At 43.9% G+C, this 61,507-nt stretch overlaps 3 protein-coding genes across 3 annotated transcripts; 1 reads left to right on the top strand and 2 right to left on the bottom strand.

The window, feature by feature from the left end:
• Positions 1 to 2,217: 2,217 nt before the first annotated feature.
• LOC119273553 (flavonoid O-methyltransferase-like protein Os11g0303600) lies at positions 2,218 to 3,615 on the bottom strand. Its single transcript, XM_037554677.1, has 2 exons — positions 2,773 to 3,615; positions 2,218 to 2,698 (listed from the first exon to the last, which is right to left on the bottom strand). The coding sequence occupies exons 1-2, from the start codon at positions 3,607 to 3,609 to the stop codon at positions 2,408 to 2,410; spliced, it is 1,128 nt and encodes a 375-aa protein (XP_037410574.1). The 5' UTR covers positions 3,610 to 3,615; the 3' UTR covers positions 2,218 to 2,407.
• Positions 3,616 to 14,921: 11,306 nt separating this feature from the next.
• On the top strand, positions 14,922 to 17,749 carry LOC119270555 (cell division protein FtsY homolog, chloroplastic-like). The gene is made up of 11 exons (XM_037552560.1): positions 14,922 to 15,274; positions 15,354 to 15,458; positions 15,542 to 15,615; positions 15,724 to 15,782; positions 16,345 to 16,382; positions 16,469 to 16,589; positions 16,687 to 16,755; positions 16,844 to 16,926; positions 17,097 to 17,165; positions 17,255 to 17,317; positions 17,420 to 17,749. Exons 1-11 carry the CDS (start codon positions 14,990 to 14,992, stop codon positions 17,531 to 17,533), a joined length of 1,080 nt encoding a protein of 359 aa, XP_037408457.1. The 5' UTR covers positions 14,922 to 14,989; the 3' UTR covers positions 17,534 to 17,749.
• Positions 17,750 to 17,850: 101 nt separating this feature from the next.
• Positions 17,851 to 31,506, bottom strand: LOC119273165 (RRP12-like protein). Its single transcript, XM_037554429.1, has 30 exons — positions 30,933 to 31,506; positions 30,332 to 30,854; positions 29,631 to 29,870; positions 29,035 to 29,123; positions 28,403 to 28,613; positions 28,138 to 28,319; positions 27,796 to 28,032; positions 26,739 to 26,926; positions 26,186 to 26,279; positions 26,038 to 26,094; positions 25,825 to 25,959; positions 25,181 to 25,246; positions 24,856 to 24,969; positions 24,056 to 24,217; positions 23,836 to 23,964; positions 23,646 to 23,747; positions 23,267 to 23,346; positions 22,866 to 23,193; positions 22,056 to 22,204; positions 21,863 to 21,944; positions 21,675 to 21,765; positions 21,549 to 21,578; positions 21,284 to 21,396; positions 21,089 to 21,161; positions 19,656 to 19,776; positions 19,421 to 19,538; positions 19,140 to 19,279; positions 19,004 to 19,061; positions 18,729 to 18,799; positions 17,851 to 18,626 (listed from the first exon to the last, which is right to left on the bottom strand). Exons 1-30 carry the CDS (start codon positions 31,470 to 31,472, stop codon positions 18,110 to 18,112), a joined length of 5,040 nt encoding a protein of 1,679 aa, XP_037410326.1. The 5' UTR covers positions 31,473 to 31,506; the 3' UTR covers positions 17,851 to 18,109.
• Between the last annotated feature and the right edge of the window lie 30,001 nt (positions 31,507 to 61,507).

The raw sequence follows: 61,507 nt of genomic DNA, 5'->3' as shown, positions 1-61,507 counted from the left end.
ATATGGATGATAACTTATTTATTTTTTAAGTTGAAATATAAGGTATTCACTCCTTACATTATTCAATCAACATTGTTTCACCGAAAATTACTTATAGAAGAAATAGAATTCACAAGTGTACACAATGTGCACTTCAACATACAAGTTGAAATTGTTGAGTTATCTTGAGGTAGTCAAATGATCCTTTAGTTGCTTCTCTAGATTTAAGGGTTGAACCTGCAACCTAATTACTGTTTCTTTCCATGTCATTTGTTGAATATAACAGTTGCCACTCCAGTTTTTTCACATGTGAGATTTCATACATTTGTAGTTGTTTGAGTTCTTCTGTATCCCATGCTTCCTTGACTAATATAGAAGCATGTTCTTCAGATTATCCACATGTTCCTACCAATTTTATTGCAGTTGCACCCGACTTTGACTTTGGGGTAAATTCCATATGTCCCGCAGCAACGCGCGGGGACTCATCTAGTATATAAAGACATAACATACGTAAAAAAATTGAACTAGCACGTACAGTAAGAGATACAACTTTTTTTTACCACATAGGAACAACTTTGAATATAGAAAAAAGGAGATCACATAAAGAAAAAGAGTCCTGATCCTATAAGTTAAGAGCCATCGTGAGAGACACAACTCTCGTCTTCCCTCTTCTCCATGTCTAGTCTTAATGTAAGTTCTATGACAGTTCATGCAAATATGGAGAGGTCTCCACAGAGATGAGAAAGTTGATGTGCATTGAATTTTCATAATCTGACATGTTCCATACAAGATGATGAAACAAAACATTGGAAATGCTAGCTAGATTGGAACTGTCGTTCAAATATAGGGGGATTAAATCAAAATCTGAGATAGCATCCTTCACGCATCCGAATGTGTTTGTGTTGGGATCGTGATACATCAATCCAGCCATGTTAGTCGGACATCCATGGAACCTTGTTGTGTTTACAAATCATAGCAGCCATCATATCCTGTGGACTCACGCAACACTAGTACACCATTGGCAAATACAACTATAGGACAAAGAGATCCAGGCTAGTTGCTCGAGACAATCACAGTGTAGCAGCGATCCCATTGTGGATGGTTGGCACCGTCGATGTCGCTGCACATCCACATCTCAAGTCTTTTGTTGTTGGGCCCTAACCGTGCTATATATGCATGGATCTCCCTGCAACTCACATAAGGTTGATGTTAGTTAATTGATGCTTGGGCAGCAGAGAGGTGGCGGTGTGATGCTGAATGCCTCGTCATCAAACCTAAAGCAGAGAAAACCTGGTGTGGCACCCCCAAGGATGCGCTCAACGATACTCCAGAGCAAAGACCCCCCTTGAAGAAAGCCGATAATCTTTGTACCATGACAGCGTACAACCGGTTGTGCGGAGGTCTCACACCAACCCTGCGGGCCTATGGTGAACACTCCATTGTGTTGGTGTCGTGTAGATACCAAACATCTTGTGCTCCTTGATGGAGGCATGGAAGAAGCGAGCAACCTTGTATGTGTCGAGCCCAAGGCCAAATGCTTGGTGACTAACCAACTGGGCAACTGGCGAGGGAGTCAACGCGGGCCAATGCTTCAGAAACTTGAGTACCGTGTCGTCTGTAGGCACAAGGACCATCTCGTCGCATTGTGTGAGGTCATGTGTCGCCTTCGTGGGGAACGATGCCAAGTCGTTGAGGAGGGTTGCACCCTTTGGGAAATCTTGGTATTCCTCCCATCAGTACAAGCGGACGGTGGTGACCTTGTTGGCATGGGCCAAGTCATAAGGAGGGGCGGGGACTTTGCTCTGTGGTGCGATGAGCACGCATGACCTGGTCACGTGTTTTTTTTCTAAACAGTTCTCACGTAACCTGGAATCGCTTCGTATACGCACTTATAATTCCCTTGATTAAACTAGACGGACACTTATTCTACGTGACGTGCCTGGAGGACCGCCAATGCAAACATTGCCATCATAGTATGTCTGTCAGGTATCATTGCTTCTTTTTTTAACACAATACATACACATGTATCATTGCTTCTTCAATCATTCAATTTGATAATCAGTTTAATTCAATTTGTATTTTTTTAATTTCAAGCCCTATTTTCCTTTACTATTTGTGAACACGTCTCATTGCTTTTTTTAAATAAAAATCAAACTAGAAGCACTACTTCTTAGTCTTAATAAATGTATATGATCAATGAAACTAGCCATGAAAAGGGACAAATGTGAATAGCAACAATTAAACTCTGTGGCCAAGGGAAGATCCATCATGCTGAACCCATTGATTTCGTTCTACTAGTACTAAGTCACTACTTAGCACTATCTTTATTTGATTTGACCCAATAGTTTGATGGAGAAGGTGAACCCATTAAGCATTTATACTGGCTTCACCCCTATCTGGGGTGCCACATCAACCATTCTTTGGCTAGCTAAGGATGCAGCTCGGTGACGGCCATACACCCCATAATAGGCCTTGTCTTGTAGTCGTTGAACCCTGCATCCATGAATATCTTGCCCCACTCATGCTCTTCACGCTCCTTGCCTGATGTCATCACCATCATCAGCAGATCGAACAAGACTTGGGCTTTGAACATGGATTTGGAAGGACACCCGACGACCATATCCACAATTATCACTTTTCCCCCTGGTTTGGGGATCGCCTTCTTGCATTGTGTTAGGATTTTCACACAATCCTCATCGTTCCAGTCATGCAACACATACTGCAGCCAACACTAACATAAGTCAATTAAACAATTCATAAGAAAGTTCACCCAAAACAAACTTAGTGCCGTACCTTGAGGAACACCGCATCAGTCCTTGGGATGGAACTCATCATGTCACCTACAATGTACTCCACTGTTCCGTCGGATGAGATGGAATTGATAACGTTAGGGAGGTCTAGAACTGAGCACTTAATGTGTGGGAAGGCCTTGGCAATTGCCCTCGCCGCCGTACCCGTCCCACCGGCAACATCAACTATCGAGGTAACCCCCTCGAACACCTCGCCACAATTGCTGACGATGAAGTTCATTGCAAATTGGGTATCAGCCGCCATGCCAGCGTTGAAGACCTGATTTAGCTTTGCATCACGAGCCATGATTGCCCATGGATTTGTGCCATTTGCCATCATGTATGGCATCTCAGCCGAGGCTGAGCCTTCTTCGCTCGTGAACCACTCAGAGAAGTGCATGGCCGCTGTTACATGGTACTTGTTGGTCTGCGAGAGCACAAACGGCGAGAGGCTCGTGCGCTGGTGGGCGTCGGTGTCGTCTCCATCCACGAGGAGATAAGATAACGGTGTGAGACAGTAGGTACTAGTTGCACCCACCTTAGCGCACTCCCCTGTTGCGGGGACATCAACCGTAAAGATACCTGAGGCGACGAGGAACCTCATGAGGCGAGGGAGGTAGGACTTCTTGCTCTCAGGTATGGGAAGGGTGGCAAGTAGGTCTGGCAATGAGGCGGTGCCGCCACATCGGTGGATGGCGGTGGGAACCCCTAGATTGATGGCACACTCGAGCGCCATGGATTTTAGGTAGCTAAAAGTGAGGTTCCAAAGCTCGGCGTGTGCTTGCAGAAGTTCCTTGTCGGAAGTGGTTGGCATTGTGAAGGCCGGGTGGTTTTCAACCATGATGCTTTGCTAGCCTATACTACAAGTGCCTAACTCAAGAAGGCATGGGGTCAACATTTATAGTTTCGGAGCCTCGGATTCCATTAGTTGTCTCAAGGTGGAGCACCTCATTGTGTAGCATGCAATGCTCCACTACCTGCTGTGCCACATGTCAGCATTTGGTTGTCCACTGGTTGGTGTGCCACATGGATGAATACAAACAACATTTGTCATGCTTGAGCTTGCAATGAGTTGTCTACTGAATGGCATTGTCTTATTTTGCTAGTGGACAGTGAACCATCTATTTGGTCTCATGTAGGGTCGTTGGGTCCTCTTATTTTTTTAGGCTTTGCACCACTTCCTGGTATGCCACATGTCCGCATTTGGTTGTTCCACCTGTTATGCCACATGTCAGCATTTGGTTGTCCACTAGTTGGCATGAATAAATACAACATTTATCATGTTGAGCTTTTAATAAGTTGTCTGTTTTATGCCAATGTTTTATTTTGACAACGGGCGGTGAGTCATGTATTTTGTCTCATGCAGGTTCACTAGGTTTTGCTTTTCATGGAATAGGCTTTGCACCAGTACTTGATACGCGACATGCCAGCATTTGGTTTTCCACTAGTTGGCGTGCTACGTGGATGAATACAAACATGTTTACCAATTTGGAGCTTGTAATGAGTTGTTTCTTTTATGGTGATGTTTTGTTTTGCCAGCAGACGATGAGTCGTGTAATTATGTCTCGTATAGGGTCCTTGGGTTTTCCTTTTTTTTAGAAAGACATTTCCCCCCACTACCTACTATGCCACATATCACTAGATGGTTGTCCACTATAGCTAGTGTGCCACGTGGATGAATAGAAACAAGATCTGCTAAGCTGGAGCATGCATGTGGTGGACTATCTGAATATGACACTATTTTATTTTGCTAGAGGAACATAAGTTATGTGTTTTGTGTTATCTAGGTTGGCGGGTTGTTTTAGATCATGAAGCCAAGTTCGTACTATCTATCGTACAGAAGCTATCTCATACTTTCCCTAAAAAAAACCTCTCATGCAGGTCATACTTCAAAAGGAAACAGAAAAAAATGAACCTCTCATGCAGCTCTGAGATCACCTTCAGTCTAGACAGTTTGAATTCACCTTGGGTATTAAAGCATAGTCTTCTAAATTTCTAGCTCATAGTTTGTTGTAAAAATAATAAAAATATCATGTGACTTCCTATAGAAAATGATCTGTTTTTCGAAAAAAAAGATGCTTTGATTTTAGTCATTGCACATTGTGTTGTTTACATAAATGACAAGTATGCTATATTCCAGAAGTTCTCAAATCAAAATCTAAAACATAAGTCCCAAAATAAAAATAAAAATATTCGGTGCGGATAGTTCATTAATGGGACAGCTCAACTTAGATTAGTTACTATTCATGCAGAGATTAATTTCAATTGTGATTTAAATTCTGATATTTTGCAGCAGAGCGAATAAACATTGTGTCCATATGCTAATCATTTTTCAGAATTATTGAAAATTTCTAGATGGTATTGCTAAAGATGGATGCACCATGGACAAAAAGGCACCGTGTATCTGGATACTTTCTCGGACATCACTGTGTCATGGATAATTAAGCTTAGTGAACACTTGTAGTTCGCTCACATGGTGAACCACGAATTGAGTTGTTAGAAAAGGATCATTTGGTTTTGAGGGTGTTTCGATGTATGGGAGGTGCAATGGGATTGGTACTCCACCTGTTTTATCAGCCTTCTGATATCAAGCGGGGAAAAGTAAAAGAATTACTCTCACGGCATTGCATTTCAAATGTTTGGCTCACCTGAGAGCCCACAACGAACCTTCCTATTTGATCTTGGCAACGATGGCTCCAATAGGGACAATAGCCTTGCCAAAAAAATGCATTGCGCCCCTTTCGAATCTCCCAAATAATAAGCATCATCAAGGAAGCAAGACCTTCTAGATGGGGCCACTGTGCTAATTATGCGAGTCCACCACATTTTAACCGATGTTGCATTACCCCACTTAGTAGGTGAGATGCCGTGCAGGCCTATCCAATTATGTACCTCAGCCCAGGACTCTCAACGTGCATCGGCAATGGTAGAGAGATGTGTCACAGACTAGAACTTGCTTGCTAAGGGGGCAAAGGCCACAATTTAGCCATCCTTTATGGTGCAACTGACTGACCATCCAAATCCTATTTTGCAATTGAGGTGCCCAAATCTTCCAAACGGTTCGGATCATGGCGCCGATGGTAGTGGTAGTTGTTGGAATTGATCTACGGTTATAACAAACTGAGACAAAGAAGGGGAGGATTTGCATCCCCAGTACATGCCCTGATCGGGGGCATTGACCCAACTTTTGGTTTTGGTCCCTGTCTCCTTCGCACCACTTACAAAATGAGGAGGTCGTACCCCTTGGGGTGAAACACACGTACGGGTTAGCACCCGATTACTCCTAACAGCCGATCCTGAAAGGGTGCTTAAGGGGATCAGAAGACCACCACCACCGCCGGCCACCTCCAGGTCTGTGCCGGCGGCATCCTTCGTGCCTGCTACATCGCCTGCTGATGCCCTTTCCTCCCGACGATCTTCTCACTGCTGGAGATGCTAAGGTGGAGCCAGGGGCTATCCTGTTAATGGATCAAGATAATCACGGTTAGTAACCACTATTCTGCTTGAGGGGTGTTCTAATCAAGAGATCCAGATCCTAGTTATCTTAACTCTAAAGTATTATTGTTAACATTGGTATCTTGAGCCAGTTTGATCTCTGTTTAAGAACTCCAATTAGACTCGGTTTATGTTATTTACTAATCATGGTCTAATTCCTTACGAATTTGAGTAATGTTCATGTATAAATCGCTTCCGCTTACAGAATAATGATGATGACATCTGGGTTAAGTGCTAATTGCCCTGACTAATGTTTGCTAATTATGAAATAGCCGAAATTAAATTTTCGCCTAATATATTAGCACCGATTGTGGCCTCGGTTCAGAAAAGGATTCAATTTTTTTTAAGAAAAGATCCCGAAAAAAAAAAGCAGTTTTTCCCCAAATCCCGAGCACTAGAAGCAAAGAATAAATCCTCAACATGTTTGGGCTGGGGTTGCTTACCCGCTCCAGATTGGAGATGTTGCCGTGCCGCACACACATCATGGACGCCTACGAGCATGGCCACCACGCCATGCGCGTTAACGTCAGTACCTCATGCTGCAGCAGCATCGTTGAAGGCGTGCCATCGCCATTCGCAGCGGCGGACGAGCCGCAGGTTTACGACGCCTAATGGATGACGCCGAGTGCCTCGCTTCACCGCTGGCGGGCACTTACGGCCGACCTAGCACCACTGCTCTCTCCTCCGGCATCCCGCAATAAATGTCGTGTAGCTGCACGGGTGGCCACGCTCGACGGAGCAGCGCGCGGGATCCCTCCGTTGCACGCTGCTCCGGCGAGCGGAGCCGCCGAACCGCCATGGACACCGGGCTCTCGCGCCTTGCTTTGTGCCGCCGCCAGTGGCGTTTCTGGTCGGTCGCGAGCGGAGAAAGCGGGGGAGGAGAGAAGAATGCGCTAGGCTTTGCCAGCGCGAGTCAGTTTTGTTCCGAAGGAAGCAACTTACAACCGTTAGATGGGATCGACGGCTGACGTTGATGCTCCGCTGCAGTCGGGCTGCGGGTGGCTTAGCGGGCCTAATCTGGCCGTAGGCTACGACCCAGGTTGTGTTGGCCCAGTATAAAGTTTTCTTATGTTAACGAATTTAGCTGCTGGATCGTTCCTTTTATGGGTTGCCATTGGTTTTAGGCCGAAAATAAGTATCGAGTCGTTTTGTTTATTTTCAGTGCATTTGATGTGTTTCAAGTGGACTAAAAAAAGGGTTGTTTCAAGTTTTCTTTTGATGGTTTATGCACTGTTTTATTAAGAAACAATATGCCCAAAAATGTCTAACAGGCAGTATTAATAATGATATTGTTTTTTCTTTAAAGGGCTGCTGTGGGTTCCTATCAGCCAAATTATGTCTTTTAGGCAATTGGTATTTTTGGTGCTTTTGAATCATGTTGTTAATATTAGTAATAATTTATTTTATGCACTGTTAATACGTCTTGATTGCCTAAATTATGCTAAAGATAATGTTTGAATTTTCTGAATAAAATGGACCAATGAGAAATTTCATTTGGAAAATATTAATGTGGTATAATGTAAATGCCATATATGGCATTTTTAGTGGTGGTATTTTATTTTTATCATTTTAAAGTTTAAATATTAATGTTATGAAATGACATTTGTCATGATCACAATCTATAATGTTTCATTTCGTAATGTTTCAAATATTTTATATGCAAACTTATTTGAGTGTGAATTTAATGTTGATGCCATACTTATGACTTTTTCTTAAAGATGTGGTAATTTCTAATGGGCTCGGGCCACCTCAAGGAAAATGATGATGGACGCGTGGTTCGGTTTTCCGCACCGCACTATGTGTCATAATAATGTTGGGGCATTATGTCTATTGGGCAAAAATAAAGGTTTTTTTTGCTTGGTGCATTTCATGTCATTTTATTATGATATACACCATTGAAATATGCATAAAGACTCAAATAATGTTTATTTGGGTTATGATCAATCCCCTAAACAAAAATTTGTTTTCAAAAGTACATGTTGTCATATGTTTGACAACTCTTATTTGCCAAATGTTGTTATTTTGTGAATCCTTGCGAAAAATTTATGTCCAATTTTTTTTGGGGAAATGTTATGATATCCTGGCGATAATATTAATGGTATTTTCACTCTGAATGTCCTCTTTAGTGTGTACTCGGTGAGAGTGACATTTATGTTTATATGTTAATTCCAATGTCATTTTCATTGTATGTCATTGAGAATTCTAATGATAATTTTGACACTTATGTTCAATATTCATATTATCATTGTGAGATTTAGTGTCAAAAGGCATCAGTGTGCCTCATGGCACACATGATTATATTATGGCATTGCTTTATGTTAATGATGGCAATTAATTTAGTCGTAGTTCTTGCTGGTCATTACAAGATTTTATATCTCTCTGGTCAAAATGGAACCAACGAGAAGTTTTGATTAGAGATTTAATGAGCAAATGTTCTAATTGCATATGATGATATTTTGGCCAACATTGATTGTGTTTCTCATGTGTCATTTACGAGTAAGTAAGGTTCTTTCTCATTATCTACCCAACGGTGATATAGATTAGAATAAAAATTAAGCATGTTCTTTATTCATCTTATTGCGTGGTTAGTTTATGCTTGATTCTCTGATATGATGATCATACAGTTGTCTCCTTTTTTTTCCAACAATAATAATGATGTCAAACAAATGTTTGACATAGACGAACCTTATGCAAAGAACTTTCCCACATGGAGAGTGGAGATCATTGTCTCATGTAAGGAATCTCCCAATGTTTTTCTGCCACTAAGGTTGAAGGATGTTAATCATGATGATAAGGCAGACATTGGGAGAGATCTCAAGACGCATGTGCCATCATGCACATTACTAATGCAAAGGAGACTAAAGTCAAAACTATTGGATTTATTCCACTAGCTTTTGGAGATGACTTGATTTTTCCATCTTATTGATGATATTTTGTTCATGCTCCTAGTTATTGGAGAACCTTAACTCTCAAACAGATGAGGTGATTTTGTATGTTATTAAGTCAACTCCAATTATGTAATGTTAGTCCCACCTTGGTGAGATGAGTTATGTTTTCACTAAATAAATCTTTTGTAAAGATTATATGCTATGTTACAATTGAAGATGTAAAAGAAGTGTAACTAATGAGACCTCATCAAAATTGTGGTTTTAGACCACATTTCGAGGGGGAGAATGGAAGTCTCATTTAATATGAGATGTGACGTTCACTTCTCCTACTTAGACCATATCATGTACAACTAAGCAAAATATGTATCTCAATTCTCTAATTAAGATGGAACCAACGAGAAGTCTTGGTTGGAGAGAATGTATGAAAAGCACATTATAATGTTGGTTGTCTAATTAAGATGCAACAAGTCTTATTTAGAAGAATGAATGAAAAATAACTCCTTTATTATGTTAATGTGTACTTAGTCCCTTATGAGCATTATGAAGCACACATGAATGCTAAAGTGGCAAGCTTGCTAGTCTAATGACCGTTATGATGTAACATGTTGATTGTATATCTGACCAACGTCATTTATAATCATATGGGACACTCACTCAAGTGGCATGTTTGTCAGTATTATGTGGCTTGTGGTTATATTTCTGACTAACGTTGTTTATAATCATTTGTCACGGTTCATTAAGTTCTTTTCCATCTTCAGCCAAACGGTGTTGTGGTTTAGAGCTGAGATGATTGTTATCAATATTTTGGATATATTTTCCATCTTCTAAATAAAGTGATCATCAGGGAACCTGGAGCGTATGAACATTAATCTTAAGGATAACTTCATTAGATCTTTGTTCATATGCATCAGGTAAATTGAGGGGAATTTATTTTTCTCTAATGCAATACTTATTGTTGAGACTCAACAATTTCCCTACGATAGATAATGTGTGTGAATGATCATCTTAGTGGCTTGTTGCCATATAGGATGAAGATTATGAGCCCTAATGATGTATGGAACTCCATAGAATTCCTCGGTGAGTTGTTGTGACGTTTGTGTTATTACTATGACATGCTCTTGTGTTGACTTAGTTGATAATGTATGTATGACTCAACTGTACGGTTTTGTCATGGGTGAAGTTGACATAAGGCATGTTATCTAAAGAAATATAATTATGAGATAATACAAGTGTTGGGACATCCATACCATAAGACGAGGGGGAGTAAGGTCACTACCTTGTGGAGATAGAATATTTTGGCGAGCCAAGTAATTTCTATCTTCTATTTGTAACATGAAGGATCTTGGTGATGCCTCATACTTTGCTTCTATTGAGTTTCGCCAAGATATAGGTTCAAAAGGAGTATAAGTTTTATTATGATGACATCATTGATAGAGTGCGGAAGAAAATATTACATGGTAGTACGTACTCTATCGCACCTGCTACTAAATTCAAGGGCAATAAAGGTGGACAGTTTAGTGTCCAAGGAACCATTATGAACTGATCAGGTAATGTTAGTTCCTTATGCTTCAGTTGTCAGAAGCAATGCAAGCATTCAAATATCAACTTGCCCTATTTATGACCGGGATAATTGGCAAATATACAAGTCCAGAAATGGACAACCGGAGAAGCCGTGAAAAGTCTTGTAGATATGCAAGGCAATAAAAGTTTACATGCTCACTACTAACAAGTCTGATAACCTCAATATCCTTGGTTATTCAGACATTGTTTCTGCGAGGTGTGTGGATATTAAAGTTTCCACGTTATGTTACATCCTCACTCTCGCATATGGAGCTATATCGTGGAAATGCTCCATAATGACATTGATGGCATTAGAAATAATACAATTTACGATGTGGCACGTTAAGAGGCTATTGGGCGGGTTGTATGTCAAAGAAGTTCTATTCCCGAAATTAAGGTGGTAGACAACATTTATAAAAACCACCTACTGCATTATGAACATGCAGTTTTCTATGCGAGTAACAACAAGTCAAATGGTGTTGCCAAAACCATTGACAATATGTATCATGTTGTGAAAGATAGAATCCAGGATCAAGCTAATGATGTTAAGCATATAAAAATGATTTGTATGTATTACGGATCCATTTACCAAAGAGGCTCACCACCCATACTCATGATTATGTTGCCGGCATGGGTTAGGAAAGCTTTTTGATCCTGGAAATTAGGACCATCTTATAAACCAACTCCCAAAAAGTATTATGTTTTCCATTTCGAGATAGAGTGATGTACTATAGGTAAAGAGGTTCAGTGGCATCTCATTGGTCATTGCAACACTTTATTTTGGTGTGTTATTTCTATCGAGTGTGGGCTTATGATGTTTATTAACCATACGATCAAGGGGGAGAATGTTGGAATTGATCTACGGTTATAACAAACTGAGACAAAGAAGGGGAGGATTTGCATCCCCAGTACATGCCCTGATCGGGGGCATTGACCCAACTTTTGGTTTTGGTCCCTGTCCCCTTCGCACCACTTACAAAATGAGGAGGTCGTACCCCCTTGGGGTGAAACACACGTACGGGTTAGCACCCGGTTACTCCTAACAGCCGATCCTGAAAGGGTGCTTAAGGGGATCAGAAGACCACCACCACCGCCGGCCACCTCCAGGTCCGTGCCGGCGGCATCCTTCGTGCCTGCTACATCGCCTGCTGATGCCCTTTCCTCCCGACGATCTTCTCACTGCTGGAGATGCTAAGGTGGAGCCAGGGGCTATCCTGTTAATGGATCAAGATAATCACAGTTAGTAACCACTATTCTGCTTGAGGGGTGTTCTAATCAAGAGATCCAGATCCTAGTTATCTTAACTCTAAAGTATTATTGTTAACAGTAGTGAGGCCTGTGAACTGCATCTTATAAGCCTAGGACGTCAGAGTAGTTCCCTTCATTAGTGCATTTCCAAGCAATTGTGTCCTACATGCCATGAGTGACAAGTGAGATGGGTGTCTCCAAGCTTTTCTCACAGGGCGACAAATTCACGAATGTGATCAAGATATATGCCACGACGGATGTCAATTTGGATAACCCAAAGATCGTGATGCATGGCCTTATACTTATACAACGTGCAATCTTTTTTCTGTCGTGGTATAGTAAGAGAGCTCCTCTGCAGCACCTTTGGCGCCCGATCTCATCCTAGCACTCGCCCGGGGCTAGATGGTTCGAGGCCCAATAGTGCCTCAGTTGCTCAGTCGCCAGGTCTCCTGCTCTCGGTCACTCACTAGTATTTTTTCGATCGCCCAGGTTGCTTACTCGGTCGCTCGTTAGCCTTTTTTTTGAACAAAAAAGTGTAAAATCAGAAAATATTCATGAATTTTTAAAAAGTTCACAAATTTGATAAAAAAAGTTCACTGATTTAAAAATGTTCATGGATTGTAAAAGTTCATGAATTTGGAAAACTATCATGGATTTGAAAAAAGATCATGCATTTGAAAAAATCACTGATTTAAAAATAAAAGAAATTAAACATAAAACACAGGGGGAAACCGATCAAAAGCTTCTAGAAGTTTCACAAAACTGGCTTGTGGAAGCTTTCCACAAAACCAAACCACAACCCCCTATATGGGCCAGCCCATTACCTACGACGTGGGATGAAAGGGTGTGTGTGTTCTATGCACAAGCCTATAACCGGTGCTATAAGCATCAAATAGGCAATTCTTAGGAAATCACTAGTTGATGAGCACTCCTTTCAAATATCACTTCCATCCTCTTCAGGTTGTGACAAGTGGCACACTGTCTGGGAGTTTTTTCTTTTTTACGTAAATCCGTTTATTCAAAGTGTTTTATCTCTTAAATCATGCGTCCAAATCTTGAACCGTTTTCATTGTTGGATTCCTAGCGTCGAGATCTTCAAAACTAGATCACATGTCGATAGGTTTTGACGAACTTTAAAAAATAGACAAAAAACGAACCGGGAGCACTTTTTTCCCTTTCCGAAAGCCGTTTTCGAGAGGCACGGCCGTAGCTCTCGCCGAAGCAAATCCGTGCCTCTCATGGAAGAAAAATAAAGAAAAACATGTTTTTTCCGTTTCTGAGACCATGCCTCTCGCGGAAGCAAAATTGTGTCTCTCATGGAAGGGAAATAAAAGAGAAAACACATGTTTCTTTAAGCAAAACCGGGCCTCTCACAGAAGGAAAAGAAACGCTTTTTTCGTTTCGAGACTCGCGAAAGCAAAAAAACATGCTTTTTCACACTTTTTAAAAAAAACTAAAAAAGACCGGTGGAAAACTTAGAAAGATTGGTGGAAAAATAAGTAAGATCGGTTAAAAGCGAAAAGCCGAAAAAACCAGAAAAAATCATCTAAAAAGCCGAAAACGCGTGTGAAAAAATTAAAATAACAAAATCCAAAGAAAACACCCATAGCGCGACACATGGTGGCGGCTAAGAGCGCACCAAGTGGCGCGCTCGCAGCCCACCCCAAGTAATCCTTAGGGTCCGAATGAGCGTTCATCAATTAGTTGCTCTTTAATTTCTAGTTTTGGCGTCATGTCTCTCGGTCGAACCCATCAAGCCATGGAGAATCCCAAAAGGTGGCCTTTGTTACCATCCCCAATAGTAACCTTTGTGGCCTCCGTGAAAGAGGTCATGAACTCATGATCATTGGCATCGTAGGGGGTCCCAAACTGATCCAAGGCTTAACAGGGTCCTTCCATTTGAACAAAACCATCTAAGAAGAAAGGAAGTCAAATTTTTATCAAGGTTCAGCAGCCCCAAACCACCACACGACTTTGGCTTGCAAATAAGGATTTGTACAAGGGTAGGTGGGGTCTATAATGGATTTACTCTTATTCATCTCAATTACCATTTTAGTCCATGACAATCTAAGATTAATTTTTAATCAACCCTGTTTTTTTTTTGCAAGATCCTAATATGTCAACAATGCATCGGATAAAAATAAATAATGTGGGAACCGAACCCACGGATACATGATTATGTTAAACAAAAGAAGAGATTATAAATACGACTATAAGCTTCAAAATAATTGTCGAAGCCATCGTTGAACTTGTCGTTATTGTGCCACCGTACGTCTCACCGATGTATGGACCATTGAGAAATCCAACTACCAAAGTACATACAAATAGTTATAGAGGATCAAACATCTTTGAATTGTCGTAATAGTGAACCGTGGCATGCGGCAAAGATTGACAATCACGCCAAACATATTGGTAGGAATCTCCCGGTCTAGGCAGCTAGTCATGTTAGTATGGCCACATCAATCCAACAACCTTGCTCATAAAGTCTCCAAAGAAGGGACCATGGAAGAAGTTGATTTTGTCATTGATGATGAACATTTAGAGCCACAATGACAGACAACACAAATAACCAATATGTCGGTCGTGTAAAACAACGAGGACAAAAGCTCCCAAGGTCCATCAAGACGGAATTGGAGCCATGAGACTTCTGTCGAACACAATAGCTCCATCAGCCCACATCACCCTCAGATGCAACATTGCCGCTTCATCAAAACCTGAATATTTGTAAGTCTGACTTAAAAATATCAAACACACCTAAATCATTAGTTGCTATTCTTGGTTTTCGCCCGATTTTCCGCTAACTAACTGGTCAATTTTCTCCTGCTTAATTATCGATGAGGCAAGTATTTTGACTCCGTTGAAAGAAAAATAGATGCAATTCCTAGTTTGACCCCACGACTTTCCATAATCCAAAAAGGAGCCATTTTGCGGCGGAAAAGGGACGCCAGTTTTGCGCGGGCCAGCTCAGCTCTATCCTCTCCCACCACACCCATCGCTTCGCCGGTATCCGCAGCCAGCCAGCGCCCAAGAATGGCGTCGGCACCCTCCCGCGTCCTCCCCTTCCTCTCGCCGCCGTACACCGCCGCCTCCGCCTCCCTGCGCGCCCCCTCCGGCCGTCTCCGCTGCGCGGCCACCGCCGGGCAGGCCGGCTTCTTCACCCGCCTCGGCCGCCTCATCAAGGAGAAGGCCAAGAGCGACGTCGACAAGCTCTTCTCCGGCTTCTCCAAGACCCGCGAGACCCTCTCCGTCGTCGACGAGCTCCTCACCTACTGGAACCTCGCCGACACCGACCGCGTCCTCGACGACCTCGAGGAGGTCCTCCCTGAACACCGACTCTTCGGCGGTACCGCTGCTGCTCCATTTCTCCCTCTGACCGATGTTTCTTGGCGCGCAGGCGCTTCTGGTGTCGGACTTCGGGCCCAAGATCTCGTTCCGGATCGTCGACACCCTCCGCGACCAGATCCGCGACGGCAAGCTCAAGTCCGGGACCGAGATAAAGGTGATCGATTCAGTCTCAGTCAGTTACAGTGGAGCACAACGAGATTGGTTTCGTGGTCTAATCTGTTGTTCATTGTGGCACAGGCGTCGCTGAAAAGATGCATCCTCGAGCTGCTCACGACCAAGGGCAGCAAGACTGAGCTGCAGCTCGGCTTCAGGTTCTGCCTGCCCTCTGCTGGACTGACTGAAGCCAGTGGCCACTAGTTGCCATTGTTGAGTGGTGTCTGAATTTTGGGAGGTCTGAGTGTGCTTGGTCGTTTTGGCAGGAAGCCGGCGGTTATCATGATTGTGGGCGTGAACGGAGGCGGCAAAACGACATCGCTAGGTACTTCTCGGCATGCTTTGCTGTATTCTTGGTTCTCGCTTGCATTTAGTGTAGACTTTGTTTGCAGCAGGAAGGAATGATATAGGTTCTAGTGATTTAGCACTTTGGAGCTGCAGTGTAAATAAATTGTTGCCCCTCGAATGGTTCGAGTGCCATGAAGAATTGCTTATCCTGCTTGTATGAATTCACTCACATAACCTCTGCATTCCTCTGCTTGATTCCGCAGTGTTAGTTCCGACAATGAGCTAAATAGTTATAATCAAAAGAGAACTGCTAAATGGAAGAAGGTTTTATTATTTTCTTGCAGTAAATTTATAATGCCAATGTAGGATGTGCTATACAAGAGGTCTAATTCAAACAACTCAGGGAAAAACTGTTTATGCCTTTCAACTGCAGGAAGTTAGAATGTGAGGTAGGGTTGGGTATAGCTTTTCTGGTTTATGTGGTCACTATGGAGCTAAACAGATGTGTTATAGCACACTATTTTTTATCTTTTCTTATTTGTCGAACTGATGCTATGAAGTGGCTAATTTATCTAGCCTGTTATCTACAATATTTGCAGGAAAACTTGCCTACAGATTTAAGAATGAAGGAGCCAAGGTGAGGCCATTTACTTCACATCCCCTGCTTTAGCACATTGTTGTAAAATTAGAGAGCTTATGTTCTTGCTTTCAACGATAATATAGGTATTGATGGCAGCAGGTGATACCTTCCGAGCAGCAGCTCGTGACCAGCTAGAAATTTGGGCTGAGAGGACTGGCTCAGAGATTGTTATCGACAACGATAAGAAGGCACAGGCTCCATCAGGTGTGAACTTCTGGTCTGGCAAGCGTGATTGAATAAGTATTATTTTGTCATAATGAGCCCAACTCTTATGTTTCGTCTAATTTGACTCGCTTGGTAGTTCTTTCACAGGCAGTAAAACGTGGGAAGCGTGAAGGATTTGATGTTGTGCTGTGTGATACGTCAGGACGTACGGTTGTTGTTACAGATTGGAGCATAATATATTTACTTCTTTGCTTGTCTGGGAAATTAATTGTTCTGTAGCAATAATCTTACAGGACTTCATACAAATTACGGTCTGATGGAAGAGTTGGTTTCTTGCAAGAAAGTCATAGCTAAAGCCCTGCCTGGTGCTCCTAATGTACGTTGTATTTATATTAAAAAATTATTTTAACTTTATGACATATTATTAGTTCAACATTTTTTGCATAGTAGCTACCTAGCAAGTTCAGTAGTGCACAAACAGATCTCATCAATATTTTGTGTTTTGCTTGTTCAGTCGTGTGCCATAACTTTTATTGTTCTCTTCAGGAGATCTTGCTGGTTCTGGATGGCACAACTGGATTAAATATGCTACAGCAAGCGAAGGAGTTCAACGATGTAATTGCCACTCTGCTGTTACTTACTTGATTCATCGGCTATGTTTCTATTGGATATGATACTAAGGGACTTTCTTGGCTTCATACCAGGTTGTTGGAATCACAGGATTCATCCTGACAAAGTTAGACGGGACTGCTCGTGGTGGCTGCGTGGTACGGGCACGATTTCCAGTCCTTTCTTATAATAGTTACAAATTCCAGTCCTGGATCTTAAATAAACAGCAACTAAATTTGCTGACCTGAATCCTGTCTCAGGTGAGTGTCGTAGACGAACTTGGAATTCCAGTCAAGTTTGTTGGTGTCGGCGAAGGGGTGGAAGATCTCCAACCTTTTGATGCAGAGGCATTTGTTGAAGCCATTTTCCCATAAATTTGACCCTGTTACTAGTGTTTCTCATGTAACAAGATTTTGGCTAACATGCTAGAACTTATTAGAAGCAATCTTTTCAACAATTACAGTTTTTTTGGTTCAGTCGTCGACTCGTCCGCCTCACTTGTCTTTGTCGTTGATCCTAAGAAGCAAAGTGTTTATATGATTCTTGTGATTAAGCTCCAAAGAAGCAAGTATTTATATGCACGTTGCAGATACATTGAGCAAGGGTACTAACAGAGAAGAGTAATTGATAGCAAACTTCTCTTTTCAGACTTGCATCCTACAAGAACATTTCATTAATGGTCATACATTCATAACATACAGCATGAATCATAAGGTGATTATACATTTCGTGTATTCATAACATACAAATTGAATCATAAACGACACACTTCAATAGCCTGTTCTGCTACAATCTCAGTTTATACATTGATAAAATACAGCTTGAATCATAAAGGACGTACCTTAAGAGCTGTTGCGCAACAATCACAGAAAGCAGAATTTGAACAGCAAACATTCTATAAATAAAAAATACTCCAACTGGAGGGGCGTGTCATCACGACATGACAAATATTATTGCCAGCTACCATACTGCTGCTGATTGCGAGAACCGCCTTGAGGATAGTTCGGGCCTCCTCGACCTGGACCAGACGTGCCATATGGCGGACCACCTGGTGGGTAATTTGGCCCGCCGACTCCATATCCACTGCCAGCACTACCACGTGGACCACTTGCTGCAGGGAACGGAGGAGGTCCTCTGCCTTGCTGAGGATACGGGGCGCTCCCGTAGCCGCTGCCCTGCCCTCCGCGGTTCGGGTTATTATAGCCTGCGCCTTGGTTTCCACCTTGCGGGTACCTGTTAGGCCCTCCAGGTCCTCGAGGTTTTGCATAGTGGCTCGGGCCACCTGCCACAGGTGGCGCATGGCCAGGCCTGATCTGGTGCGATTGGCCTGGATGCTGGATCGGAGGCAAGCGAGAATGTGGGGGAGGATGATTTATTTTTTGGCGCTTTGCAGCTTCCTCTGCTTGCCTCTGCTGCTGACGTTTTTTCTTAGTCTGGAATTCGTGTGATGCTTCATATGACGGCAAACTGTATCATCAGACATTTAATGGTCATGACATAACTTAGCTCACGAAGTTATTAGAAAGGAAATTACTTGGCAGTATAATAAAAACAGTGATCAGAACGTACCTTTTCGGATCACATGGCAAGGGATCAGTCCAGAAATACTCTGCATCAAGTGCCTCCTTCGCTGGTATCCTCTAAACAATTTAAGAGTGAATTTGTTGAGTGAAAAGCAAAGAATGATAAACTTTTATCATACACAGGCCAAAAGAAAGAAAAGGAATTAAGCATTTGATTGCAAAACTTGCCAATTTTGATAAACTTTTATCATACACAGGCCCAAAGAAAGAAAAGGAAATAAGCATCTGATTGCCAAACTTGCCAAATTTGTCATTTTATACCTGAGATGGATCTAAAGTTAACATCCTCTCCAACAGGTCCAGAGCATGCCGGTCAAAACTGCAACGCATAAAAATGTGAGCACCAGCGACATAATACAAAGCTACACAACATAACAATGCCAAGCATAGCACCCACTGTTTAAAGGCATCTTTAACTTTTCTCTTCAATACTCGGGGAGGCTTGAAGTTGTTGTACCATGGCATCTTAGTGACACCAGGCCAGATTAACTCGTCAGGGGTGCCACAAAGCTCGAAAATTTTGGTCAGCTGCTCCGGCTGCAGTAATGCCATATATATAAGATTAAAATTACAAACGGCTATAACTATAACTCAAGTGTAAAAAGGGGGCTTAAATCACATCAAATGCTTAGATTATACACTTGATGGCTGAAAGCCTCATAACTCATAAAAGTATACCTCATTCTTTCCTGGCAGGATTGGCTTTCCATTAAGAAGCTCGGCAAAAATACAGCCCACAGACCACATGTCAACAGCTGGACCATACCTTGTGCTTCCAAGAAGCAATTCTGGAGGTCTGCACAAAAAATCCAACAAAAACAATGAGTAGTAAAATAAAAGGCAACAAACGAGGCATGCATAAACGAATGCAATCGTGACGACGACTATGTGGGCAGAAGTTCTAGTGCCATACCTATACCATAATGTGATGACACGGTTAGTCAGGTTGCCATTGTGGTCACTGGAGAATGACCTCGCAAGCCCAAAATCAGCAAGCTTGAGGTTACCCTCATTGTCTATCAAAAGGTTCGAACCTGCAAGGAAGCATCAACATATTATCTCAGCAACAGCCAACAAGGTACCTCGCAAACTTTACGAAAAACTCCGGTTGTGATGTCAAAATATATAGAAAGAATTCCTTATTTAACACTATTTTAAATTTCATTTCCCTATTTGACACCAAGAAATTTTTTCTTTCCTGTCTAACACTAAGTCTAAATTTTATGCCCTTTATAACACTTCCGTCCATTTTTGTGTATAACACTGTTAAATTGCACGTAAAAAGACACCTTTGCCCCTCCAGTAATATTTGACAAGTCGCTAAGCTCCCCGAATACATCCCCCGATGGTCCACAAGTCGCTGTGGCACGGCAGGCACGCGACGGCTGGGAGCTGCGGGTTTGGCAGCCGGGACGGCGCACGGGGGCCAGCAGGGTCACCTACGTTGTGCCCTATACCGGCTGGTTGGTCTACACGGCGGCCAACGGGGCCATGGCACGGCACGGTGGCAGCAACGCGCCATTACCGTTCGTCGGAGGAGAATCCATCTCCTATCCAAGGAACAGCAAGGGCTTCAAACATGAACATAATGCTGGGCGGCGCCAACAGTCTGAATATCTTCAGAAGATAATTCTACACACACTTAATTTGTTACACCAAAGTCTGTCTTTTCATCTGCTTGATACTACTACCTATCTTGCGTCGAGGAACAGAAATGGATATAGAATATAGGCGTCGTTTTACTGAGTCGAGAAAGCAATATGTATTGGCATCAGTTACAGTTTTTGATGCTTCTGAATATATGGTCTTTACTTTTACCAGAGCCTGGTTGGTAAGTCCCTTTGTGTGCGTGTGTTATGGGACTGGTGTTGCATGCTAGTCAGCTACGTAGCCGCGGGAACGGCTGCAGGGTCAGGCGAGCTGGTCATGTCTTTTTTTTTCTTCAATATTACCATGGTTTTCGAGTCGCGACTCATGCGAGTCGCTCTGGGGCAGTGACTCAGAAGAAGTCGAGCCTGCGTTGTGACTTGAGTCGCGAGTCGACACTAAGCTGAGTCGACCATATTTTTGCGACTCATAGACTAGTCGTCGACTAGTCGCGACTAGTCGAGCGACTCAAAATCCAGGAATATTACTAAAATTTTGGTCACATACCACATGAGGGGCGTAAGTGTCTTTTTATGTGCAATTTAACAGCGTTAGATGGAAAAATGGATGAAAGTGTCATAAAGGGCATAAATTTTAGACTCGATGTTAGATAGGGAAGAAATTTTTTTACAGTGTCAAATAGGGAACTAAAATTTAAGACAGTGTTAAATAAGGAATTCTCTGAAATATATATGATACCTTTGATATCTCGATGCAGCACCTGATTGACGTGGCAGTAGTGCAGGCCTGTGAGCAGCTGCTTCATGTAGCACTGGACCAAGACAAGATCGCGACACACAAGACGAGATCAATCCACAAACAAATATTAAAACCTCATTTGCATCGAAGGGAAAAATAGAGAAGCCATGAGAATAGGCCGTGGTTCTATTCTACCTTGATCTGCGGCACGGTGAAGCGCATCCCGGGCCTGTCGGCGAGCCCGGTGAGGTCGTGGTCCATGTACTCGAAGACCATGTAGATGCTCCCCTTATACTTGTTACCGTCGACTATTTTGTGCAACAACAACACGACAAGGTGTCAGACAGGCGTCACAACCTTACAGCTAGAAGCATAAGCAGCACCCACCCCCAAGCAAAGCAAAGCAAAGCCAAAGGAGGCGCTAGAATTGCAAGCGAGAATGGTGGAAATCGGGCCGTACTTGGCTTCCCTTGCTCGTCTCGATCCGGGCCTGCGAATTCCTCCGTCAGTTGAGAGAATAGACTACACACATATATATATGGTTCAATTGAGGGGATGAGTTTGGGGTTGATTCAGCGCAAAGTACCTGGGGAGGTGACGATCTCCTTGAGCTGGATGACGTTCTGGTGGTGCAGCTTCTTGAGGATCTTGATCTCGCGTATCGCCGTGATGGGGAACTGCAAAGGAACCAAAAGCGTCAGGCACAAATACACGCGCCGGAGCTGGCACCACCATCGGAGGGGAGAAGAAAGAGGAGGGGAAGAGAAATCTTACGCCCTCGCGCTCGTTGTCCATGCGGATCTTCTTGAGCGCGACGATCTCGTTGGTCTCCGTCTCCTTGGCCATGTACACCTGCCTGGCGGCGGCGACGGAGAGAGAGAGAGAGAGAGAGGGGTCAGGCTCCAGATCCGGCGACGAGCGAATTGGTAGCGAGAGGGGAGGGGGGAGTAGGGTAGGAGGTACGGACCCGTAGGTGCCCTCGCCGATCTGCTCGAGCTTCTCGAAGCAGTCGACGCCGCGGGAGCCCCAGGAGGGGAACTCGTCGAGGTTCAGCTGCCCCGGCGCCGCCACCGCCATGGCCGCCCGCCGGACACGGAGACGCCGCCGCCGCCGCTGCTAGGGTCGCCGGAATCTGGCTCGGAGACGAGAGAGAGGGGGGAGAGGAGAAGGGCCGGGCGCGAGGTAGGTTCATGGGCCGGGAGCCCGCGCGGGCACTTGAAGCGAGCCCTCGGCCTCCCTGCGCGGCGGTGCGTCATCCGTATCCGTATCCAAAAAGAAAAGGCTCCCCTTCTAGGATGGAAAGCACTGTCACGGTGGTGACGCCAAAAAACCGACCAATGCACCCTCGGATTTTTATGAAACTGAAGAGCAAACGCGGATTTCTTCGGAAGGCGAGCCAATGAACAAAACAACCAGCCCCAAAATATCTCAGCGATTCTTCCAAGCATAAGCAGCTGGAGCATCCCCTTTCCAACGCAACAAAAAAAAAAAAAAACACGAGGAAGCAAGCAATAGTGTTTGGCGTTCAAATCCTACAGCTCGTTACACAAGTTTACACCAGGCAAAAAATTTCACCGCACAAAGCGGCGCTGTCAATCTACTCTGCCTAACTTTGCACGGGTCTTGGAAACGGGGCTCAGAAACCTCGGCCCCCATGGAGCTTGGCCCGAACACTGCCCCATGGGGTGTCTGGCAGGTCTGAGAAACTCTTTTAGCACCGGAGGCAAAGAATCCATGGCCTTCAGGACGATGGCGAGCGGCTTCATCTCATCTCTCACGATGCCGCCGCGGTGCTGGGCTTCTTGAATCTAGGGGAGTGGCTGGACGGCCCCATCCCACCGCCGCGGCCTCGCGTCCTGTTGAACCCGCCGCGACCCCGTGGCCTGCCGCCTCTGCTGCTCTGGCCGTCTCCTGATTGCGCTTCGGATCTGGATCTGAAACTACCTCTGTCGCCTGATGCTCTGCCGTGCTGCTGGCCTCTGCCTCTACCTCTACCTCTACCGCCCCGGAAGTGAGGCTTCCCTGCCCCTTTGACGAAGAATTCCTTCTTTCCGGTTGACACTTCGTCTTGCAAAGGCTCCGCATCAGAATCGGCCCATTTTCCTCTGTACACACACGCCAAATGGTGTAAGCAACGGGTTGTGAAGACGAGAAAGGAGGGGCTGGAGGTGGCTTTACCTCTTTGGAGCATGATGCTCGGGATCTTTTGCCTCGGACTGTGCACCATCTGCTGGATTATTATTATTCCCCTTGCGGCCCTGCAAAATTAACGTTTTTATCAAGGGGGGAAAAGTAACAATTCAAACAAGAGCTCGGCATCTTTGTACTGAATAACTAGTGTGAGTTATATGATGAACTTATGAAGATTATGAGGGAATTGATTCTCACTAAACATTTACATTTGATAAATTAACCCAAAATTGGTGGATATGGATCAATCACAGGCTGAATGTAGCTTTTGGCCAAAACCATTACAGGCTTAGTGGTAAATTTAGAAAACGTATAGATCACTCTTCTAAACCAAAATTAAGAAAAAAACTAGTTAAGGGAATCTCACCTCTTCAACACTTCTAACAAACTCCTTGTACTTTTCAGGTGTAACTAAGTCAATAGCATCAAATCCACATTTTCTGATCAATATTTCCACTATTAGTATAACCTGCATAAAAATATCAAAACACATCTTGTTAAGCGCACCATACAGAACATACAAGAAAGTGAACCATGGAACAATTGCACCAACTAACCTTCCCTTTGAAATGGTGCTTTGTAACAGATGACATTGGTAATATGCCAGTCATGATATCTGCTTGCAAACCCAACAGTTTTTCTGATTGCAAAGATGTTACCAACACCTTAACAAACCCCAGAGATGCCTAGATTTTTATATAATAAAACAAATCAGACTCTTAGATGACAAGAAAACTGAAAACAACCAACAGGGAAGACAGAAGACACAGAACCCACCTTAATTACTTCAATAGCTTTATTTTGCAGCAGAACTAGGACTGATGGTATCAAATTTGGAACTTCCACGCAGAAGTCAGCGTCAGTGTATATAAGCAATGATAATGCAGCTATTGCTCCGCTCACTATGTGAGGAGACAGACTAGAAAGATATCCCATCACCTGAAAGTTAACGAAATTGATGTTTTTCAATGTTTCAACAATGGAAATCCTGCATATGAGAACAGACTAATGCTCCTGCCATGTGGAACTATATTGCTTACTTACAACTTTACATAAAGCAGACTTTCATAAAATAACTACTGAATCTAAGAAACCATATAGGTATTATAGATCTCTACTTGGGTATGCAGGTTAACCATTTACAAAACATCACGGCAATGGTCCAACATCATCGCGATGTTCTCAGAGCAACAAGATTGCTCTGCTCAAAAACAGACTAGATATCTTATAGACTGTATGCTTTCAGGTATCAATGCTGCAAAACTACAACTTAGTTTAACATTTTCCACAAGAATTGTTCTTGCATAGACTTCATGCACAAAGCATCAGTAAATTTATAATCTATGAAAGGACTTAATGGGTGCAGTAATTCATAATACTATCATTATTGGTATAAATGGAGAGAACAGGTTGCTAGATTTCTTTCATGAAAGGCGAAACAAACATTTAAGCTACAGTGGTTAGGAACAGGAAACAAGAAATAATTGTCTCCTCAAACATGGTGGCACCATACTTCTGTGCATCAAAGAAACATAGGAAAAATATCTCAAGAGCAGAGAAGAAGTTCGTTAGCTAACCATTGTGAATAGCCGTTGAAGATCTGAATCTCCGTTATTCAATTCAGAATTCCTCAAGCTAGTACTAATAGCCAGGAGTACATCGTATGCTAGTCTTCTACTTTCCTTCTTAGACTGCATTTAAAAGAAAACAGTGGGAATGAACCAAAGCAGTCAATGGCAGAAGATGAAGAAAGAATCTTATCACGTGAGCTTTTTCATGGCCTTGCTTTTAGTCGGTATAAATTTATCCTTGTATAAATGGTGATGTCATATGTATGACATGATGTTAGCAACCTAATACACAACTGATAATTGATCAAAATATGAGGGTAGGGTAACACACCTTCAATGCAAGTATCAACTCATTTAGAATCAAGAATGCCTTCTTGCTTGTGCTCTCTTCATTAACCTTCAGAATGGTAGAAGTTAAGTAAAAACCATGGCACATGATTCAGCAAGCAGGATGGATGAAGCATAGAACTAGACTAAAGTAACACAAGAAAACATGCATGCAGTACTGCATTCAAAGAACATCATGCCAATGTTTGATGCTCTCTTGGTAGAAGGTGCATCCAATGTTATGGCCATTGGATGAGTTAGCCTGCTAGCTACTTGGGTATGACTAGTATTACAGAAGATACAACTAGTAGTAGTGGCAGCAGGATAGGTGAACGTGGCGAAGATGGACAAGGAAGCCTTGTAGATTACAAAAGGTCGGTCTCAGAGCCTCTCTTATACGTCAGGGATGAACCCTGCCGCTATATTTGCCTTATTCTCAGTGTTTCGGCCTTTTATCCTAGACAATTTGTCCCGCTGTGAACCAAGGTCAATAATATCCACTTTGCAAAACTAAGACGTTGTGTTATTATGTGCAATAGAACATTAATAGATGAAGGGTGCACCTCTAATTAACAAGTATTTGTGCTCTTATGGTGCTCACTGCTCAAAGATTTGTGGTTGCATTTTTTATAAGTGCAACAGCCATACCTTAATCATGTGAACCAACAGATACTTGTAGCATACTAATTGACCTTCTAAAACTGCATTGTTAGAATCTGGCTTTATTCCATGAAGAAGCATCATTATTTCATCCAACTGGGCTAACGAATATTCATGGTGTTCCTGAAAGTAAAGGAAGGGGTTAAAGGCGAACAAATACATCTCAAATCTGAAAGTTGCATATGATGAACTCATGCTGACCTTCAAAATTGTGCTTAATGCGAAGAGAGCTTTGCTCTCACATGACTTGCTGCTATCCTGAGGAGAAAAGATTGGTAATATGAACAATGAACTCCCTACTAACAGTTGGACATTGGGGCATAATAAGAGCAGAGATTAGCAAGGATACCAGTAAAGAAGATTTGATGAATCCAAAAAACAAATCAAGAACATCCTCATCAGCAGCTTCAGCTAGTGTTGAAATGAGTTCCATCAGAAGTGACCTGCACAAGCAAAATCATAATCATATATCATGCACAACAAGCTTCCGGATGGGATGCATTTATGTGTTGGCTACCACATAGTAACCACACATGAATACATGATGATGCATATAATCACATAAGAAACTTCCTATATACTATGTGGTAAAACACCCAAAAAAAATCCTAGTTTCGATGTCATGATTGTTCCATGAGTTTTTTCTTTTTTTGGAGAACGGCGTCATAATATTTTTTAACTGGATGGGAGGATCGCCCTGGTAGGTTACAGATTAACAACATTGATTTCCTTATAAAATTATGGCTTGTAGGTACCTATTTACATGGTAGAAAGTTCTGACACTGCTGAGAACCTGATATTTTGGTTTTCACTTACTTTGTGTTTTTTCTACAGAATGCTTAACCTAGACTAAAAAGATCAGACCTTATAGATGGGTAAGGAACTAAGGATAAATAACAAACCTCTTATTATTTATCTCCACTGTTGAATCAGTATTCTCTTCGCCCTTTCCATCTACCTCATTTGCTTCACATTCTAGATTCTCTGGTGTCGATGGAGTATCTTCCAAACCACATTTTTTAAGTAGTGAAAGAAAAAGGTTACAGATGTTTGCGCTGCCAGAAATTTGAGCCAGGGATCTCAGCGCATCCTGTAAAATGACAAAGATAGCCCGATAAATATCACAGAATGTATGGTCTGAAAAGGAGTGTTGATAACCATTGCGAAGTAACACAGGAATTGTTCAACCACGCTGAAGAAAAGCAGTGGCCCGTAAATGCTTGTTTTCAAACAAAGGTATACGCTTACAAGTAGCTACAGATCTTGCCAAAAATGCATAGTGCGGCAAAAACTTTCAGGGTAGGAGAGCTGGAGGCATACTGTTGTCCTACACAGAGATTTGAGACTAACATGTGTGAGAACCACCTTACACAAGTCTGCACTTAGTCTTTCAACAACAAGGTTTAAATCATGTGCACGGCATACACAGGAAAAAAATTAGAACAACCATTAAGTACAAGAAAACTATTCATTTAAGCAGAAACAAAACTCCATGCATGAGTTTTACATTACATGTTGTAAAGCAATTCACACTTCATAGTCATGCGACTGTTTAGTTAATACATAGTCATGCGGCCACTTAATTAAGGATCCGTAAGGATAGGCAAACAGGACCCCAAAAGGTCCTCTTTTCTCCCCCATTCACAATGCACTTAGTCTTGCATCTGCATGAAACTTAAAGCTCAGCCTATGGTTTCAAATTTCAAACTGAACGAGCATACATGCCTCTAATGGCCTCTCTTTTCAATGACAAAATGTTTCCTAAATCTAACATCTTTAACAGGCATCCATGATCCATGCATCTAACATGCACGGATTAATCGAATCATAAATGTTTGTCCACAAGCATGAGATGCTGTTTCAAAATGTGCGTATGCAACTGAGTCAAGTAGTTTGGAGAAATAAAAAAATTATCAAGAGAATCATCTGGTAAAATAAACAACTGAGTAAGTGATGCACCTTTAAATGAGCACGCTTTTCTGATGATTCAAGGAAATCATCTGCAAAAGTGCAAAGAAGATCCACAGAATGTGATGCCAAGACTTTCATGCTTTTACGAGCATCTTTTTTAGAGCACCGTTGTAAGCTTACACAGCTTAAGTTACTAGTCTTTGAGGAGAACAAGGCTGAAACTTCTGCAGGGACTTCTACGTCTTCATCACTGCTGCTTAATCTTCTAGTTCCATCTATAAGTTGCTGGCGAACAATAGATAAATTGTTTGAGAGAAGAAATGAAGCAGTTTTGTAGTATACGAGTCTATAAGATTAAATATAAGAAAATCGCAGTGTATAGAACTAAACCTGCAGGCCTTTACTAGCGGGTTTGTAGAGACACCGATCAGACTTCAGCATCTCTAGCAGCAGTTTGGACAAGGAACCAAAATTCTGATATACATCAGACGGATAGCGGCAGAAGGCAGGAAGCAAATTCCACAATTGATCACTCCAACCTTGCAATTCCTTACATTTCCGTGCTTTTTTGGCTGAAAGAATAAAAGAAAAAATCATGAAGTTGTATAACATACTAACATATGAATTTAGCACCTATTGAATTGATTGTCTTTACCCCTGCTTGAAGCCTCTCGTAAAGATTTTGCTAGTGGTACAATGTACTCTAAAAAGTGTTGTAGTGAGGCCCCATAAACATACTTGTTTAAAATGGGTACAATCCACATATTTGAGCATGTAAACCAAGCCTCCTCAAAAGATAGTGGAAGTAGAGAATGAATTTTATCTGGCCCCATAGCAACTATTGCTGCCCCAATGCACTCCTCAACCTGCGAATGTGACAATAGAAAAGCTAAGCTAAATGGAAGGTTAAAAATGTGAAGTGAAAATATGTGTGGATTAAATATTGACTATACACTAAAACATTATATCCTGTTATTTACATTTTGCACTACAAGGAACTCAAGGAGAACATATCCAGTGATAGCGCTCTTTAGTGAAATTGTGATACCAACGACGAATTGGTGCCGGGAATGGTGATAAAAAAATCAGGAACAAATTTATAACATCAACACAGTATTATCCTATCATGTGAAATTTACATGTTTAGGGAAAAAAGATAAAATCTGCAGAAAAACAAGAAAAAGGAGAAGACATGCGATAACATTTTAGGGTCACAAGAGGTGATGTACATACAAAACTAAGATATTCCCTTTTTTGGACGTGATAATAATCTAGAAATGGACTTACATTCTTCAGGTGTGGTTCTTTGTGTATTTTCGAACCAAGCCGTGACAAAGTTAGTAGGATATCTTTCATAAAGACATAAGAACTCTCCCCTGCAGACGAATTAACAAATACCAAAGAGTTGATGAATCAAAAGTGGTGATGTGTAAAGCAGGGTAATATCAACATAACAGTTATATTATGACAAAATGGAAGAACAGTTATGCGGAAAGGGTACACAATGCATGAAAAAATATGGCAGGATAAAAGGTGCTCAGAGAGTTTTGTCAACCTTCCATATGTCTGAACAGTTTGCTAGGTAATTGCAGCCTTGCAGGAGTAAATACTAACTACTTTAGCATTGCGTTTGATGTACCTATTATAGCACCATGTGTGCTTATTTGTACTCAAAATGACAAAAAAAATCCAATATATATGCAAGAGATAATATTAAAGGCATGTGCTGTTCTATGTAGGGGTAAACCATGTTAAAGAAAACAAACCTTATAGAGTCAGGGTAACTACTACTTGGAATTTAAAAGATTCTCTCAAATGATTACTTATATGATCCAATTATTAAGGCAGGAGAGATGTTCTTGTTGAAATAACTGAAGACGTACCGAGTTTGAGAAACATAGCCAAGACAATTTTTAACACATTTTGAGGAGGAGAAGCACACTTTCTAAGTTTTTTATTGATAGACAAACAGATTGATTTGATGGCAGCCCCATCGATCGAATCTTCAGCATCACACCCTGATTCCTTAGTCACAAAAATACTTTGGTCGGCATGAGAATAGATGCACTGTATTAACAGTTCCGCTACATCTTCAGAACATTTACTGTCCAGAATTAGATATCCTGCCAAGTTGAGAAGCATGACAAATAAGTTACGTTGGTAAGTATTACAATACATATGTGACATAAGATAAACCCAGATACATCTATCACCAATGCATAAGTGTTGAAAAGGTCAAAGATGCTAATCAACATGATTTACAAAAATCCCCATAAATATGTTCTCACAGGTCATACACCTTACATAAGGACTGCGTGCAAACTTTGAACAGATGAGCTCTCAAAGGCAACCCAAAAAACAAGATGGCAAGTGCTAACTTTCATAACTGAGCAAAGAGATAAGTTTGCCCCCTAATGCACCCATGAAACATAACACTGGACAAAACATCGTTGAGGACTACTTGTTCAACGAACACCTAGGTATGTCAACTGTAGAGTCATGATTCTTTTAACTAGCCATATGGATATTTATAAGAAGCTCACTGCATCAAATCCTGACGCATGAAAAGCAAGAAGATGCAAACCTGAAGCTGCCTCGAATGCAGACGGAAGAACCTTTGTCCACAATTTTGGGCAACCAACCAGTTTCCCTAAACAATTTCTCATCAGCTGTAATGCTGCGGTGATGGTATCATCAGGCTTCTTCTCATCGTAAGGCAGGTAAGCCAACACTAAGGAGATGAGCTTCTCCAACTCCGACTCAATATTCTCAGCCTTAAGATGCTCCAACAAGGTCTCCATAAGCCTGAGGACATGCCTTGTTAGTGGGCTAAAACGGGGTCTCAATAGCCGATAAGCACCCGAGAAAACCGTCTTCCTTGCCTTCTTAGATAGATATGGAATTAAAACTGCCACCGCGCCTAGCATATGAACTGCCTCCGTCTCCTTAGCCTCGGAAGCGTCTGAATCCAACTTGGCAAGACTTCTCACCGACAAAATGTGTTTCTCAAACAAGTCGATTGCAGAACTGCTAGCTTTCTTCGCACAACCGGAACGCTCCAAGTAAGAAAATAGCTTCTCCACGCTCTCCTGCGCGCATCTTCGGACCTAGCAAAGCGAGAAATGGCATGCACATGAGTGTGATTTCTATATCAGCAACAGGAACTCCAATCCTGGCTTCCTCACCTTGGCCCGCTGATCCACAGAGGCAGCGAGGAGAGCCTCCAGAGGCGCGGCGACAGCGCCCCAATCGGCTGCGGCGTCGAGATGGAGGGCCAGCTGGCCGAGCGACTTGACCACCGAGCGCACCGTGCCGGTCGGGAGCTTGGAGGCGTCAGGGGAGGCGAGGAAGGCGGCGAGCGAGGAGGCAGGCTCGGAGGCGGAGGCCGGCGGCAGGGAGGAGATGTGGGGGATGAGGATGACGAGGAGGGACGCGAGGGCGGCGGCGGCGGCGGGGTCAGAGGGGCCGGCGGCCCGGAGCGCGGAGACGACGGCGGGGAGGTAGGACTCGGCGGTGAGGGGGCGCCCGTCGTCGGTGAGGATGGAGCCGATGGCGGCGGCGGTGGCGAGGAGGTGGCGGTGCTGCGCGGAGGCGGAGCGGCCGTAGCGCGCGGTGAGGGCGGCGCAGACGTCGCCCGAGTAGTCGTCGAGGGGCAGCGGGGCCTGGGAGGGCTCGTCGGCGTCGACTTCGGCGGCGGCGGCGGCGGCGCTCTGCTTCCGCTTCATGGCGGCGGCAAGAGGGAGAAGGGTTTTGGGGGATTTTGGGTCGGGGACAGATTTTTGCTCCTCTAGGGTTTAAAGTTTGGGCTTAATATGTCAAAGATGAGGCGACTAAACCATATTTCATCAAGTTTCCATTTTCATTTGTGTTTGAGATTCAGATGAGATTTGTCCAAGTTTGAAGATTCAAGAAATCTTGCCATGTTTTGGCGAGTTCAAAACATATTTTGACCGGACTTCAGAAAGAAGATCAAAAAACCAACACAGTAAATGAATTACACATGTTAAATGTGAAATCTATGCACCGAATGATGGCAAATTTGGCTTAGTTAAGGCCGAGACAAATTCATGGGGAGGAATGAGCAGTGTGAGGTATGGTAGGGATAGCAAGAAGTAAAAGCATCTTCAATCGGACTATCCGCTTTTCTTTACATGTTGGGGCAAATAGTTTGAGAAAAAAACATCGAACCAGAACCCTATACCAAGTCCATTTGTCTAGCCTATTCAGCATCCCTCGTATGTTATGTGGGCACAGCTTTCATATCAGATCGATCCACATTGGTCCACCCTAACCCACATAAATCTAAGCATCCCCTTGTCTCGCTTTAAGCGGGACCTTAAAAAACCCTCGCATCAAGGCAGCTTCAAATGGGCCGGGCCAGATGCGATATGGGCACGGCTTCCAATAGATCGGTCCATGTTAACCCATCCTAACCCACATAAACCTGAGCGTCCCCTTGTCTTGCTTTAAGCGAGACCCAGGGAAACCCTCGCATCAAGGCAGCTTAGATGAGCCGGGCTATATGCGCTGGAGGACACAGCATTCGGGATTTTTTTCCTGTTTTTATTTCATTTTTTGTTTCATTTTCCATTTTTTTACTTTTTTTACACTTCCGAAAAGTATAAACAGATATATTACAAAAATATACTTAACATAATGTTTGAAAATTAGTAATCATGCATTTGGAAAATGTTAAATGTGTATAGAAAAAATATTGACCATGTATACAAAAAATATACAATGTGTGAAAAAAGTGGATCACGCATTTATAAAATGTTAATCAAACATATCAAAATGTTAAATGTGTATAAAAATGTTGACCACGTATTTAAAATAGTTTAACTTGTATTTTAAAAATGTTAAATGTGTATAGAAAAAATGTTGAACATGAATTAAATAAATTTTATTCTAAAATATTAAATATGTATAGAAAAAATGTTGGTCATATATTCAAAAAAATGAAACTTATATTTGAAAAATGTTAAATGTGCATAGTAAAAATGTTGACCATGTATATTCAAAAAAATGTGAAACGTGTATTTGAAAACTGTTAAATGCGCATAGTATAAATGTTGACCATGTATATTAAAAAAATTGAAACTTGTATTTAAAAAATGTTAAAGGTGTGTAGAAAAAAAGTTGATCATGTATTAAAAAAGTCTTAAAATTGTATTTGAAAAATGTTGACCATGTATTAAAAATGTTAAACTTGTATTTGATAAATGTTAAAGGTGTATAGAAAAAAGTTGATCATGTATTAAAAAAGTATTAAAGTTTTATTTGAAAAACGTTGACCATGTATTAAAAATGTTAAACTTGTATTTGAAAAATGTTAAATGTGTATAAAAAAATTATTCATGTATTAAAAAATTTAATATGGTATTTGAAATATGTTAATAAAGCATTTGAAAAATAAAAGTATTAAATATGTATAAAAATGTTGACCATGTATTAAAAAAGTTAATTTAGTATTTAAAAACGTTAAATGTGTGTAAGAAAAATGTATTAGATGTATGCAAAAAATGTGTATATGAAAATAATGAAACCCGAGAGTAAACAAAGAAAATTGTTTAAAAATGAGAAAGAAAGAAACAAACAAAAATAAAAAATGAAGACAAAGGGAAAAAATAAAAACCCAGTGAAAACCAAGAAAGAAATAAAGAAAACTAAATAAAAACAATGAAAAAAGAAAGAAAAGAGACAAACTGGTAAAACCGGAAAAAAGAAGAAGAAAACCCCGTGAAAAACAAAAAGAGAAAAGAGAGAAAAAAACAGAAAACATGTGGGAAAACCGCCTCCATTCGCATCAAGTACGTCTCGCCCTGACTAATTATCACAAACTAGACGTGAGCGTAGTGGCTAGCAGCGCAGGTGATCTCCTTGTAGAGCATGGTTTGATCCCGCAGCTCTCTCCTTTTCTATTGTATTTTTTTAACCATTCGTGATTGGGCCAGCCCGATAACGCTTCAACGAGATATCGTATTGCCTCGCTGAATGCGAGATATAGTCATGACGCATAAAACTCACCCTATCCCATCTCAAACCAAATCCTAGCCTCGCGCACTCAACCACTCTACTTTCCATCCTCTCTCTTCCCCATCATCTCTCCTCGCCACCTTCTGTCGCCACCATGGCAGGATCAGGCAACGGCTCCTCCTTTAAAGCTAACCCCAATGATTGGGATGCCATCAACATGGAGTCGAACGAGGAGTTGGCCATCCATTTGGCCCTTCACCGGTCCTGGATGGATCGGGGCGGAATCTCTAGCTCTGCGCCCTCCCTGGTGGCCACCAGGGCTCCTCCAACTTCGTGCCTGATGGCGGCGGTTCGTCGCGATCCACACTTGTCCAAGCTGCTCGGTGGGGCTCTTGAAGCTCCGGGATGTCACCTTCGGCTCTTGCTCCTCTTGGCCGGCGTTGAGTGTTGGTCCCGGCACCACCAAGCCTGCGATTGCGACTACCCGAGTCAAAGGCGCGGGCAATTTTTTGCGTGAGGTAGGCGACTCTGGTCGGATCTAGCCACTCTATTTGCGGCTCTTGCAGATCTACACCGGTCCCTGCATCGTTCCTTGACCAAGGCCGAGATGGATGTCTACTGCCACCGCCTCAAAAATGTGAAAGCATTGCGGCTTGTAACCATGTTTGTTGCTTGCCGTCTTATAACCATGTTTGTTTTTGTGCTTAAGTCGTCTTATCACCATGTTTGTTGCTTGCATTTGCTAGACTGAGATGGAAAACAAGGCCTCTCAGCCTACAGATGATGGTCATGAATCGAACTATGTGACCGAGGCTGTAACTGAAGTGCTTGCTAAGCACACTAAGAAGCTAAGGTTTCTTCAGCATGTGGGGATCCAGCATGTCCATCTGAGATCAAGCGATAGCAATTGTCAAGAAGAATTGGCAAAGAGGGGCAATGTCGAGCTTCGGGCGCTTGTTAACACCTTGACCAAGCAGTTGAAGGAGTCTGAAGAAGCAAGGACCATGCAAGACGAGGAGCACAGGAAGAGAGATGAGGAGAACTAGAAGAAGCAAGCTGAGATGGGTGCAAAACTAGAGTTTTTGCTAAGTCAATTGCCAGCAAAATCAGCTCAAGGGTAAGTTGTTTGTCCAAGATCAACCGTCTTTCTCTACTTGATGCATGGAAGCTATGTGAATGTGATATACTACTGGAACCTACCTTCTTATTTTGTAATGCTTTTGTTGTGCAAACTGCACACTATTGGATGCAAACTGGTTGCATTTTGCTGCTCCATGGTTTGTGGATGTGGAGATGTAAGCTCAATGTTACTTGTGCTTTATGATGTTGTGCCTCTTTTCTATATTTGTGATGGATCTGGAGATGTAAGCTCAATAGGCTTGGAACACATTTTGCGTAAAAAACAAAGAAGAGCCGTTTTTTTAGGTGAGAAGGGTCGGGTTGGGTAGAGTAAACACTAATGGGCCGAATGAAGTGGGCCTCGAAACACACTCCGGCTAAAGCAAAAACACAAGTGGCGCGTAATTTTAATGGGCTGATGCGCACATTGAACACGTAGAGATGGCCAACGAAGAGAGTAAATGATTATGGGCCGGCCCAAAACGAACGGGTCAACCAGCTGCGGTAAAATGGGCTCATAGGCCTGGCCATACTAAAATAAATGGGCCAGACTATATTGGGACGAATGCTACATGGGCTTACACGATGGCACGTTAGGCCCACGCTGGAGCCACGCCAGCCCCACGTTGGCGCCACATTAGATCGACGAAGATGCCACATGGGACTCGTCTTGCTACATGTTATGTAAATCAGTGACGGAATAGTCCGTCAGAGAGGACCGGGCCTTGGGCGGGCTGAACGAGCCGAGAGTTAGATAGGTGACGGAAATAGACCGTCATGGTCCATGGCGGAAACCAAAATCCGTCAAGGATGTGCGGGTTGGCAAATTATGACGCGATATACATGGAGGATTTCAAGACTGTCACGTGCAGCCATCCTTGACATTTTTTGGCACATCTGTGATAGACCTTGACTGTCAGAGATTAACGACTTTCTTGTAGTGACTCTTGTGAAGACAATCCCCAACCCTGTAGGAGAGAAGAGGAAAAAATTTGTCCAAGCACAAGAGAGTGCTAGGGAGGATGTGGAGCGTGCCTTTAGTGTTCCTTCAATCCCGATGGGGCATCATTCAGTATCCTGCTAGCTAGAACTTGAAGCACCAAGAAGTGATGGGAAGTGATGACTGCTTGTGTGATCATGCACAACATGATCATAGAGGAAGAGTGTCTGGATGAAATATATGACCAAGGGCTTGAACATGGAGGAGCGGCAACGTTTATATAGTTCATCGAATTTTATCATTAAATGCGTTATTGGGAAACTCACATTCTTTTTTTTCCAAAAAAACTTTTGATCTATTCATCTTCAATCATGGCGGTACAATGAACACCAAAAATAATAAAATTTACATCAACTGCAAGATGACTAGCTTGAGCATATGTAGGCTCATCGTTGGCAACCAATAGATGCATCGACTATTTTTTTTCTTTTCAATGTACATTGGCTTGTAAACTATGAGATATTGTTTTGTTGTGAAACTATGAGATTTTTGAATTTGATTAAATCATGTGAACTTACGGCAATTTTTTAATATGTAGGCAAAAGAGCAAAAAATAGGCCGCTGGTCGAATGAAAATGTGGCCGTGTGTGTTGAGCACTGCCAACCCAAACACGAAAAAAAGCGAACACGTCATTTCAAACACCAAACGGACAAAAAAATGAACAAGACGGTTTGGATCCACGCGTTGGAGGTGCTCCCAAATAGATTTTTTGTGTGCACAAGGAGCAATGATGTTCAGTTTTGAACAAAAAGAGAGGCACAGTGCATCCCTCCTAAGCGGTGGTGCTACAGTGCCTAGTGGCGATTTGGGCGATTTGCCGGCGACTGGCGTCTATGCCGTGCTTCCCTTCCCGGTTCCCCCTGATCCCTTCTCCCCTCAGCTATCTTCTCTTCTGATCTGGTTTTTCTCTAGATTCCCCCTCTATCTCTTTCCCTTTCTCATGTATTGGTCTCCCTTTCTCTGTTATCTGTCTCGTCTTCGAATCCTACTTCTAAGTCATCTACTCTGTCCCAATAATCCTGATTTCTTCTTCCTAGTGGTTTTCTATTCAATCCCCTCGGTCATCCCTTTCTTTTTCTGGTTGGAGCATGTTGTCGATGAAGCTATCCGGTGAGAGCCTTACTGCTTTTCCCGGGAAGACGGGAGGGCGCCTAGGTGTGGATTTGGCAGAGATGGAATGTTTCAAGGCGAGGGCGATGCAGATCATTCGCAAGTCGAGGGATCCGTCAAGATGTCTCGAGTTGATGCGAATTAAGGCGGGTTCATTACTGGATTCTGGTGGGTCTTCAGAATGAGGGATGTGCTCGTCGCGGGAAATTCCTCTTCCCCTGCAGGTTGGCACGACGACACTTGTGCTGAATGGAGCTCAGCTAGCTGCTCTTGAGATTGATATTACTGGGCGATGTCATGGAAATAAGCCTCTGGCTGGGTCTGATTCTAAAGCAGCAGAGGTGCAAGTGGATTTGGGGATGAATGATGCTGCAGTTGGCGTTGGTTCAGAGGGGCAGTGCCTTCTTCAACTGTGTGCTAATGCTGACCTGGGAATTCAACAATTTATGTTTTGCAATACAAAAGAACTGGATTGGATATGTGCGTGCATGTTTTCGGATACAAACATATCCAGTTATTGCTTTGTTCATGGAGTCCCGGTGGAAGAGGAGCCAGATCCAGGAGGATTTTGGTTGTCTGTTAAACATACAGTTAAAGTGCAGTTTCAGAGTTTGTTAACAAGTACATGGAAGAAGATCCAACGGAATACAAAATGGGGTTTCTGGAAAAGCTCAAATAATATTAATACATGCTTCTTTGTTCGTTGTGGGCAGGATACTGATAATAGAATTATGGCAAGAATTCTGATCAAAGTAACAAGAGTGAACAATGTGACAGAGTTTTCTTTGTCTCAAGGATGTACTGGTGTGGGGATACAGAGTATTGTTGTGATCGATGGTACAGCAGGATCGGCGGCATCCCTTGAGGATGACCGCCGGAACCAATGAATATTCTCTGCCTGAACTGTCGCGGAATTGGGCAACCGGAGACAGTTCGTGAAATCTGTGACCTGATTAGGTTACATCGCCCGGCCTTAGTTTTTCTCTCGGAGACTAAGGTCTCAGATAAGAGAGCTCAGGAGTTGAGGCATCGCTTGGGATTCAGCAATGCTTTCGGTGTTAAAGCAAGGGGGCTGAGTGCTGGTCTTGTTCTTTACTGGAATAATGATTCTAGTGTTTCGTTGAAATCTTTCAGTGACTCGCACATTGATGTATTTGTGTGCAATGAAGAGACAGGGGAAGAGGAATGGCGTTTCACTGGGTTTTATGGGGAGCCAACAAGAACCAAGAGGAAGAATAGTTGGGAATTAATACAGTTTATGCGAAGAGAATATGATCACCCATGGCTGTGTGCGGGGGATTTTAATGAAATTCTTGATGCATCTGAACAGTTTGGAGGCAATGACAGGGAAGAATGGAAGATGGAAGGATTTAGAGATACTGTTGATTACTGTCGCTTCACTGATTTGGGCTTCTCTGGTCTCCCATATACATGGGATAACCGACAGCAAGGACAAAACAATGTAAGAGTTCGCCTAGATAGAGGACTAGCTGATGACAAGTTTTTAGATCTATTTGATGACACTTTGGTGCGGCACATTCAGACCTCTGTGTCTGATCATTGCGCACTTGTATTAACGACTAATAGATCAGCTTGGTTACGAAATAAAGGACGAAACAAACCGTTTCGCTTCGAAAATGCCTGGACTCGCCACGAGAGGTATGAACAAGTGGTGGAAGAAGGATGGCAGCCGCAAGCTAATGATCTGGCCGGCGTTTATTATGCGCTGAATGGTGTGCGACGTAGTCTGCAGAAATGGAGCCGGGAGGAGTTTGGTTCGGTGGAGAAACAACTTAAAATGATGAGAGAAAAATTGGAAAGGCTAAGAGCGGTCTTTTTAGGAACTGGGCCAACTCTAGCTGAACGAGACCTTCTCAAACGCATATCGGAGTTGCTGGCCAGAGAGGAGGCTCTCAAGAAGCAACGGTCCGGGGTTTTGTGGCTGCAGGAAGGTGATAGGAACACTGAGTTCTTCCATGCTAAGATGAAAGAAAGATCACGTACAAATAAAATTAAGTCATTGCGGAAGCCAGATGGTACGGTTGCGACCGAGCAACACGAGTTGGAAGCAATTGCTATGAATTTTTACATAGATCTGTTTACGGCACAGCAAGAGACTCATCCGGAGCTAGCAACAGAGTTGGTTCAGTGTAAAGTTTCACAAGAAATGAATGAAAAGTTGTGTTCTGTTATCACAAATGAGGAGATTGAAAGAGCTCTTTTCATGATGCATCCAAACAAGTCCCATGTCCAAATGGTTTTACAGCAGGTTTTTACATTCACCATTGGCATCTTTTGAAAGATGTTGTTTCCAATGTTGTGCGTACTTTTCTTGAAGGCGGTGATATGCCGGAGGTGGTTAATTCTACTGTTTTGGTCCTTATTCCAAAAATAAAAATTCGCAAGACCTTACACAGTACAGGCCAATCTCATTGTGTAACGTGCTCTATAAACTAGCTTCAAAAGTTCTTGCTTTGAGGCTAAGACCAGTACTGCATCATATCATCGCGGAAGAACAAACAGCGTTTGTCCAAGGACGATTGATTTCAGACAATGTTCTTACGGCTTATGAGTGTATTCACTACCTCAAGAAGAAAAAGGGCAAATCTGGTGATGTGACAGTTAAGTTGGACATGGCCAAGGCATATGATAGGGTGGAATGGTCTTATCTACGTGCGATGATGAACAAGTTGGGGTTTGCAGATGCATGGATCGATAGAGTTATGGTATGTGTGCAGTCAGTATCTTTTTCTGTGCGCGTGAATGGGCAATTTTCTTCCACTTTCAGACCCACTCGAGGAATTAGGCAGGGCGATCCAATATCTCCCTACTTATTTCTTATTTGTACGGAAGGATTGAGTTGTTTGCTGAAATTTAAAGGTCCGGTACATCTTTCTCGAGGTGTAAGAGTTGGCGTTCATGCTCCATGGGTCTCACACCTACTATTCGCCGATGATTGCTTGGTCTTTACACAGGCTACGGTTGAGGCTGCCACTAGGCTGCATAACATTTTGGACATCTATAAAACAACTTCTGGTCAGATGGTCAACCGTAGTAAATCAGCCATTTTCTTTAGCGCGAACTGTACTGATGAGACAAAGGCAATGGTCCATGTGAATATGGAGATTGAGACGGAAGCATTAGTTGAGAAGTACCTTGGACTACCAACCGCCATTGGTAAATCTTCTGATGTACAGTTTGAGCACATAGCAACAAATATTCGAAAATTGGTGAATGGGTATGTTCCTAAACTCTTAAGCAGTGCGGCAAGGGAAGTTTTGATTAAAGCGGTATGCCAAGCTATCCCAACTTATTCTATGAGCTGCTTTAGACTTTCCAAGAAATTGTGCAAGAATTAACCAATATTGTGGCCCGCTTCTTTTGGGGGGGAGATGATAATAAGAGGAAATTGCATTAGAAGAAGTGGAAGGATATTGCAATACCTAAAGGAGAAGGAGGGATGGGTTTTAGGGATTTCGAATTATTCAACCAGGCTATGCTGGCGAAACAAGGCTGGAGGTTGCTTACATCACCAGTTTCTCTATGCGCTAGAGTCTTAAAGGGTAAGTACTATCATGATCATGAATTTATGTCAGCTAAGAACAAAAGAGGATCCTTGCATATTTGGAGAGCCATTCTTCATGGCAGAGAGGGTCTAAAATTGGGCCTGATAAAGAGGGTTGGTGATGGTTCTTCTATTCACCCATGGGAGGATCCATGGATTCTTTTTAACCATGGTTTCAAACCCCTAATTCAGCTTCCTGATGCAGCTATCAGTAGGGTGGAAGAATTGATTGACGCAGACAATGGTGAATGGAATATGAATATGATTAATGCAAATTTTGTGGAACCGGATGTTAGTGTAATATGCAGGATTCCGATTAGTAATTCAGCTGAGGATATTTGGGCTTGGCAACCAGAAAAACATGGTCATTTCACTGTGAAATCGGCATATAGAGTTCTTGTCTCTAAAAGTCGTCAAACTTACCAGCCCGGGTCTAGCATCAATCAGGAGAAGGTATGGAAGAAAATGTGGAAACTTGAGGTCCCTCCTAAGGTGAAGAATTTCTGGTGGCGTATTATCCATGACTTTATACCCTGTCGTGCCATTTTGAAGCGACGACATATGGAACGTATTGATTTCTGTGACACTTGTGATCAACAGGAAACTACAATGCATGCTATCTTTGATTGCACTTGGGCAAGGATCTTCTGGGAGCAGGTGAAGTCCCTAACTGGCATAAAAATTCCTGACCTACATCCACACTCTTGGATGTTCGATGTGGTGGATGGTACAAAGATACCCCAATCTGAAGCTTGTATAATTTTAAGTGGAGCATGGGCGATCTGGACTGAACGAAATGCAAGAAAGCATGGAGAGTCTGGGCGCTGTATCATGCAATCAGTAAGATGGGTGATAGACTCGGTAATGGACTCAACAAGTGCTGGAAAAGTAAGCAAGCCGAAGCAATCAAAACAAATAAAATGGAATCCACCTGATGAAGGCGTGATGAAGATTAATGTAGATGCATCCTTTGATGATGTTTCCTGTCAAGGTTCGACTGGGCTGGTTATTCGGGATAGGGAGGGTGCATTACTTCGTGCACAAGCCCTTTGGTATAATTTTGCAGCTAGCTCACAGTCCATGGAAGCAGAAGCAATTCGAGATGGAGTTCGAATGGCTATTGAGAGAGGTTTCAGCAGAGTTGAGGTGGAAACTGATGCTCAAGCTATTGTTAAGTTGTGGGAGTCAGGTACCTTCGATCGTTCGGAGATAGCTGCCATTCTTCAAGAGATCAGGGAGCTTTCTGTTCAATTTGAGAGTTTTAGGCTGAAATTCGTACGTAGAGAAGCTAATGAAGCAGCTCATTTATGTGCGAAGCAGGCAACAAGTGTTAGGAGAAGATGTTTATGGCTTAATTACACTCCTGTTTTCCTAATGAACACGTTGTATCGTGACTGTATGCCTGCTTAAGTAAGCAATAAAACTCTTTTATGTTGCAAAAAAAAGGAGCAATGATGTTAATGCATGGCGGTCTCTGTCTTGGGAAGAGGAACCATGCCAGGCAGGCTTGACTTGACTTGACGAAGTTTTATTCTACTAAATGAAAGCATTTTTTTTACTCTAGATACTAGTAGTACTCCTTTTGTGTGTGTGTATGGAGAATGAGTAGCTGCTGGGAGTGGGAGAGACGGGGCAGAGATAAAGAGAGGAGGCGGCTTGACTCTGGTCGCGCCGCCCGCCGGGAAGAAGGGATGGGAGCGCAGCAGCAGCAGGAAACGAATGGGAAGGAGGCGGAGGAGGGTGGCGTCGGCAAGAGGAGGAAGGTCGCCACCGACGTCACCATGGACCTCGACATCCTCGAGTGTCCCGTCTGCTTCCTCCCCCTGCGCCCTCCCATCTTCCAGGTAATATCGTCCCCTGTGTTTGATCTCTGCTGATGCTACTACTCAAACCCTACCAGCTCCTCGTGGACGAGGACGATGCTGATTTCCCGTTTCTTGGTAACGTATGGAGAATTAGAACGAAATCAGATGCACACATTAGGCCCAATGCCTCCCACACACAAAGAGAGAACGCTATGCTATGTTCTCCAGCCTTTACAAGTCCGTCAAAAGATTCAATGAGGATGAGCAATTGTAACAGTACTAGAAAAGCTTATTTGCCATCTAATGAGGTAGAATTGATTCAAAGTTGAATATGTGTACAGTCTGAAAAACGTTTGAAGATGTTCTAACCAATGTACGCTGCCTATCCTATTATGTTTGAGGAAAGTGATACAATATTAGGGAACCAGCAAGGTGGCCCGGGCATTTGCGCGGCTAGATTTACTATGTTTTGGTGTATTTGTACTAATTCCTCTTAGCTATTTGCTCATAGTCAACCACTGTTCTTAATTGGCCGTTACATCGGCACCAAAATGTCCATCGACAACATCATAAGTTTGGATTTTGTTACAAATATTTCTGCTGCTAAGTTGTTCATGAGGATTCTGGTGTGTGGCAATTCAAGTTGGGTGCTCTTGAGGTGGAAAAGACCCATGCAAAACTGTGAACGCCGACGCAGATCAACAGAATTCGGCCGTAGCCATGGCTATTCCTCCCAACCTCCCTCATAGCGAGCTACAGTAGTTTCGGCCAAAGCCACCATTCCAATCCCATATCTCAATGACACACGCACACGCTAATATATGGGTTATCGTTACATCCCCTTAGCGCGTCCAATCTGGGCCTGCAAGCCACTGGGGAAGGGCTCGACGACAAGTGGGCCGGGCCTCCGGCCCACGAACTGAAGATGTTGTCTCCCGTGCATCGTCATGATCATCTTCAGTATCAGCTGCAGAGCTAGGACCGCTGACATTCCCCCCTGCTTGAGAAGCGGCTTGCCCCCAAGCCGGCGCCCGCGGAAACAGCTGTTGGAGGGAGTCCTTGTCCTCCCAGGTAGCCTTGTCCCGAGAACTCCCACTCCATTCCACAAGAACTTGCGCAATGGAGCGCGTACCACGACGACGCATGCGGTGCTGCAAAATGCGATATGGAACCTGTAGATGAATGTCATCAGAAGGGAGCGAGCTAGATACCTGGTGAGTGGCAGGAACAAATTTCTTCAGTTGGGACACATGGAAGACAGGATGTATCTTGCTAGCTTCTGGCATCTGCAATTTGTAAGCAACTTCACCAATTTTGTCCAACACTTCGAATGGCCCAAAATAACGGAAAGCCAACTTATGATTGGCGCGATGAGCCACTGTGGCTTGCACATAAGGCTGTAACTTGAGGAACACATGATCTCCAACAGAAAAGACGCGTTCAGTTCTCTTCTTATCAGCCTACGTTTTCATCCTTTGCTGGGCACGAAGCAAATGCTGACGGACAGATTGTTGGACCACTGCTCTGGTTTCCAGCCATTGCTGAAGATCAACTGGAGCTACAGTATCTGACGGCGAAATGCCAAAGTAACGAGGGCTGTGTGTTGGAAATATGCCCTAGAGGCAATAATAAAAGTATTATTATTATATTTCCTTGTTCATGATAATTGTCTTTTATTCATGCTATAACTGTATTATCCGGAAATCGTAATACACGTGTGAATACATAGACCACAATATGTCCCTAGTGAGCCTCTAGTTGACTAGCTCGTTGTGATCAACAGATAGTCATGGTTTCCTGGCTATGGACATTGGATGTCGTTGATAACGGGATCACATCATTAGAAGAATGATGTGATGGACAAGACCCAATCCTAAGACTAGCACAAAAGATCGTGTAGTTCATTTGCTAGAGCTTTGCCAATGTCAAGTATCTCTTCCTTTGACCATGAGATCGTGTAACTCCTGGATACCGTAGGAGTGCTTTGGGTGTATCAAACGTCACAACGTAACTGGGTGACTATAAAGGTGCACTACAGGTATCTCCGAAAGTATCTATTGTTTTATGCGGATCGAGACTGGGATTTGTCACTCCGTGTAAACGGAGAGGTATCTCTAGGCCCACTCGGTAGGACATCATCATATGCGCAATGTGACCAAGGAGTTGATCATGGGATGATGCGTTACGGAACGAGTAAAGTGACTTGCCGGTAACGAGATTGAACAAGGTATCGGTATACCGACGATCGAATCTCGGGCAAGTAAAATACCGCTAGACAAAGGGAATTGTATACGGGATCGATTGAGTCCTTGACATCGTGGTTCATCCGATGAGATCATCGTGGAACATGTGGGAACCAACATGGGTATCCAGATCCCGCTGTTGGTTATTGACCGGAGAACGTCTCGGTCATGTCTGCATGTCTCCCGAACCCGTAGGGTCTACACACTTAAGGTTCGATGACGCTAGGGTTATAAAGGAAGCTTGTATGTGGTTACCGAATGTTGTTCGGAGTCCCGGATGAGATCCCGGACGTCACGAGGAGTTCCGGAATGGTCCGGAGGTAAAGATCTATATATAGGAAGTCCTGTTTCGGCCATCGGGACAAGTTTCGGGGTCATCGGTATTGTACTGGGACCACCGGAAGGGTCCCGAGGGCCCACCGGGTGGGGCCACCTGCCCCGGGGGGCCACATGGGCTGTAGGGGGTGCGCCTTGGCCTACATGGGCCAAGGGCACCAGCCCCAAGAGGCCCATGCGCCTAGGGAACCCTAGAGGGAAGAGTCCTCAAGGGGGAAGGCACCTCCGAGGTGCCTTGGGGAGGATGGACTCCTCCCCCCCTCTTGGCCGCACCCCTTTCTTGGAGTAAGGGGCAAGGCTGCGCCTCCCCCCTCTCCCCTGCCCCTATATATAGTGGAGGGGAGGGAGATCATCCATACCTGAGCCCTTGGCGCCTCCCTCCCTCCCGTGACACCTCCTCCTCTCCCGTAGGTGCTTGGCGAAGCCCTGCAGGATTGCCACGCTCCTCCATCACCACCACGCCGTTGTGCTGCTGCTGGATGGAGTCTTCCTCAACCTCTCCCTCTCTCCTTGCTGGATCAAGGCGTGGGAGACGTCACCGGGCTGTACGTGTGTTGAACGCGGAGGTGCCATCCGTTCGGCACTTGATCATCGGTGATTTGAATCACGACGAGTACGACTCCATCAACCCCGTTCACTTGAACGCTTCCGCTTAGCGATCTACAAGGGTATGTAGATGCACTCTCCTTTCTACTCGTTGCTGGTCTCTCCATAGATAGATCTTGGTGATACGTAGGAAAATTTTTGAATTTCTGCTACGTTCCCCAACAGTGGCATCATGAGCTAGGTCTATTGCGTAGATTCTTTGCACGAGTAGAACACAAAGTAATTGTGGGCGTTGATGTTGTTCAATATGCTTACCGTTACTAGTCCAATCTTGTTTCGACGGTATTGTGGGATGAAGCGGCCCGGACCGACCTTACACGTACTCTTACGTGAGACAGGTTCCACCGATTGACATGCACTTGATGCATAAGGTGGCTAGCGGGTGCCAGTCTCTCCCACTTTAGTCGGAACGGATTCGATGAAAAGGGTCCTTATGAAGGGTAAATAGTAATTGGCATATCACGTTGTGGTTTTGCGTAGGTAAGAAACGTTCTTGCTAGAAACCCATAGCAGCCACGTAAAACATGCAAACAACAATTAGAGGACGTCTAACTTGTTTTTGCAGGGTATGCTTTGTGATGTGATATGGCCAACAAGAATATGATGAATATATGTGATGTATGAGATTGATCATGTTCTTGTAATAGGAATCACGACTTGCATGTCGATGAGTATGACAACCGGCAGGAGCCATAGGAGTTGTCTTTATTTATTGTATGACCTGCGTGTCATTGAAGAACGCCATGTAAACTACTTTACTTTATTGCTAAACGCGTTAGTCATAGAAGTAGAAGTAGTCGTTGGCGTGACAACTTCATGAATACACGATGATGGAGATCATGATGATGGAGATCATGGTGTCATGCCGGTGACAGGATGATCATGGAGCCCCGAAGATGGAGATCAAAAGGAGCAAAATGATATTGGCCATATCATGTCACTATTTGATTGCATGTGATGTTTATCATGTTTATGCATCTTGTTTACTTAGGACGACGGTAGTAAATAAGATGATCCCTTACAAAATTTCAAGAAGTGTTCTCCCCTAACTGTGCACCGTTGCTACAGTTCGTCGCTTCTAAGCACCACGTGATGATCGGGTGTGATGGATTCTTACGTTCACATACAACGGGTGTAAGACAGTTTTACACAGCGAAAACACTTAGGGTTAACTTGACGAGCCTAGCATGTACAGACATGGCCTCGGAACACGGAGACCGAAAGGTCGAGCATGAGTCGTATAGTAGATACGATCAACATGAAGATGTTCACCGACGTTAACTAGTCCGTCTCACGTGATGATCGGACACGGCCTAGTTGACTCGGATCATGTAATCACTTAGATGACTAGAGGGATGTCTATCTGAGTGGGAGTTCATAAGATGAACTTAATTATCTTGAACATAGTCAAAAGACCTTTTTGCAAATTATGTCGTAGCTCGCGCTTTAGTTCTACTGTTTTAGATATGTTCCTAGAGAAAATATAGTTGAAAGTTGATAGTAGCGATTATGCGATCAGTAGAAAGCTTATGTCCTTAATGCACTGCTCAGTGGGCTGAACCCCAAACGTCGTTTGTGGATGTTTCGAACATCGAACATACACGTTTTGATAACTACGTGATAGTTCAGTTAAATGGTTTAAGTAGAGGCACCAAAGACATTTTCGAAACGTCGCGGAACATATGAGATGTTTCGAGGGCTGAAATTGGGATTTCAGGCTCGTGCCCACGTCAAGAGGTATAAGACCTCCGACGATTTTCTTAGCCTGCAAACTAAGGAGAGAAGCTCAATTGTTGAGCTTGTGCTCAGATTGTCTGAGTGCAACAATCACTTGAATCAAGTGGGAGTTGATCTTCCAGATGAAATAGTGATAGTTCCTCCGAAGTCATTACCACCAAGCTGCTAGAGCTTCGTGATGAACTATAACATATCAAGGATAGAGATGATGATCCTTGAGGTATTCGCGTTGTTTGACATCGCGAAAGTAGAAATCAATAAGGAGCATCAATTGTTGATGGTTGGTGAAACCACTAGTTTCAAGAAGGGCAAGGGCAAGAAGGGATACTTCATGAAACGGCAATTCAGCTGCTGCTCTAGTGAAGAAACCCAAGGTTGAACCCAAACCCGAGACTAAGTGCTTCTGTAATAAAGGGAACAGCCACTAGAGCAGAATTACCCTAGATACTTGGTAGATAAGTAGGCTGGCAAGGTCGATAAAAGTATATTGGATATACATTATGTTAATGTGTACTTTACTAGTACTCCTAGTAGCACCAGGGTATTAGATACCGGTTCGGTTGCTAAGTGTTAGTAACTCGAAATAAAAGCTACGGAATAAAACGGAGACTAGCTAAAGGTGAGCTGACGATACGTGTTGGAAGTGTTTCCAAGTTTGATGTGATCTAACATCGCACGCTCCCTCTACCATCAAGATGAGTATTAAACCTGAATAAGTGCTCTTGCACCTAAAGGAATGGTTTATTGAATTTTGATCGTAGGGATACACATTTTCATGCCAAAAGATATAAGATAGTAATGATAGTACCACTTACTTGTGGCACTGCCATGTAAGTCATAATGGTATAAAACGCATGAAGAAGCTCCATGTTGATGGATCTTTGGACTCACTCATTTTTTGAAAAGTTTGAGACATGCGAACCATGTCTATTGGTATATATGCATGAAGAAACTCCATGCAAATGGACCGTTTGAACTCACTTGATTTTGAATCACTTGAGATATGCAAATCATACCACATGGGCAAGATGACTAAAAAGCCTCGTTTTCAGTAAGATGGAACAAGATAGCAACTTGTTGGAAGTAACACATTTTTGATGTGTCCAATCCAATGAGTGCTGAGGCATGCAGTGAATATCATTATGTTCTTACTTCACAGATGATTCGAGTAAATGTTGAGTATATTTACTTGATGAAACACAAGTCTGAATTATTGAATGGTTCAAGTAATTTCAGAGTGAAGTAGCAGATCATTGTGACAAGAGGATAAAATGTCTATGATATGATCATAGAGATGAATATCTGAGTTACGAGTTTTGGCACACAATTAAGACATTGTGGAAATTGTTTCGCAATTAATACCGCCTGGAACACCATAATGTGATGGTGTGTCCGAACATCATAGTTGCACCCTATTGGATATGGTGCGTACCATGATGTCTCTTATCGAATTACCACTATCGTTCATGGGTTAGGCATTAGAGACAACCACATTCACTTTAAATAGGGCACCACGTAATGCCGATGAGATGACACCGTATGAGTTATGGTTTAGAGAAACCTAAGTTGTCGTTTCTTAAAGGTTTGGGGCTGCGACGCTTATGTGAAAAAGTTTCAGGATTAAGCTCAAACCCAAAGCGGATAAAATACATCTTCATAGGACACCCAAAACAGTTGGGTATACCTCCTAATTCAGATCCGAAAGCAATATGAATTGTTTCTAGAATCGGGTCCTTTCTCGAGGAAAGGTTTCTCTCGAAAGAGTTGAGTGGGAGGATGGTGGAGACTTGATGAGGTTATTGAACCATCACTTCAACCAGTGTGTAGCAGGGCACAGGAAGTTGTTCCCGTGGCACCTACACCAATTGAAGTGGAAGCTTATGATATTGATCATGAAGTTTCGGATCAAATCAATGCCGTACCTCGTAGGGTGACAAGGATACGTACTACTTCAGAGTGGTACGGTAATCCTGTCTTGGAGGTCATGTTGCTAGACAACAATGAACCTACGAGCTATGGAGAAGCGATGGTGGGCCCGAATTCCGACAAATGGTTAGAAGCCATGAAATCCGAGATAGTATCCATATATCAGAACAAAGCATGGACTTTGATGGACTTGCCCGATGATCGGCAATCCATTGAGATAAATGGATCTTTTAAGAAGAAGACGGACGTGGATGGTAATGTCACCATTAAGAAAGCTCGACTTGTCGTTAAGATGTTTTCCGACAAGTTCAAGGAGTTGACTACGATGGGAATTTCTCACTCGTAGCGATGCTAAGAGTCTGTTAGAATTATGTTAGCGATCACTGCATTATTTATGAAATCTTGCAGATAGGATGTCAAAACATTGTTTCCTCGACGTTTTGAGGAAAGGTTGTATGTGATACAACCGGAAGGTTTTGTCAATCCTGAAAGATGCTAATAAGTATGCAAAGCTCCAGCAATCCTTCTGAGGACTGGAGTAAGCATCTCGGAGTTGGAATGTGCGCTTTGATGAGATGATCAAAGATTTTGGTGTATACAAAGTTTATGAGAAACCTGTATTTCCAAAGAAGTGAGTGGGAGCACTATAGAATTTCTGATGAGTATATGTTGTTGACATATTGATGATCAGAGATGATGTAGAATTTCTAGAAAGCATATAGGGTTATTTGAAAGGTGTTTTTGAATGGAAAGCCTGGATTAAGCTACTTGAACATTGAGCATCAAGATCTATAAGGATAGATCAAAATGCTTAATAATACTTTCAAATGAGCACATACCTTGACATGATCTTGAAGGTGTTCAAGATGGATCAGTCAAAGAAGAAGTTCTTGCCTGAGTTGTAAGGTACGAAGTTAAGACTTAAAGCTCGACCATGGCAGAATAGAGAGAAAGGACGAAGGTCGTCTCCTATGCTTAAGACATAGGCTCTACAGTATGCTATGCTGTGTACCGCACCTGAAGTGTGCCTTGCCATGAGTTAGTCAAGGGGTACAAGAGTGATCCAAGAATGGATCACAGACAGCGGTCAAAGTTATCCTTAGTAACTAGTGGACTAAGGAATTTTCTCGATTATGGAGGTGATAAAAGAGTTCGTCGTAAAGGGTTATGTCGATGCAAGCTTGACACCTATCCGGATAGCTCTGAGTAGAGAGACCGGATACATATAATGGAGCAATAATTTAGAATAGCTCCAAGTAGAACAGTTATTTGGAATAGCTCCAAATAGAGCGTGGTAGCTACATCTAGGAGATGACATAGAGATTTGTAAAACACACACGGATCTGAAAGGTTCGGACCCGTTGACTAAAACCTCTCTCACAAGCAACATGATCAAACCTAAAACTCATTGAGTATTAATCACATAGTGATGTGAACTAGACTACTGATTCTAGTAAACTCTTGGGTGTTAGTCACATGGCGATGTGACCTGTGAGTGTTAATCACATGGCGATGTGAACTAGATTATTGACTCTAGTGCAAGTGGGAGACTGTTGGAAATATGCCCTAGAGGCAATAATAAAAGTATTATTATTATATTTCCTTGTTCATGATAATTGTCTTTTATTCATGCTATAACTGTATTATCCGAAAATCGTAATACACGTGTGAATACATAGACCACAATATGTCCCTAGTGAGCCTCTAGTTGACTAGCTCGTTGTGATCAACAGATAGTCATGGTTTCCTGGCTATGGACATTGGATGTCGTTGATAACGGGATCACATCATTAGGAGAATGATGTGATGGACAAGACCCAATCCTAAGCCTAGCACAAAGATCGTGTAGTTCGTATGCTAGAGCTTTGCCAATGTCAAGTATCTCTTCCTTTGACCATGAGATCGTGTAACTCCTGGATACCGTAGGAGTGCTTTGGGTGTATCAAACGTCACAACGTAACTGGGTGACTATAAAGGTGCACTACAGGTATCTCCGAAAGTATCTATTGTTTTATGCGGATCGAGACTGGGATTTGTCACTCCGTGTAAACGGAGAGGTATCTCTGGGCCCACTCGGTAGGACATCATCATATGCGCAATGTGACCAAGGAGTTGATCACGGGATGATGTGTTACGGAACGAGTAAAGTGACTTGCCGGTAACGAGATTGAACAAGGTATCGGTATACCGACGATCGAATCTCGGGCAAGTAAAATACCGCTAGACAAAGGGAATTGTATACGGGATCGATTGAGTCCTTGACATCGTGGTTCATCCGATGAGATCATCGTGGAACATGTGGGAACCAACATGGGTATCCAGATCCCGCTGTTGGTTATTGACCGGAGAACGTCTCGGTCATGTCTGCATGTCTCCCGAACCCGTAGGGTCTACACACTTAAGGTTCGATGACGCTAGGGTTATAAAGGAAGCTTGTATGTGGTTACCGAATGTTGTTCGGAGTCCCGGATGAGATCCCGGACGTCACGAGGAGTTCCGGAATGGTCCGGAGGTAAAGATTTATATATAGGAAGTCTTGTTTCGGCCATCGGGACAAGTTTCGGGGTCATCGGTATTGTACCGGGACCACCGGAAGGGTCCCGAGGGCCCACCGGGTGGGGCCACCTGCCCCGGGGGGGCACATGGGCTGTAGGGGGTGCGCCTTGGCCTACATGGGCCAAGGGCACCAGCCCCAAGAGGCCCATGCGCCTAGGGAACCCTAGAGGGAAGAGTCCTCAAGGGGGAAGGCACCTCCGAGGTGCCTTGGGGAGGATGGACTCCTCCCCCCCTCTTGGCCGCACCCCTTTCTTGGAGTAAGGGGCAAGGCTGCGCCTCCCCCCTCTCCCCTGCCCCTATATATAGTGGAGGGGAGGGAGATCATCCATATCTGAGCCCTTGGCGCCTCCCTCCCTCCCGTGACACCTCCTCCTCTCCCGTAGGTGCTTGGCGAAGCCCTGCAGGATTGCCACGCTCCTCCATCACCACCACGCCGTTGTGCTGCTGCTGGATGGAGTCTTCCTCAACCTCTCCCTCTCTCCTTGCTGGATCAAGGCGTGGGAGACGTCACCGGGCTGTACGTGTGTTGAACGCGGAGGTGCCGTCCGTTCGGCACTTGATCATCGGTGATTTGAATCACGATGAGTACGACTCCATCAACCCCGTTCACTTGAACGCTTCCGCTTAGCGATCTACAAGGGTATGTAGATGCACTCTCCTTTCTACTCGTTGCTGGTCTCTCCATAGATAGATCTTGGTGATACGTAGGAATTTTTTTGAATTTCTGCTACGTTCCCCAACACTGTGACCATAGAGCACTTCAAACGGGGACTTGTTCAGAGCCGAATGCCAATTCGTGTTGTACCAAACCAATTCGTGTTGTACCAAAATTCACACAGGGCAATCCAACGGGCCCATTTCTTCGGCTGTGTGCTGATGAAACAACGGAGGAAGCATTTCACCTGCTGGTTAACACGCTTCGTTTGACCGTCTGTTTCAGGATGATAAGCTGAGCTCATATTCAGTGTAGCACCAGTTCTTCTTACCAACAACTGCCAGAACTGACTAGTGAAAACCGGGTCTCTATCTGATACAATCAGTCTGGGCATACCGTGTAGTTTATAGATATTATCTAAGAATGGTTCTGCAATTTTCTGTGCATTGTAAGGATGCTTCATTGGGACAAAATGACCATACTTCGTGAACTTGTCAATCACTACCATGATGCAGTCAAATTGGTCAGAAGAAGGCAAACCTGAGATGAAATCCATGGTCACAGTATCCCAAGCTCGTGTTGGTACTGGAAGGGGGGAAAGTAAACCTGGATATGCTACTCTTTCTGGTTTAGCCTGCTGACACACTAGACAAGACTGAACATGTTGTTTGACAAAGTTCTTCATTCCCACCCATTTGAACAAGGCATGGATTCTTTTATATGTCACTGGAAATCCTGAATGGCCACCAACAGGGCTGTCATGGAAAGCTTGACATATTTTGGAGTGCAGAGGGGGATTGTTGCCTATCCAAATTGCTCCTTTGTATCTGATGAGCCCTTGCACTAGTTGGTAACTATCCTTGGATGCAGGTTGTACAGCTAACCGTTGTAACAGGTTTTGAGCAACATGATCTTGTGTATAACTGTTCAGAATTTCTGTTAACCACTCAGGTTAAAAAAAGGGCAGCCCGGTGCATGTAGCTCCCGCTTGCGCAGGGTCCGGGGAAGGGTCCGACCACTTTGGGTCTATAGTACGCAGCCTTTCCCTACATTTCTATAAGAGGCTGTTTCCAGGACTTGAACCCGTGACCTCATGGTCACAAGGCAGCAGCTTTACCACTGCGCCAAGGCTCCCCTTCTGTTAACCACTCAGGTTGTGCACAAGAAATGGCTAACAGTTGCTCCTCATTGTGTGGTCGCCTGGAGAGGGCATCAGGTGCAGTATTCTCCAGCCCTTCTTATACACAATCTTGTAATTGAGGCCCATCAGCTTTGTTAGTGCTTTCTGCTGCCAAGGTGTGTGAATTCTTTGTTCAGTTAAATTATAGAGGCTCTTTTGATCAGTCCTGATGACAAACTCCTGACACTGTAAATATGGCCTCCAATGGTCCACTGCTAACAGTATAACCAGGTATTCCTTTTCATATATGGACAGCCCTCTGTTTCTTGGGCCTAATGCTCTGCTCACAAATGCTACAGGGTGACCTTCCAGCATGAGAACAACACCTATCCCCACATCACATGCATCTGTTTCGACAACAAATTGCTTAGAGTAGTCAGGAAGGGCCAGAACTGGAGCACTTGTAAGTACCTCTTTAAGTGTAGAGAAAGCAGTCTCAGTGACTGAACTCCACAGAAATGGCACCCCCTTCTTAAGAAGATCTGTCAATGGCTTACTAATAATGCCATAGTTCCTGATGAATTTTCTGTAGTAGCCAGTAAGGCCCAAAAAAACCCTGACTTCCTTCACATTAGCTGGAGTAGGCCATTCTTGGACAGTAGCAATCTTTGTACTATCAGTAGAGACACCTTTGTCACTGATAACATGCCCCAAAAAGGCAATCTCTTGTTGGGCAAATGCACATTTGCTCAACTTCACCTTCCACTGTTTCTTTTGCAGAATACCCAACACTTGTTCCAGGTGTTTCAAGTGATCTAGGAATGTTTTGCTAAAAACTAAGATATCATCAAAGTATACCACTGCACACTCTCTGGATACTGGGGCCAAATCACTGTTCATGGATCCCTGGAAGGTATTTGGTCCACCAGTTAAACCAAAGGCCAGCACAAGGAATTCATAGTGGCCACAGTGAGTTTGGAAAGCTGTTTTAAACTCTTCCCCTGGAGCCAATCTGATTTGGTGGTAACCAGCTTTGAGGTCTAGTTTAGAGAACCAACGAGCCCCTGCCAATTCTTCCAACAACTCCTCAATTACTGGGATGGGATATTTGCCCTTAACAGTTAATGCATTTACATGTCTGAAGTCTATGACTAGTCTCCATGTGCCTTCCTCCTTCTTTTTGACCATGAGAGCAGGTGAGGAGAAAGGACTCTTGCTGGGTCTAATTAATCCATTCTTTAGAAGCTCAGCAACTTGTTTTTCCATTTCGGTTTTCAGGTATGGAGCTATTCTATACGGTCGAATGGAAACTGGTTGGGCTCCTGGCACCAATGGAATGTGGTGATCAAATTCTCTCCTAGGTGGCAGACCAACAGGTTCAGCGAACACCTCATGATATTTGTCCAGTAGTGCTTGAATTTCAGGTAGGTAAGCAGTAACTGCTGCAGTTTCTGTGGCATATATTGCAATGACTGTGTAAGCACACTCCTCTGGAAGTTCTCCTTGTAGCGTGATAGTTCTGTTTTTGTAGTGGAAGGACAGCCACTTTTGTTCCCAGTCAACCTGCATAGGACTGTGGCAAGAGAGCCAGTCCAGCCCCAGTATTCCATCATAAGTTCCCAATGGCAGCAACCTGAAATCAGTGTAAAACTCATTACCCTGGCAACTCCAAAGACACTGCTTGATCTGTTTATCACACTGAAGTTTGCCACCTCCTGCAACTGAGACGGAGACATGCTTGATTGTTTTAACATTGTTCAGTTTACGAAGCCACTTATGGTTAAGGAAGGAGTGTGTGCTTCCAGAGTCAACCAAGAACTGCATGGTAGTGCCCTGCATCTGTACACACAGTTTGAAAGACATGCTCGAGGGTCCTTGTTCGCAAGCAGCTGCTGAAATGAGCATAAGATTATCTGAGTCACTGTCAGTGTTGTCAGGGGAAGTTGTAGCTGGGCCTTGGAGTTGCTAAATCAACTCTTGCACTACATGTAACTGCACTGTTGACTTACATTGGTGGTCCTTAGACCATTTCTCCCCACAGATGAAACATAAACCCTTGGCCTTCCTGTAATTTCGCAGGGTAGCCCATTTCTCATCAGTAGTGCCATGCCTGGAGCTGTCAAAACTCCTCCTGTCCTCATTACTGCGCATTCGAGAGCTATTGGCAATTATCGGAGTAGTACTTCTCTTGCTGTTGCTTGACAGCTGCAGGCCTGTACTATCACCCAATTCCTCATGCAGGAGAGCTAGTTCATAAGCTGTGTCCAGATCACGGGGCTTCTGCATTGCAATGGTCATCCGCACCCCAGGTTTTAGGCCATCAATGAATCGAGTAGTGTAATGAAGTGCATCTGGATTATCCTCATAGGCTGTCAATTGATCGTAGAGCTCGGCGAACTGTTCCACATAGTCTTCTACGCTGCCAGTCTGTGCAATTCTGAACATTTTCCTCAGCAGATTCTGATGCTGATTTCTCCCGAACCTGTTCTGTAGAACTTGGCAAAATTCAGGCCAATTCAGGTGGGGTGTTCGCCTCTGTACGGACTCTAGCCAGCGGGCAGCAGCTCCCTCGAACTGTGATGTAGCAAACGAGACCCATCTGCTATTAGGAGTGCCCCATAGCCTGAAGTAATCTTCGCACCGTGCCTGCCACAATCTGGGATTAGTTCCATCGAATTTGGGCAGTTCGACCCTTGGGCCTGAATGGAGTTGCTCGGACACTTCTCCGGCGCCGAACTCTCTGGGGGATTGATTGTCGCGCGGGGATTGTAGATCACGCAGCCCGCGCGTTGGTGGCGGTACATACAACGGTTGCCCTTTTCCTCTCTGGAGCCGATCCTGGGCTGAGGGCTCTGACGGGAAGATCTCCCTAACTGAAGCTGTCTCGCGGGCTCCTGACGAGCTCTTTGGTCGCTGATCCCCTTCCAACTTCTCGGGCCGGTCCATATCCTGGCATAACTGCTCCAGATCCAGGTTGAATTCAGACCGAGCGCCATCAATCCGTGAGGAAATCAGGCCATCCAAGGTCCGGGTCGTGTCCTGCAGTAATTTGGACATCGATTTGAGCAGGTCGTCGCCATGTACCTTGAATCGGTGGTTGAGGTCGTCGTAGATCGAGGATTTGAGGATTTCATGGATGTGTCTCCCCTCCGCCGAGAGCTTGTCCATGGCCTCCTTCCGACGGCGGATACGCAGGCGGGTAGCGTGCGGATGGCAAGGAATCTCCAGGATCGGAACGGCTCTGATACCAAATGTGAACGCCGACGCAGATCAACAGAATTCGGCCGTAGCCATGGCTATTCCTCCCAACCTCCCTCACAGCGAGCTACAGTAGTTTCGGCCGAAGCCACCATTCCAATCCCAGATCTCAATGACACACGCGCACGCTAATATATGGGTTATCGTTACATCCCCTTAGCGGGTCCAGTCTGGGCCTGCAAGCCACTGGGGAAGGGCTCGACGATGAGTGGGCCGGGCCTCCGGCCCACGAACTGAAGATGTTGTCTCCCGTGCATCGTCATGATCATCTTCAGTATCAGCTGCAGAGCTAGGACCGCTGACAAAAACCATAGATCAATTGTACTAATTTTGAGCTTTCCCTCTTTTTACTTCACCTCGTCGTCCCATATTATTCATGTTTCCATCAATTGGTTCTATGATTTTATCCATGCCTTGTGCATAAATCTTAAGTTATTTTCGTACACCCATGACCCATGCCATCAATCACTCTTTTTTTGTACATTGTGCTGGTATTTTCAGTTTGAAATACGATTATTGGTATATTCTATCTAAATTTGCAGAAACATTCTCTCTCTCTGCGCGTGCGTGTGTGTGTGTGTGTTCTCACATCATAGATTATTCTCTGTGATTGTACCCATATTATTTTGCTATCACATATATTATATAGCGCAAGTTAAACAACTATATAATACATCTTCGACATCTATTTGCTAATTTCAACATTAACTATTTGTACAACAAAAACTTTTTACTCCTTTCATATGATACATCGCTCGTGCTTGTTGTCCATTGGAATTGATATTTCTATTACTTTTACAAACCATCATGAAATACGCCAGAGAGTGACAATTTTGTGAAGTACACATATAGACAGAATATTTTCTTATTTTAAACGGTGAAACATATCTCAACTCATCTTTGTCCTAGTGAAATGGTAATCAATGTGATTTTTTAAGTTTAGCTATTTACAGAATTTGTGAAGTAAAGGTACACATGATTTTTTATTTTTAATGATGAAACATGCGCATATTTTTTTACGTATCATGGTTATTCAGCTAAAGTTATTAGCACATTTACTGACCCATATGTAATGTTTTGTTGTTTTTGATCCTCAGTGCACCGTGGGACATACCATATGTTCGTCTTGCCGTGACAAGCTCCGAGACAAGTGTTGCCTCTGCTCCCTTCCCACAGTCTACAATCGCTGCCACATGGTCGAAAAGATGGTTGAATCTATCAAACTTGCTTGCTCCAACAGTAGTCACGGATGCACAGCAAGGATAGCCTACTACCAGAAAGAAGAGCATGAGAAAGGTTGTCAACATGCGCCATGTTTCTGCCCTGAAACTGGCTGCAGCTTCAGTGGACCAACCAAAGTGCTCCTGGAGCATTTCTTAGGCGAGCACGATTGGTGCCATGGGGAAAAGGATCTTAGGTACGGCAAAACGTACAGGATCAAGACGTTGCTGGGAGTCCGGGGACCAACTGTCTTGATGGGTAATGACGGGCACCTCTTCCTGGTCAACATGACAATGGAGTCCCACATTAGTGGATCATGTGCAGAATCAACAAGTAGCCAAATTCAGGCCAATTCAGGCCAATTCAGGTGGGGTGTTCGCCTCTGTACGGACTCTAGCCAGCGGGCAGCAGCTCCCTCGAACTGTGATGTAGCAAACGAGACCCATCTGCTATTAGGAGTGCCCCATAGCCTGAAGTAATCTTCGCACCGTGCCTGCCACAATCTGGGATTAGTTCCATCGAATTTGGGCAGTTCGACCCTTGGGCCTGAATGGAGTTGCTCGAACACTTCTCCGGCGCCGAACTCTCTGGGGGATTGATTGTCGCGCGGGGATTGTAGATCACGCAGCCCGCGCGCTGGTGGCGGTACATACAACGGTTGCCCTTTTCCTCTCTGGAGCCGATCCTGGGCTGAGGGCTCTGACGGGAAGATCTCCCTAACTGAAGCTGTCTCGCGGGCTCCTGACGAGCTCTTTGGTCGCTGATCCCCTTCCAACTTCTCGGGCCGGTCCATATCCTGGCATAACTGCTCCAGATCCAGGTTGAATTCAGACCGAGCGCCATCAATCCGGGAGGAAATCAGGCCATCCAAGGTCCGGGTCGTGTCCTGCAGTAATTTGGACATCGATTTGAGCAGGTCGTCGCCATGTACCTTGAATCAGTGGTTGAGGTCGTCGTAGATCGAGGATTTGAGGATTTCATGGATGTGTCTCCCCTCCGCCGAGAGCTTGTCCATGGCCTCCTTCCGACGGCGGATACGCAGGCGGGTAGCGTGCGGATGGCAAGGAATCTCCAGGATCGGAACGGCTCTGATACCAAATGTGAACGCCGACACAGATCAACAGAATTCGGCCGTAGCCATGGCTATTCCTCCCAACCTCCCTCACAGCGAGCTACAGTAGTTTCGGCCGAAGCCACCATTCCCATCCCAGATCTCAATGACACACGCACACGCTAATATATGGGTTATCGTTACATCCCCTTAGCGGGTCCAGTCTGGGCCTGCAAGCCACTGGGGAAGGGCTCGACGACGAGTGGGCCGGGCCTCCGGCCCACGAACTGAAGATGTTGTCTCCCGTGCATCGTCATGATCATCTTCAGTATCAGCTGCAGAGCTAGGACCGCTGACAAAAACCATAGATCAATTGTACTAATTTTGAGCTTTCCCTCTTTTTACTTCACCTCGTCGTCCCATATTATTCATGTTTCCATCAATTGGTTCTATGATTTTATCCATGCCTTGTGCATAAATCTTAAGTTATTTTCGTACACCCATGACCCATGCCATCAATCACTCTTTTTTTGTACATTGTGCTGGTATTTTCAGTTTGAAATACGATTATTGGTATATGCTATCTAAATTTGCAGAAACATTCTCTCTCTCTGCGCGTGCGTGTGTGTGTGTGTTCTCACATCATAGATTATTCTCTGTGATTGTACCCATATTATTTTGCTATCACATATATTATATAGCGCAAGTTAAACAACTATATAATACATCTTCGACATCTATTTGCTAATTTCAACATTAACTATTTGTACAACAAAAACTTTTTACTCCTTTCATATGATACATCGCTCGTGCTTGTTGTCCATTGGAATTGATATTTCTATTACTTTTACAAACCATCATGAAATACGCCAGAGACTGACAATTTTGTGAAGTACACATATAGACAGAATATTTTCTTATTTTAAACGGTGAAACATATCTCAATTCATCTTTGTCCTAGTGAAATGGTAATCAATGTGATTTTTTAAGTTTAGCTATTTACAGAATTTGTGAAGTAAAGGTACACATGATTTTTTATTTTTAATGATGAAACATGCGCATATTTTTTTACGTATCATGGTTATTCAGCTAAAGTTATTAGCACATTTACTGACCCATATGTAATGTTTTGTTGTTTTTGATCCTCAGTGCACCGTGGGACATACCATATGTTCGTCTTGCCGTGACAAGCTCCGAGACAAGTGTTGCCTCTGCTCCCTTCCACAGTCTACAATCGCTGCCACATGGTCGAAAAGATGGTTGAATCTATCAAACTTGCTTGCTCCAACAGTAGTCACGGATGCACAGCAAGGATAGCCTACTACCAGAAAGAAGAGCATGAGAAAGGTTGTCAACATGCGCCATGTTTCTGCCCTGAAACTGGCTGCAGCTTCAGTGGACCAACCAAAGTGCTCCTGGAGCATTTCTTAGGCGAGCACGATTGGTGCCATGGGGAAAAGGATCTTAGGTACGGCAAAACGTACAGGATCAAGACGTTGCTGGGAGTCCGGGGACCAACTGTCTTGATGGGTAATGACGGGCACCTCTTCCTGGTCAACATGACAATAGAGTCCCACATTAGTGGATCATGTGCAGAATCAACAAGTAGCCAAATTCAGGCCAATTCAGGCCAATTCAGGTGGGGTGTTCGCCTCTGTACGGACTCTAGCCAGCGGGCAGCAGCTCCCTCGAACTGTGATGTAGCAAACGAGACCCATCTGCTATTAGGAGTGCCCCATAGCCTGAAGTAATCTTCGCACCGTGCCTGCCACAATCTGGGATTAGTTCCATCGAATTTGGGCAGTTCGACCCTTGGGCGTGAATGGAGTTGCTCGAACACTTCTCCGGCGCCGAACTCTCTGGGGGGTTGATTGTCGCGCGGGGATTGTAGATCACGCAGCCCGCGCGCTGGTGGCGGTACATACAACGGTTGCCCTTTTCCTCTCTGGAGCCGATCCTGGGCTGAGGGCTCTGACGGGAAGATCTCCCTAACTGAAGCTGTCTCGCGGGCTCCTGACGAGCTCTTTGGTCGCTGATCCCCTTCCAACTTCTCAGGCCGGTCCATATCCTGGCATAACTGCTCCAGATCCAGGTTGAATTCAGACCGAGCGCCATCAATCCGCGAGGAAATCAGGCCATCCAAGGTCCGGGTCGTGTCCTGCAGTAATTTGGACATCGATTTGAGCAGGTCGTCGCCATGTACCTTGAATCAGTGGTTGAGGTCGTCGTAGATCGAGGATTTGAGGATTTCATGGATGTGTCTCCCCTCCGCCGAGAGCTTGTCCATGGCCTCCTTCCGACGGCGGATACGCAGGCGGGTAGCGTGCGGATGGCAAGGAATCTCCAGGATCGGAACGGCTCTGATACCAAATGTGAACGCCGACACAGATCAACAGAATTCGGCCGTAGCCATGGCTATTCCTCCCAACCTCCCTCACAGCGAGCTACAGTAGTTTCGGCCGAAGCCACCATTCC

The sequence above is a fragment of the Triticum dicoccoides genome, chromosome 3A, assembly GCF_002162155.2.
Source record: "Triticum dicoccoides isolate Atlit2015 ecotype Zavitan chromosome 3A, WEW_v2.0, whole genome shotgun sequence".
Classification (NCBI taxonomy): domain Eukaryota; kingdom Viridiplantae; phylum Streptophyta; class Magnoliopsida; order Poales; family Poaceae; genus Triticum; species Triticum dicoccoides.
This window is presented reverse-complemented; position numbering and strand designations above follow the sequence as displayed.

Excerpts from the sequence above, each read along its gene's own strand:
- LOC119273165 (XM_037554429.1), bottom strand. The coding sequence starts at position 31,472 with ATGAAGCGGAAGCAGAGCGCCGCCGCCGCCGCCGCCGAAGTCGACGCC. Across the intron at positions 28,320-28,402 it reads ACGAGAGGCTTCAAGCAGGG|CCAAAAAAGCACGGAAATGT; the intron begins GTAAAGACAATC and ends TTATTCTTTCAG. Across the intron at positions 26,280-26,738 it reads GTGGAGATAAATAATAAGAG|GTCACTTCTGATGGAACTCA; the intron begins GTTTGTTATTTA and ends TTGCTTGTGCAG.
- LOC119270555 (XM_037552560.1), top strand. The coding sequence starts at position 14,990 with ATGGCGTCGGCACCCTCCCGCGTCCTCCCCTTCCTCTCGCCGCCGTAC. Across the intron at positions 15,616-15,723 it reads GAGCTGCAGCTCGGCTTCAG|GAAGCCGGCGGTTATCATGA; the intron begins GTTCTGCCTGCC and ends TCGTTTTGGCAG. Across the intron at positions 16,383-16,468 it reads TTAAGAATGAAGGAGCCAAG|GTATTGATGGCAGCAGGTGA; the intron begins GTGAGGCCATTT and ends ACGATAATATAG.
- LOC119273553 (XM_037554677.1), bottom strand. The coding sequence starts at position 3,609 with ATGGTTGAAAACCACCCGGCCTTCACAATGCCAACCACTTCCGACAAG. Across the intron at positions 2,699-2,772 it reads CTGATGCGGTGTTCCTCAAG|TATGTGTTGCATGACTGGAA; the intron begins GTACGGCACTAA and ends TGTTGGCTGCAG.